Consider the following 71,863-nt stretch of genomic DNA (forward strand, 5'->3'; position numbering starts at 1 on the left):
CTAGAATGAGACATTAAAATAAGGTCTCGTCTGTCATCTCAGCTGGATATAAACCGTCCCATAACTCCATTGAAGGAACAGCAGAGAAATTCTCCCTGGTGTCCTGGTACCACTATAACAGACTGTCAAGTCATTATTATAGTGTTGTCTGTGGGATCTTGCTGTGCATAAAGTGGTCGCTGCCTTTCCTACATAACGATGGCGATTCTATTTCAAATGTACTTCCAAATTCTCAGGCACGTAGGAGACGTTTCTTAAAAAATCACAAGAGAGAATGAAGACAGCACACAATCGGCCTGCAGCTGTGGAACTGCCTCGTTTGTGTCATATATCCTACTGAGGGAACCTGCTTTCCCACAGAAATATCTAAAGTGTTCTGTGAGGCTAGATCCTATGAGGTTGCAATAACAATTGTGGTGATATTAAGGAGAACCAGAAGGGAATTGTCCAGCTATCGAACACCCAGCACTCCAGCTGCATCTAAAACACACGCTGAGATGAATTCGGACATTGTTTTCAGGCTGGTCTTCCGCAGTTTCAATCAGCACTCTGATAAAATACAGGATACCATTGCGTCTACACGTCAATAACACCAATGTGATGAGTCTAGATCTCAGGAAGATGATACTGTCATGAGATCAATGGAAATCATTAAGCTACCTACTGTCACAAAATCAGTTTTATTTTTTGACACTGTGTGCTTTGTAATCTAGCACCTGTGGGGATTGTACCATCCAGCGAACAGGATGTTGCAGTACCTGTTACCTTTAATCCTGCCTAGTAATAAGGGTGGGACCCTCTTGGAGTGTTTTGATAGGTCATCTTTTTTTAAATACTTTTCCAATTCAATCAAATCAAATCCAATTCAGAGTCTCAACAAGTTGAGACATTTCAGATCCAGGCTGACAAGACAGGGCGAGCGACCAAATCACCCTGTCCTGGGCCTGATCTACATGAGCCAAGTTGATTGGAGGAGCAAAGCAACACCTCCTCCAAGACTTGAGCTCATTTGCATCTTAGCCAAAAGGCCGAGATGCCGCTTTTAAAAATTGCTTCATATGAAACATATGAAGCTTCAGTGTAACCCAATAACCTCAACCAAGTGCAGCATCCAATCCATACTACACTTGATCTTAGCCAAAAGGCCGAGAAGCGATGATAGTTCATCTAGTTCGGTTAAAGGGCCAGTGAAGGGCAGTTCAAGTTTTTGTTAGTTCAAGAGTCAGGAAGAAGAGAAGACCCCCCATGCAGGCTAAGGTGCAGCTGTTAGCTCTGAGCTGGTTTGGCAGGCTCTAGGTAGTGAGGGCTCAGGGGAAGTTCTGGGGAGTTGAAAAAGCACTTCAGCTCCTATCATAGAAACCCTACAGTGCAGAAGGAGGCCATTCGGCCCATCGAGTCTGCACCGACCACAATCCCACCCAGGCCCTACCCCCACATATTTTACCCGCTAATCCCTCTAACTACACATCTCAGGGACAATTTTTAACCTGGCCAATCAACCTAACCCGCACATCTTTGGACTGTGGGAGGAAACCGGAGCACCCGGAGGAAACCCACGCAGACACGAGGAGAATGTGCAAACTCCACACAGACAGTGACCCGAGCCGGGAATCGAACCCGGGACCCTGGAGCTGTGAAGCAGCAGTGCTAACCACTGTGCTACCGTGCCGCCCTGTATGACACATCCATGTAGATTGCAAATGGCAACCATCTCAACTTTGCAAAACTGTGGCATTGACAAGTCACTGCGTGAAGCATGACAGAACCCCTTCATCTCCTCAAACCTGATCAGTAATGAAGGATGCTGTTGTACACAGTATGCGCCATCAATCATATTAATGTGTGCCCTGTTAAGCTTCATTTTCATATGAAGCAATTTTTAAAAGTGGCATCTTGGCCTTTTGGCTAAGATGCAAATGAGATCAAGCCTTGGAGGCGGAGACGTCTGCCTACTCCAATCAGCTTGGCTCATGTAGATCAGGCCCAAGACAGGGTAGAGGATTGCATACCCTGCCTTGTCAGCTTGGATTGGAAATGTCTCAACTTGTTGAGACTCTGAATTGGACTTGATTTGATTGAATTGGAAAAGTATTTTTAAAAATGTGTGCCCTTTGAGGTTTCCAGATTTGAATCCTAGCTGATTAAAAAGTTTTACCCCCATAAAGCTTCTGCCTTTAGCTCCATGGAACATGAACCTGTCTAGGATGACATTTTTGTGGCATTCTGGAACTGTGATTATTCCCAGGACAGAACAATGGAGTCATCATACGTTTGAAGAATGTCTGTCCCAGGAATGAGAGAAAGTTATATAAAATACTGATGGCAGAGTGTCATGCAGTATAGTTATTTTGCACCAATATCGATGAGAAGCGACACTGAAATGCCTGTGATATCAACTGAGCATTCCTGAAAAATGGCCCAGTGCTTTACAGTTGGTGATGGTATACACATGCTATACCTCACCCTTAAGAACAGACTCCTCCATGTGTCAAACCAATGAAGTCTTCTTCGACCGGCACATCTTTACAAAAGGATTCCACTTTAAGCATGAGTCACACGTTTTCCAGTGAGTGGGAAATGGCTCTGTGAATAAATGAGAACTTGTACAATTTAGACTCTGTTTTGAAGGTATCTGACTATGATGGGGCATGAGTTATTCAAACTGCTGAGTTCTCTATCCATAACCCTTGCAGTGATCTTCTTGACCCGGGATACATGCCTTTACTCACGATTGGGTCTGCTTCCCACCTCAACAATCTATCGGGTCTGGCCCGATAACATGGCCCTCAGGTATCGCCCCCTTAAAGGGCCACGCTACCATCCTCCTTCCCCCCTAACTCCAGAGTTCACCTATGGAGGAACAAAGAACAGGATTAGAAACGCAAACATGTTTTTTATTAAAGGGTAACAGGAATACCCCATTGAAAAACCATTAAGTTTAGCTGGTCCGGGAACTCCCGGATTCTGGCAGAATACCTCCATTCTGTGGCAGGCTTTTCAAAATTTGAAGAATCAGGCTGAACGGATGGAAAAAACAATTCATCAATCCAGCGTCTGGATCCTCCTTTAGCAGCTGCTGATTCCTCAACTACTGTAACCACCAGTTGCTCAGATCCCTCGTTCCCAATGTAACATCTGCTTCCTTAAACCGTCACAATAGTTCTTCCAAATTTGACCTGTGTCCTTCAGGTGAGGTTCCGGAAATTAGTACGTCATCCAGATAAACCACTACATTGGGTTCTCCATCATACACTGGAAATGGCACAGGCTGATGAGACTCCAAAAGGGTTTGTATACAAACCCTTGTGTGTTGATTGTCACCATGTTTTGCAACTCCAGCTGCTGGTAGGCGTGAATGAGGTCTAATTTGGTGTATTTTAAACCCCCCGGTTAGTTTGGCATAGAGATCTTCAATTCTAGGAATGGGGTATTTGTCCATCTGAGCTTCTCTATTGATGGTTAATTTATAACCTTTACAAATTCTTACAATACGATCCAGTTTTATGATAGGGACTATGGGTGCTGCCCATTCGGAGAATTGTAAGGGTTTTATAATACCCAAATCTTCCAGTCTTCTGAGCTCAAATTCAATTTTATGATGAAGCGGGCCTGAAAAAATTTAGACGTTGCATTCAGATTCAGATAGGATTGGGTGGCACAGTGGTTAGCACTGCTGCCTCACAGCGCCAGGAACTCGGGTTCGATTCCTGGCTTGGGTCACTGTCTATGTGGAGTTTGCATGTTCTCCCTGTGTCTGCATGGGTTTCCTCCAGGTGCTCCGGTTTCCTCCCACAGTCCAAAGATGTGCGGGTTAAGTGGATTAGAAACATAGAAACATAGAAAAACTACAGCACAAAACAGGCCCTTCGGCCCCACAAGTTGTACCGAACATATCCCTACCTTCTAGGCCTACCTATAACCCTCCATCCTATTAATTCCCATGTACTCATCCAGGAGTCTCTTAAAAGACCCTATTGAGTTTGCCTCCACCATCACTGACGGCAGCCGATTCCACTCGCCCACCACCCTCTGTGTGAAAAACTTCCCCCTAACATTTCCCCTCTACCTACACCCCAGCACCTTAAACCTGTGTCCTCTCGTAACAGCCATTTCCACCCTGGGAAAAAGCCTCTGAGAGTCCACCCGATCTATGCCTCTTAACATCTTATATACCTCTATTAGGTCTCCTCTCATCCTACGTCTCTCCAAGGAGAAAAGACCAAGCTCCCTCAGCCTATCCTCATAAGGCATGCCATTCAATCCAGGCAACATCCTTGTAAATCTCCTCTGCACTCTTTCAATCTTTTCCACATCCTTCCTGTAATGAGGTGACCAGAACTGAGCACAGTACTCCAAGTGGTGTCTGACGAGGGTCTTATATAGCTGCATCATTATCCCCGGACTCCTAAACTCAATCCCTCGATTGATAAAGGCCAGCACATACGCCTTCTTAACCACCTCCTCCACCTGCGGGGCCGATTTTAGAGTCCTATGGACCCGGACCCCAAGGTCCTTCTGATCCTCTACAGTACTAAGAGTCTTTCCCTTTATATTATCATAGAATCATAGAAACCCTACAGTGCAGAAGGAGGCCATTCGGCCCATCGAGTCTGCACCGACAACAATCCCACCCAGGCCCTACCTCCACATATTTACCCGCTAATCCCTCTAACCTACACATTTTAGGATTCTAAGGGGCAATTTTTAACCTGGCCAATCAACCTAACCCGCACATCTTTGGACTGTGGGAGGAAACCGGAGCACCCGGAGGAAACCCACACAGACACGAGGAGAATGTACTCCTTCATCCCATTTGACCTGCCAAAATGGACCACGACGCATTTATCTGGGTTGAAGTCCATCTGCCACTTGTCCGCCCAGTCTTGCATCCTATCTATGTCCCTCTGTAACTTCTGACATCCCTCCAGACTATCCACAACCCCACCAACCTTCGTGTCGTCGGCAAACTTACCAACCCATCCCTCCACTTCCTCATCCAGGTCATTTATGAAAATGACAAACAGCAAGGGTCCCAGAACAGATCCCTGGGGCACACCACTGGTGACCGACCTCCATTTAGAAAAAGGCCCATCTATCCCCACTCTCTGCCTCCTTTGGGCAAGCCAGTTTTGGATCCACAGGGCAGCAGCCCTTTGGATCCCATGCCCTCTCACTTTTTCTAGAAGCCTTGCATGGGAGACCTTATCGAACGCCTTGCTAAAATCCATATAAACCACATCTACCGCTTTCCCTTCCTCAATGTGTTTAGTCACATTTTCGAAGAACTCCACCAGGCTCGTAAGGCACGATCTCCCTTTGACAAAGCCATGCTGAGTATTCTTGAGCATACTAAACCTCTCTAAATGCTCATAAATCTTGTCCCTCAGGATCTTCTCCATCAGCTTACCAACCACTGAGGTTAGACTCACCGATCGGTAATTTCCTGGGCTATCCCTATTCCCCTTCTTGAAAATAGGAACCACATCCGCAATCCTCCAATCCTCTGGCACCTCTCCCGTCTCCATCGACGACGCAAAGATCATCGCCAGAGATTCTGCAATCTCTTCCCTCGCCTCCCACAGTAACCTGGGGTACATCCCATCCGGACCCGGCAACTTATCTATCTTGATGCCATTCAAAGATTCCAGCACAACCTCTTTGTTAAAGTCCACATACTCAATCTTTTCAGTCCACCGCAAGCCCGCAGTACATCCACCCAGGATGGGTGGATTGGCCATGCTAAATTGCCCCTTTGTGTCAGGGGCACTAGCTAGGGTAAATGCATGGGGCTATGGAGGTAGGGGCTGGGTGGGATTGTGGAGTGCTTAATTAGGTTATTTAATAATACTCAGAGAGTATAAAGAGATACTTGTGGAGCATTCCCATTTGAACAGACCCGTTTGGATGGAATTTCTTATTTACTGTGGGACCCGAAACCTTCTTTCACAATCTCAGGCCAATTTGTACCGTTGTGAGGGAATTCCCTCGGTGCCGCTCCACTCCGCGCAGAGGGATTTGTCTGATTTTTAAAATTTGATTTATCATTGTCACATGCATTGGGATACAGTGGTAAATATTGTTTCTTGTGAGCTATGCAGAAAAAGCATACCATTCATAGAGGAGAGGGTGCAGTACAGGCTGTTGCTGCACATCTGCCACTTACTCACCTACCTTAACTGTCCAGACACGCTGTGCTGTTTTGTCCTATTCTCCAGAGGAGGCGGAGGGCCCCGGTGGGAAGCTCCCAGGGTGGGAGTCTTCCATCAGGGATTTTGCCCCGAGTTCCATGCAACCATAGGTTAGGTCATTTCACAGGCTCTCAGGTTGCGTGTAATTTCTGTACCTTGAGGGTTCTGTGTTCCACGTTTACATAGATTGTGTGAGGTATCAGCCTGATTTTTGATATTTGAAGGCTGCTCCTCAAGGTTTGGTTGCACTTAGGCACAACGCTCCTGATCTTTGGCACCCGGCATAGAAGGAGGGAAAACCAGATCGGAGACCATTGAGGGGTCATCCTGGCTATCTGCCGCTCTTTCATGGTTATGTCCAGGTGTCCCTGGAGAGAGAGAGCATGCTGTCCACTTGCATGTTTGAGGCCTTTCATGATCAGTGGGCACTGCAGAGGATGGAATGTATTATCTCTCCCCACAGGGCAGCACAGTGGTTAGCATTGCTGCCTCACAGCGCCAGGGACCCGAGTTCAATTCCAGCCTTGGACTGTCTGTGTGGATTTTTGCATGTTCTCCCCATGTCTGTGTGGATTTTCTCGGGTCTGGTTTCCTTCCAAAGGTGTGCAGGTTAGGTGGATTGGCCATGCTAAATTGACCCTAGTATCAGGGGGACTAGCAGGGTAAATATGAGGGGTTATGGGAATAGGACCTGTGGGGGATTGTGGTTGGTGCAGACTTGATGGGCCGAATGGTCTCCTTCTGCACTGTTGGGATTCTATTATTTTAATTTAGGTAAGTTTCCTTTCATGTTTTGTTTTTGTGACTGCCCCTTTAAGAGGTTGTTAATGAGTTAATTTGGTTTTAGTTTACTCAAAAAGTGTAAAAAAGATACCTATTGACACTGGTGGGGCAATAGTTAGAAAACTGAGCAAATATTGGCTTCTCCTCTCCTCCTCCTTCACCAGTCTGGAGTTTGATTATTGCCGGTGTGCATGAAGTGAATTCCTCCCCACAGGTGGAGCAGATGCATGGTTTCTCTGCAGTGTAACTGTGTCCATGAATTTGTAGCTGGGATGGTTAGATGAAGCCCTTCCCCTACATAGTCAGTTTCTCCATGGTCCAGGCATCCTTGTTTTTCTCCAAGTGTGAGGATCAGTTGAACCCTCATCTGCAGTTAGAACACGTGCATAGTCTCTCTGCATTGTGAATGGGGAAGTTTCTTTCAAGCTGTGTAAGTGGTTAAATATCTTTCCAATCAATGCACGCACTTGGGTGCCTGTATCTTGATGTATTTCCACTCACAATGATGTTTACATTCTTTTAAGCAGAGAAAACAGATAAACGTTTCTCTTTCTGGATTCAAAGGCCAATAATAATAAAGTCTGACGAGTTGAGTGACTCTATCAGATCTTGATGTGACATTTGGTTTGAAGTTTGTCTGTAAATCCTCCCTTTCTAATAGCATATTAAAGAGGTTTCCAAAGATTCTCTGTCAGTCAAAAATTCAGAACAGACAATTCTTGCTTCTGAGATATTTCCTCTCTCGTTCCCCTGAAGCTGCAACTCTCCATTCCACACACTCGCCCTCCATTCTCAAACTGTTGTAACTGATGTACAATTCTCCTGAAGATCCAAGTCATGGTGATTGACAGATCCATGCTCTCTGCTGGGTCATAGAGGCCTAATTATGTACATGTTACTGGACTCATCTGGGGGCCAATGTAGGTTGGAAATTACAAGGGCGGCACGGTAGCACAGTGGTTAGCACTGCTGCTTCACAGCTCCAGGGACCTGGGTTCGATTCCCGGCTTGGGTCACTGTCTGTGTGGAGTTTGCCCATTCTCCTCGTGTCTGCGTGGGTTTCCTCCGGGTGCTCCGGTTTCCTCCCACAGTCCAAAGATGTGCGGGTTAGGTTGATTGGCCATGCTAAATTGCCCCTTAGTGTCCTGAGATGCGTAGGTTAGAGGGATTAGTGGGTAAAATATGTAGGGATATGGAGGTAGGGCCTGGGTGGGATTGTGGTTGGTGCAGACTCGATGGGCCGAATGGCCTCTTTCTGTACTGTAGGAATTCTATGAAAAAATGTGTGCAATATTCAGAGCATTATTATTTGATTAGAGATACAGCAGGAAGATGAAGAGCAGCTTCATTTAGGCAGCTCGTTGTCATGAGCTGGAACTCTCTGCCTATGAGGCCTGACAGAAGTGAGTCAACATTTCCAGAGTCTGCAGCTTCCCTGGATTCATTTCCTTTCCCTCTAGTTCCTACATGTCAACGCACTGAGCCCAGAATTAGGAAAGAAATCAAAAGGGGCGGGGGAATACAAGTGTTTTACTTGCAGATGTTGGACAGACGAGGACGTTTTAGTCTGATGTTTATTCAGAGGGGAAGGAGCAATGGGGCAGCTCAGTGTTGCTATTGGCATAGGGCTAGCAGACCAGACCTTCCTATTGGTCAATCCTCCAGGCATGTTGAGCTATTGGTCAATGGGAAAAGCTGGAAGGCCAGGAGGTTTCTGGTCCTGAAGTGAGAGCAGGCTTTGTGCCAGTGGTGACACTGAACTCTCACACTGCCCAACTTCTGCATTCAGACAATGAGCTTGTTAACCTGCTCATTACCGCTCAGTAAAGCTGCTGCAGCTTCTGCTCACTCTCTGAACAAAGAGTTAGCTTCGCACACACTAAACCTTCCTCTGTCCAACGTCTGTGAGTAAAACACTTTCTTTTTCCCCTTCCCTTAAAGATCTATTGCACGAGGCATCCCATTTCTCCAGCAGCCCTGGTGCTTTCCCTCTCTTCACTACTGGCACTGATGATTCTTCTAGTGGGAGCAGGTTTCTTAACTCCGATCAACTCATCCATCATCCTCCCTTGTAATTTCCAACCTACATTGGCCCCCAGATGCCTTGAGTTTAAAATTATTATCCTTGTTTTCAATCCCTCTGTGGCCTTGCTTCCTCCCTACCTCCGAAATCTCCTCCATCCCAACCACCTTCTGAAATATCAGTGCTCCTCCTATTCCAGCCTCTTGAGCATCCCTGATTTTAATCACTCCATCATTGGCGTCTTTGCCTTCAGCTGCCTGGGCTGTGAGCTGTGGAATTACCACCGAAACCTCTCTTTCCTTCAAGACAGCCCTTAAAACCTATTCCTTTGACCAAGCTTCAGGTCACCAGCCTTACATGGCCGAGTGTCACATCTGTTTGATAAATCGCTCTTATGAAACGCCTTAGGATGTTTTGCTGTGTTAAAGGTGCTATATAAATGCCAGTTGGAGAAGATGAGCACGTCTCAAGACCATGACAAGCAGTGCTGAGGGAGGTTGGTTGCTAGGCAACGATGCCATAAAGTGATAATGTTACCATGATGCTAGAGTAACATGCGAGGGAAAATCCACACCACGAGATACTGAGCAACACTAAAGAAAGGATTAACGCTGCAGTAGTGGGTGAATTGAAAGAAGCATTTCCTTCACACACAGGGCAGTGGGAATCTGGAAGTGAGCCCTGGCTTGGGGCATGGGTCTGCAGGAAAACACACAGAGTTAGGAATAGCAGCACCAGGCAAGGTCACAAGTATAGGAACACTAGAAACAGGAGATGATCATTCAGCCCCTCCAGTGCCCAGTCAGCTCATGACTGATCTGTACACCTCAATTCCATTTGCCCATCTTTGCTCCATATTCTTAAATTCACTCTTGAATCAAAAATCCCATTTATCTCAGTCTAGAAAGTACCAAGTGGCGACACCCCTCCCCCACTCTCCATTGAATCCCTACAGTGCCGAAGAGGCCATTTGGGCCATTGAGTCTGCACCAGTTCTCCGAAGGACATCCCACCTAGGCCCACCTCTCTGCCCTATCCATGTAACCCCACACATTTATCATGGATAATCCACCTAACCTATACATCCTTGGAGTGTGGGAGGAAACTGGAGCACCCGGAGGAATCCCATGCAGACACGGAGAGAATGTGCAAACTCTACACAGTCACCTGAGGCTGGAATTGAACCCGGGTTCCTGCCGCTGTGAGGAAGCAGTGCTAACCACTGTGCCACCCTTTCCTGCCTTTCGGGGGAGGTGGGGAGAGTTTTCCCCTTTTCCAGCACAGTGTGTGTGAAGAAGTGTTTCCTGATTTACTCCAGACTAGCCTGGCTCGAATTCTAAGATTCTGCTCCTTTGTTCTGGACCCCTCCCCATCCCAGGGGAAATCATTTCTCTCCATCTATCTATTCAAATTCTTTCCACATTTTAAAGGCCACAATCAGATCACCTCTCAATCTCTGATTCCCAGGGGCAAGGGGGATGGATGGCCTTTGCATAGAGTCAGAATTATTACTGCACAAAAAATGGCCATTCAGCCCATCAAATCCATGAAGGTTCTCTGTAGAGCAATCCAGTCAGTCTTATCTCCAGCCTATCCCTATGGCCGTGCAAGCTTATTTCCCTCAAGTGCCCACTCAATTTCCTTTTGCTATCTGAGTAAGGGACCCGAAGGAAAGCCAGTTTAATCTGGCACATCCCCTGTTTACCAACAACGGGGAGGGGGGAGTAATAAGGTGTTTAGTTAGTAAGCAAGTAAAGTCTGGATCAGATCAATAAAATGGGTACATTAAATAGGTTTGATGAGTATCTGAGATGGAAAAGCTTCATGTAAACTCATTCAAGTTTTTAAGACAGAAAAAGAGAGAAACATTAGAACTGGTCACAGTCCCCATTAAAATACCCATGCATATTAACAGGAGAAGACCATTTATCCTCTCAAGTCTGTTACACAGAAAGTCATTCAGCCCCTCGGGCCAGTTTCACAGGAGGCCATTCAGCCCCTCGGGCCAGTTTCACAGGAGGCCATTCAGCCCCTTGGGCCAGTTACACAGGTGGCACAGTGGCACAGTGGTTAGCACTGCTGCCTCACAGCGCAAGGGACCCGGGTCCGATTCCTGGCTTGTGTCACTATCTGTGCGGAGTTTGCACATTCTCCCTATGTCTGCACGTTCTCCCCGAGTCTGCATGGGTTTCTTCCGGGTGCTCTGGCTTCCTCCCACAGTCTGAAAGACGTGCTGGTTAGGTGCATCAACCCGAACAGGCACTGTAGTGTGGTGACTAGGGGAATTTCACAGTGACTTCATTGCAGTGTTAATGTAAGCCTTCCTTGTGACTAATAAATTTTACTTTACATAGGAACAGGAGGCCATTCAGCCCCTTGGGCCAGTTACACAGGAACAGGAGGCCATTCAGCCCCTCGGGCCAGTTACACAGGAACAGGAGGGGGGCAAGCAGCTTCCTGGACCTCCTCTGTCACTCAGTCTGCTCAGGGCTGATCTATGCCTTGACGCTGTGCTCCTGCCTTTGCTGCACTCGGAGCTGGGTCAACAGGGGATGGAAACCAGCGAGGTGAGAGGGAGGAGAGAATGGCAACAACAGTACGTGAACCTGCAGGAGGCATGACCAACCCAAAAGGAAGCCAGCATCCCAAAATGCAGCAATAATTCAAGCAGCTGATAGCTACCCAGGCATTCTGTTGGGATGATGCTTTAGAAACATATCTGGGTAGACTAGTTCTCAGCTGTACAATGAAACAAGACATCCAACAGGCGCTGCTGCTTCTAATAATGGACACTGGGTGTAATCCTGTTCTCCAACTGGTGTTGGGTTATTCGGTATAGTTAATCTGACCCTTAATTGGTGAGGAAGAAAAGGGGTGGTTGGAGAATTTGTGGAGTACAAATACTGACACAGACCAATTAAGTCAACTGGCCAGGCCCTGTGCTGTAGACGCAATAGAACTAAAACAAATGTATTTATTTTAGATCTACCAGTGGTGATTGGAAAAACACAATCTACTACCCATGATAAAATAAATGTACTTCATCTTTTGAAGATCATTTCAGTGGAAATGTACACTCACAGCGTCAAAGAGCATCAGCTCACTGGAAACAAAGGCTAGAAAAAGATACCCTCCAAACCTCCCACCTGGCCAGGTGTCAGCATGAATATGGTTCAGTCCTGGATGTGACTAGCAGCAACAATAACAGAATCCAAACCCTATAATCACTTGTGAACTCGCTGGTGTGTCTGCAGGCTGGATAACTGAGTGAATCTTTTCTCACAGATAGAGCAGGTGAATGGCCTCTCCCCAGTGTGAACTCGTTGGTGAATTTGCAGGTGCGCTACCCGGGTGAATCTCTTCTCACACACAGAGCAGGTGAACGGCCTCTCGCCCGTGTGAACCCGCTGGTGGGTTAGCAGATTAGATGATTTTCTAAACCTCTTTGAGCATTGCGAGCAGCTGAACGGTCTCTCCTCAGTGTGAATGCGCTGGTGGACCATCAGTTCCTGGGAACTTTTGAAGCCACTGCCACAGTCAGAGCATTTGAAAGGTCTCTCATTGGTGTGACTGCCATGGTGTCTGAGCAGGCTGGAGGACTGAGTGAATCCCTTCCCACACACAGAGCAAGTGAACGGCCTCTCCCCAGTGTGAATTCGCTGGTGCTTCCGTAGGGTGGATGAATCAGTGAATCTATTCCCACACTGGGAGCAGGTGAATGGCCTCTCCCCGGTGTGAACTCGCTGGTGTAACAGCAGGTGGGATGACTGGGTGAATTGTTTCCTGCACTGAGAGCAGGTGAACGGCCGCTCCCCGGTATGAACGCGTCGATGGGTTTCCAGCTCAGACGGGGAACGAAAGCCCTTCCCACAGTCCCCACATTTCCATGGTTTCTCCATGGCATGGGTGTCCCTGTGACTCCTGAGATTCGATGAACAGTTTAAATCTCACCACTCAGAGAACACATACGCAGTCTCTCTCTGCTCTGTGTGGTGCGATGTCAGGCTGCATAACTCATTAAAGTCTTTACACAGCGGCTACATTGGATCACTCACTCTAATGTCTGTGTGAATCGGTGCTTTCCAGTCACACTGATGTCTGAAATACTTGACCACAGACAGAACAGACAAATATTTCTCCTTGGACATGTAAAGACTGATGATATTCTGGTCCTGATTAATTGAGTGACTCTGTCTGATTGACGTGACATTTGGTTTGTTTCCTGTCTGCAAATCCTCACATTCTAACACCCTGCAAAAGGAGTTTACAACAGTCATCAATGCCAATGCACGACAGAAATCCAGAACAGATCATTCTAGTTTCTATAAAACATGCTTCCCTCTCTTGTTCCACCAATTTATTGTAATGTTTCTGAATAGTTTCCTCTATTGATGGGTCTAACTAGCAATCAGTAGTTGTTTATTTCATTCTATCATTGGATGTGAGCTCCCCTGACAAGGCCAGCAATCCCCAATAGCCCTGGTCTCCCAGTGAAACGCCGCGTTAGTCTCGTTTTAACTGAAAAGCCTTGAAGAGATTTGATAAAGGGGGCTTCAAATAATCAGAGAATCACAGAATCTCTACAGTACAGAAGGAGGCCATTTAGCCCATTGTGTCTGCACCGACTCTCCGAAAGAACATCTTACCCAGACCCTATCCCCGTAACCCCATATATTTACCCCACTAACTTACACACCTGGGGACACCAAGGGGCAATTTAGCAAGGTCAATCCACCTAATCTGTATATCATTTATTGCCATCCCTAGTTGCACTAGAGAAGGTCTTTCTATAGAGAATTGGATAAATAATTTACGAATATGGGGAAAGAATGGGGGGGGGGGGGGGGGAAGACTTGGACTAACTGGTTTGCACTTTGACCTGATGGGCTAAATGGCCTCTTTCCATGCTGCACTGTTGCATGATTCAGTGTTGAAAGCCTGGAAAGTGGGCACATGTAAGACAGAGAAGGGAAATTTCTTCTCTCAGAGGGTAGTGAATCTGTGGAATTCTTTACCGTGGGTCGTTCATTATTTTCAAGGCTGAGATAGACAGATTTAATCAGTGAGGGAATTGAGGGTTATGGAGGTAAGGCAAGAAAGTGGAGTTCAGACAAAAACAGAAAAATGCTGGAAAATCTCAACAGCTCTGACAGCGTCAGTGGGGAGAGAGTAGAGCCAATGTTTGGAGTCTAGATGATCCTTCGTCAGAGCCGCTGCTCAAAGTGGAGTTGAGGATTGCCATGTCAGATAAGACATAATCTCGTTGAATAGTGGAGCAGTCTCGATGGGCCAAATGGCCTAATTCTTGCAACATCTTATGGACAACAAGCATAGCCACCCCCAACCCTCACCATCCATCCTCCCCAATCCCCATCACCCCATTCTTCCTCACCCCCCCATATCCCCCTCTATATCCCCCAGCCCCGGCGCGGTTCCAGTGGGTGAGGTGTGAACAATAGGGCCGGTGCTTTCACATTGCTGAGGGTCACTGATGCTGTTTCAATGCAGCCGGCCTCAGCTCCAGCACCATGAGCACAGGGCCAGCTCCCGCCACGCCGCGCCACTCACTGACCTGTCCGGAGCAGGAGCAGTGCGGCGGGGGTTCCCGGGCGGAGGCAGGCTCTGGCCGGGGCCGTTAGCGGGGACACGGGGATCATCAGTGAGTGCGGAGCCGCTCTGCTCCAGCGGGCTGGCCAGAGGGGGCGGGTCGGGGCGCGCCTGCGCATTGATTGTCCAAGCTGAGGTGACGTCACAAAGCGCGTTCCCTGGACTGCGCATGTGCAAGTTGGAGGGGGCGGAGCACATTCACCGCGCTCTGATTGGTTGGAGAACGACTCCTTCCGGACCCTTACCAGGCGGCCCCCTTATTGACCAATGGGGATATAGGGAGGACCGGAAACACTCTGGTCCTCCAACCAATCCCAGCGCGACCTTTGTGCCAATGGTCATGAGCTTGTGCCCTCTGAGAGTGAGTTAGTCCCAGACTGACTGAACCTTCCCTCTATTCCACAACTGTGAGTAATACACTCTCCCCTCTTCCTCTTTCATTCTGGGTTTAATTATTGACTTGCAGCATGTGACTCCAGGCAGGGTGCAGACTCCACTCTCTACTCTTCACGCATGGACATCCTTTCCTTCCTCAGCTTGACACATCTATTTGTCTGGCTAAAAGGGTGGCCTCTTTACCAATGTTTACAGTTCAAGGAGTGGTTTCCCCTGGAGATGGCCAACATTTAAGGAGACAGTATAGTGATTAAGGACTTGGATATGTCTTATGTTGTTTTTTGGTGCAAAATAGATTATTTATATTCTTTTCGCATTCATTTATTACTATTTCTATTCTTGTACAACAATACTATAACACAGGAGTCCTTCGATAACTCAAGTCCACTTGCTGTAGAGAAATTTACTCAGACCCACCACAGAGCTCTGCAAATTTATTTCCTTCAAACGTCCATTCAAAATCATTCATCATCTCTGCTTCCTCCATCCTGATAGGCAGTGAGTTCCAGCTCCCTAAATAAAATGTATCTTCACGTTCCAGGTGTATCTCAAATCAAGTAATATGGTAATGAATATTATGTACATGAATATTTTACGGTCTGTAGACCTGGACAGTAAGTGTTGAGCATGGATCTGCCGATCACCTTGAATTGGCACTTTCAGAAGAATTGCGAGGGCATATATTAGGTAAAGCATAGTGGGGATGGAGGGAGTATGTATAGAATGGAGATTTACAATTTTTGGGGAACGGGGGAGGAAAGAATTTTCCATAGAAACTGAAATTGTCTGTTCTGAATTTCTATCCTGTACTGACAGTGAGAACTTTTGTAAACTCCTTTTCCAGGTTATTCAAAGCACAGAATTTGCAGACAGAAATCTCAAACAAAATATCACAACAAGGTCAGACAGTCACTCAATTCATCGGCACCCGAATATCACCGGCTCTGAATTTAGAAGGAGAAAAGCTTGTCAGTTCTGTCTCCTTTGTAAGGTTTTAAACATCATTGTGACTGGAAAATAACCAAGATACACACCCCACCAAGTGAGAGTGCTCCAGTCTACTGACTGTGGAAAGGGCTTTAACGATTGCAGCAGACACCACAGGGAGAGACCGTGCACGTGTTCTGTGCAGACGAGGCTCCAACTGATCCTCAAAACTGGAAAGTGCGAAAGACACTTGCACCATGGAGAATCCGTGGAAATGTGGGAACTGTGGGAAAGGATTCCGTTCCCCGTCTGAGCTGGAATCTCATCAGCGCATTCACAGTGGGGAGAGACCGTTCACCTGCTCTGAATGTGGGAAAGGATTCGCTCAGTCATCACACTTGCTGAGACACCAGCTACTTCATACTGAAAAGAGGCCGTTCAACTGCTCTGAGTGTGGGAAGGGATTCAGTGATTCATCCCACTTGCTGAGACACCAGCGAGTTCACACTGGGGAGAGACCGTTCACCTGCTCTGACTGTGGGATGGATTTCAGTCAATCATCCACCCTGCAGAAACACCAGCGAGTTCACACCGGGGAGAGGCCATTCACCTGCTCTGACTGTGGGAAGGCATTCACACAGTCATCACACCTGCTGACACACCAGCGTGTTCACACCGGGGAGAGGCGGTTTACCTGTTATGACTGTGGGAAGGCATTCACTCAGTCAACACACTTACTGACACACCAGCGAGTTCACACTGGGGAGAGACCATTCAGCTGCTCCGAGTGTGGGAAGGGATTTGGTGATTCATCCACCTTGCTGATACACCAGCGAGTTCACACCGGGGAGAGGCCGTTTATCTGTTCTGACTGTGGGAAGGGATTCACTCAGTCATCACATCTGCTAACTCACCAGCGTGTTCACACCAGGGAGAGGCCGTTCACCTGCTCTGTGTGTGGGAAGAGATTCACACAGTCATCCTCCATGCATACACACCAGCGAGTGCACACTGGAGAGAGGCCATTCACCTGCTCCAAGTGTGGGAAGGGATTTACTCGGTCATCACACCTGCTAAAACACCAGCGAATTCACACTGGAGAGAGGCCATTCTCCTGCTCCCAGTGTGGAAAGGGATTCACTCAGTCATCTCACCTGCTGAGACATCAGCGAGTTCACACTGGGGAGAAGCCATTCACCTGCGCCAAGTGTGGGAAGGGATTCACTCAGTTATCCAACCTACTGACACACCAACGAGTTCACAAGTGATTATAGGGTTGGATTCTGCTGCTATCGTTGCTTGTAATCACATCTAGGACTGAACTATACTCATTCTGACAGTTGATGAAGTGGGGGTGTGGAGGGTTTCTTTCTGCTGACCTGGCTGGTCTCTCAACTTTGCTTCCATTGGGCTGATGGACTTTGACGCTGTGAGTACACATTTCCACTGAAATGATCCACAAAAGATGATGAAGGACATTTATCCAGGACAGCAAAGGGTTTCTCTGACCAGCACAGGTAGATCTAAAATAAATACATTTGCCTCTGTCCACTGAGTATACAACACAAGGTCAGGCCTGTCAACTCAATTGGCGTGTCAGTCCACATAAGCCTCCAGCCACCCCTCAACATCCTCCCCCATCAGCATGTCCTTCTATTCCCCCCATGTATCTACCTAACTTGCCCTGAATGAAATACATTCATGCACTTCACTTCAACCACTCACTGTCATGGTGAGTTCCACTTTCTCACCACTTGCTGGGTAAAGAATTTATAATGAAATCCTTATCGGGTTATTAATCTTAAAAACTCTCATCAGGTCATCATTTAGTCTTCTCTTTTTCCAAGAGAAAAGTGTTCAGCCTTCCCCAGTGATTAAATACTCTGTTCTGGAATTATCTTTGTGAATCTCTCTCATATCATCTCCAGTGCCTCTATGTCCTTTTTACTTCATGGAGACCGCAAATAGAAACATAGAAAATAGGAGCAGGAGGAGGCCATTCGGCCTTTCAAGCCTGCTCTGCCCTTCATTATGACCATCCAACTCAATAGCCTATTCCCACCTTTCCCCCATATCCTTTGATCCCCTTCACCCCAAGTGCTATATCTAACTGTTTCTTGAAAACATACGTTTTAGCCTCAACTGCTTTCTGTGGTAACGAATTCCACAGGCTCACCATTCTCTGGGTGAAGAGATTCTCCTCATCACAGTCCTAAAATGTTTACCCTGCATCCTTAGACTGTGACCTCTAGTTCTGGGCACAACCCCCCCCCCCCCCCCCCCACTACCATCGGGAACATTCCTCCTGCACCTACTCTGCCTGGTCCTGTTAGAATGTTATTGGTTTCAATGAGATCCCCCCTCATTCATTTAAACTCCAGCGAATACAATCCTAACTGACTCAATCTCTCCTCATATGTCCTGCCATCCCAGGAATTAGTCTGGTGAACTTTCTCTGCACTCCCTCTCGAGCAAGAACATCCTTCCTCAGATAAGGAGACCAAAACTGCACACAATATTCCAGATGTGATCTCACCAAAGCCCTTTATAATTGCAACAAGACATCCCTGCTCCTGCACTCAAATCCTCTATTTGCCTTTTTCACCGCCTGCTGCATCTGCATACTTACTTTCAGTGACAGGTGTACAAGGACACCCAGGTCTCATTGCACATTCCCCTCTCCAAATCTATAGCCATTTGGATAATAATCTGCCTTCCTATTATTGCTACCAAAGTGGATAACCACACATTTATCAACATTATAATGCCATGCATTTGTCCACTTATTTAACTTGTCCAAATCACATTGAATGATCCCTGCAGCTCACTCTCCCACCCAGCTTTGTGTCATTTGCAAATGTGGAGATATTACATTTAGTTCCCTCATCTAAATCAATATATATAATGAATAGCTGGGGTCCCAGCACTGATCCCCGTGATATTTATTCCTACTCTTTGTTTCCCGTCTGCCAACCAGTTTTCTATCCATCTCAATCGACGACCAGCAATCCCATGCGCTTTAATTTTACATGCTAATTTCTTAGCTGGGACCTTGTTGAAAGCCTTCTGAAAGTCCAAGAGTTGTCAGTATTCCTGGTATAACCTAACCATGGTTCTACACAGACTGAACAAAACCTCTCTGCTTTTCAATTCTATCCCTCTAGAAAGGAACCCAGGGAGGAGTGGCTGAGACATAAAGGTCTGAAACTTTTTTGGAACAAAGAATTAGGTAATTTTAGCACCTTTTTATCATTTGTGATAGAGGTTTCAGTGAAGCCCCTCTCCCCTGCCTCCTACACACAACTGGAATTATCTCCTCTTCCCAACCCCCCTCCCCAGTTAACAGCCCCTTCCCCAAAACTCCCACTCATTCAGCAGCTAGTCTTAATCCCCTCCTCTACTCACTAACCCCTTTCCAACCCCCTCCCTCACTCCACAACCCATCTTCCCAAAACCCCAACTTACTCATCAACCCCTATTCCCCAGCGCTCCCGCCCGCCGCCCACTCACTCACAATAGCCCATCTTCCCAAACCACCTCAACTCATTCAGCAGTGCATCTTCCAACCTCCCCTTTGCTCCACTCAGGGCCCCTCTTTACAAACCCCACCCCAGATCTACTGAACCCCATGGAAACTTGGGCTCCGCTCTCTCCACCCCTGATTCCACGAAGTATAAAGCAGCTGGACTTTCTACCCCTTTTCCTCTCTTGGTGGGATGTGCGGCGGCTCCCAAGAGGCTGCTCCCAGCCTTGTGACAGAGATTTTCTGGACTTTGAGACTCTCTTCCCAGCTTTGGTGTTTGATGGAAGGTAGGAGTCAGAAAATACAAGTTGGAATTCCACCAAATGGTGGAATTTTCACATCCCCAGTACAGCACAAAGCGGCAAAGTCAGTGCAGAGCGAGGGGCTGGAAAATTCTAACAGTTTTTATAGTGAAATGTAAAGACTTCTAGCCCACTTGGTGGGGTATGCACGTAAATAGGTGATGTGTAAGTCCTATGCCTGGGATTTTTATCTTGAAAATGTAAACATTATATATTGTAAATATTAACCCGCACACATTATTAAAACAGAAAAAAAATCACAACCCATCAAATCACCCAAGAGTATCTCTTGTCTGTTGTGAGGAAAGTTATTTTTAATTACGAGAGTATCTTCATCTCTATATTCACTAGTGTTTCAGGACAGTTTCTAGTCAAATTGCTCAAAAATGTTTCTCAATGTTTGGCTGCTCAAAATATTCGACAATCAACTTCAGGTCAGCAAAATCATGGAAATATTTGTATCTGTCCTTCCCACAAGCGTAACTGTGGGTGCTGCTCTAAATACTGGTAGTAACCATTTAATGACTACTGCAGATTTAACTAATGGTTTTGTTCACCTAGTAACTGGTATCTTTGGACCAACGCTGAACATCACTGAAAGTAGCATCTGATACACCAAGAATTGTAAAAGTGTCGAGAGGTGAATGCAGTCGAATTCTGACCTGGCCCCGGATGGCGACTTTCCAGTTACCCCGTTATAAGAGAATATGAACCCATACCAATCGCTGAGAATGGGCTGTCTTTCCTTCACTCAACAGCTAACTGAGCTCACCAGGTTCCCACAGCGCACTCAAGAATATCAGCTGTCAGCAGATAAATGAATCTGTAATTTATTAAACACCTTTGGTTATTGAGTACACAAATTTCAAGGTGTAAAATTTGAAACTCTCAAAGTACTCCGCTTGCAGGAGTGTAAGGTGATAAACTAGACTGGTTGCACTAGTCTCAGCAGAAGTGTTTTGTTTAGGCACCAAGACTGAACTACATAACTGAGGGCCAGATGAGCAGTATGATTCCTTTAACACAGCCATCTCTCTGCTTCCCTGCCACTTTAAGTATCTATAAAAGATCAAGCCCTCTGGCTTTAAGACCTGGCTGTAAATATAGGGATAATGAACAAATACAGGTTTGGATGGGTGGACAAGGAACGGAAGAATAGTAGTACACCATTCAGTCCCTCTAGCTGACTCTGCCATTCAATGCAATCATTGTTGATCTCCGGGGCTTGAACTCCACTTTCCCAACCATTCCCCATAGCTCTCGATTCCGGAGAGTCTGAAGATCTGACTATCTTAGCCTTAAATATTGCAACGATGGAACATCTGCAACCATCTGGGGTAGAGAATTCCAGAAATTCCCAACCCTTTGAATGAATCCTCAAAGATTGACCCCTTTCCCTGAAGTTGTGCACCTATGTTCCAGATTCCCCAACCAGGGGAAAGAACCTCTGAGTCTACCCTGTTAAGCCCCTTCAGAATCTTGTATGTTTCAATGAGAACTCCAGAGAATAGGCCCAATTTACTCAGCCACTCATCACAGAACAATCCAGGAATCAATCTAGTTAACTTTTGGTGTATTGCTTCTGATGCAAGTATATCTACTGGGAGTAGATGGTTTGAGTTATAAGGAGAGGCTGGATAGACTGGGACTTTTTTTCCTGGAGCGTAGAAGGCTTATGGGTGATCTGTGGTCTATAAAATAATGAGGTACATAGATGAGGTAGATAGTTAGCATCTTTTCCCAAAGGTAGGGGAATCTAAAACTGGAGGGCATTGGCTTAAGGATACAAAAGGCAATTTCTTTTCCACAAAGGGTGGTGAGTGTCTGGAACGAGCTGCCAGAGGTAGTAGAAGAGGCGGGTACAATTTTGTCTTTTAAAAAGCATTTAGACAGTTACATGGGTAAGACTGTAGAGAGAGATATGGGCCAAACACGAGCAATTGGGACTAGCTTAACGACAAAAACTGGGAGGAATGGACAAGTTGAGCCGAAGGGCCTGTTTCCATGCTGTAAACCTCTATGACTCTATGTTTTCCTTGATATGGAGACTGAGACTGTACTCAGTACCCCTGTACTGGTCTTAAAATCCTGCACAACTGTAGCAAGACTTCTGTATTCTCGTACCCCAATCCCTTTTCAATAAAGGCCAATATGCTGTTTGCCTTCCACATTGCTTGCTGTATCTACGTGCTGACTGTATTGAGTACACCAAGTTCCTCTGCACATCAATATTTACAAACTGCCTTTAGAAAAATCTTGTTTTTTTTAATGACCAAAGTGAATAACTTCACACTTCCCCACATTATACTCCTACTCATTTAACCTGTATATATATCTGCAGCCTGTGTCTGTTTCAGGGTTGTGTTTTACAGTTTTAGTATAACCTCCCTGCTCACATGCTCCAGACTATCTCATGTCTTTTTGACCACCTTGTCTACTTGTGCTGGTACCTTTATGGAGTTATAGACAGAGACCCCACAGTCCCTTTGTTCTACACTTTTCCGAATACAATTTGTATGTGCTCTTGTCTGGTCTCCCCCTTGAACTCCTATCTCCATTTGCCAATTTTCTGCTTAAAATAATTATGTACCTCTGCCTTACAAATGTAACTCCACACAGAATCAGTCCATATACAGCAGCACTCATTGTCTGAACGTGCCCAGAACTGTGCAGTCAAAAGTAAAGGGAAATATTAAAATTCTTAGACTCATTTGAAAATTGCATGGAAACAAAGGCACCTTTTTAAACAGGTCTCAGTAACCTTTAACAAAAAGGCTGCACAGGCACTTTATACCTTTGTGCACAAAACTCAAGTTTCACTGCACAGCGAGAAACAAATGATTTATATTTAACTCCATCTATGTTTAGACAGGAACCAAGTGTTCCAATAATGGGAGGGGGAGGGGGAGAAAGTTAAAGTTCATCAGGACTTTTATTTGGCAGTAGCTCATGTTCCTGCTTTTTTCTAAAATGATTGATATGCAACACATTGTTTAAAAAGAATCTCTCTGACCGCCACTCTATCCGTTAGTGACAGCTGCAAGAGGCAATACAGTGAGACCTTGGTCCCTGCCTCAACTCAACCCTGAGGGAAAGAACTACACCTGGAGGCCCACTGCACGTAACCAGTGTGTCCAGAAAGGATGCTGCATTGCTGTGCCCTAGGAGCAGCCCGTTGAAGCTGTATTTGTACTCGGCCCTGCTGATAGCCTGCAGCAACTGCAGAAGCCAGCAGCCGTTAACCCAAGGTTGGAATTGAACCCAGGTCTCTGGCACCGAGAGGCAGCAGTGCTAACCACTGTGTCCCCCTGTATCCTGTATGCAAGATGAGAAAGTACACAGTAGAGATTAGATGAGTCTGTGGAAATGGCCTGTGGAAGGAGTTTTGATTAATTCTATGCTCGTTTTACTTTCTAATCTCAAATGTTCATCAACTTGCTGCTGGCATCACTGTGGCTTGGATTACTAATTTCTATGGTGAGTTTTACACATTTCAGAAATAAATATCAATTTATTGCGTAGGATTACAAATTCAAGCTTAAAATGGATGGATTTATAGTGATTAAGCTTGAATCACCAGCTGCAACTGATTCTCTGCTGTATGTGTCCCACTTTGTCCTCCAGGTTTCACCACAGGAGCAAATTACACTGGGCAGAATCCTCCCAGCTTTTGATTGGTAAAATGTTTTGCAACTAACACAGCTGGAATATCCCATTGTACAGCTGTGGATTTTAATATAAAAGCAATGTGCTTTCCTACCCAGCTTGCAGGTAAATCTCAATCTGTTTACAATCTGACAACAGCAGTTGTTCAATATCACAGTAACAGGCCATTCATCTTTCTGATGCAGCACAGCATAGCTCTGCATGTTGCAGTCCAGTTCCACTGGGAAGTGCGCAGAACCATGGACTAAGTGCAGCAGCCTACTGCTGCCCTGTGAAAGCTGCACTCTCTCTGGCCTGCGCAGCTTAATGCTGAGAACCCTTGTGCACTAAATCAAGGGGTAACTACACAAAAAGTCATTTTGAATTCAGCTTAATCAGTGGAGTATGTGGCCCAGGAACAAATAATAACTGGTCCTCTCTGACATTATGATGCTGGAGGCTGCCTGCATTTATCCCAGACACGGTTCAACATCCTTTGAATGGCACTCAATAATATCCCTACACAGGCAGTAATAGGCTTTTGAGATAGTCAGTCCACAACGTAAGGCTGCTCATCAGTCAGTGGGGCTGGTGGATTTTCCCGATGGCCTCCTCTGGTGGCTGACTGTACCGCTTCTCCTCAACATGATTCATTTGTTCGATGAGCCATTTTCTCCTGCAGCTGTCAACAGTTAAACAGAACGTCGCTTCCTGGAAAACGTCACTGATAGAAACCTTGAAACATCAGAAAACAAAACAGTTAACACTACTGCCTCAAAGTGCCAGGAACCCAGGTTCGATTCTGGCCTTGGGTCACTGTCTGTGTGGAGTTTGCACATTCTCCCCATGTCTGCGTGGGCTTCCTCCGGGTGCTCCGGTTTCCTCCCACAGTCCAAAGATGTGCAAGTTAGGTGGATTGGCCATGCTAAATTGCCCCTTAGTGTCCAAAGTGGTGTAGGATTGTGTGGCGTTACAGGGATAGGGCGTAAGGGAGGGGGATGCTCTTTTGGAGAGTCGGTGCAGACTCAATGGGCCAAATGTAGGCATTCTATGGGTCTTTGTCTTCTATGGTTTAAGATGAAACCCAGCAGAATATTAACATTATGGGCAAAGTGATAATGGGGTATAGTTGAGCGGCACTGTGGGATATCAATGTTCTGCAACAGTTCACTACCGGCCACTATGTGGCTATGCCAATAGAGACAAACACAATCTAAAATTCTTCGTCAAGCATCAGAATAAATGTTGTGTTTGTATTTTTGTGCTGTTGATGTACCAAAGATGTGGAGATGCCGGCGTTGGACTGGGGTAAGCACAGTAAATCGTCTCACAACACCAGGTTAAAGTCCAACAGGTTTATTTGGTAGCACATGCCACTAGCTTTTGGACCGCTGCCCCTTCATCAGGTATGTAACTTATCTGACTTAAGGACTTACCTGATGAAGGGGCAGCACTCCGAAAGCTAGTGGCTTGTGTTACTAAATAAACCTGTTGGACTTTAACCTGGTGTTGAGAGACTTCTTACTGTGATGTACCAAAGATCAGAGCAACGCCTTTGGAGAGACAAGTGGAAACTGCTGGGAGCTGGAAAATGCCATCAAACTCCATGTAATGCTGATTGGCCCTTGCTGTGTTGCAATACTAGGCTATCTGACAGGGCACAGTGTCACAGCTGAACCCACTCTTGCCCTCACCCAAGACCTGTTCATATACTTCTCCAAATGACCACTGTTTTTTAATTTGTGTATGGGATTTGGGCACTGCTGGCAAGGGCAGCATTTATCACCCATAGCTAAGATAGGGAGTTAGGCAGACTATAGGGAGCAGAAGCTGAGTCTTTCCTGATGCATTCAAACAAGGGCTTTCCAGCAGCATAAGTGACCAGGAACAGAAACTGTGGCTCATTATCCTTCCACTGATCTCTCTCAAACCAAGGGTTGGGTTATACTATTCCAGCTCTGGCTCACGCTGGAGATCAGCTGAGACCAAGGATAAACTGCCCATAAAACCTTTCCAGAGCAACCACAGATCTGTGCTGTACCTGGCCTGAGTATGTTTGATAGGGATAGTGTAGAGGGAGCTTTACTCTGTATCTAACCCCGTGCTGTACCTATCCTGGGAGCATTTGATGGGGACAGTGTAGCAGGAGCTTTACTCTGTTCATAACCCATCCTCTTATGTTTCGATCCTTGTCAGTGGACAGAAACAAGGTTACACTAATTGGTCTAAGACTCAGGGGCATACTCAAAGTTAGAATCGATATTTAGGAGTGAAATTAGGAAAGAGTGGTAGAAGGTTGGAATTCTCTTCTGCAAACTGTAATTGAGGTGAGATGAATTCTAGATTTTAAAACTTGAGATTGATAAGGTTTTGTACACTAAAGGTATTAAGGGATAAGATCAGCCAATGTCTCAGTGAATGGTGGAACAGATTTGAAGGCTCAAAAGCCTATACCTGTTTCTATGTTCTGTAGTAATGGTACATTCAGCTCCTGGTGTATTTATACAGATCCAACAATTCAATGCAGCAGGCATTTCCGTCAGAGATTGTGGTACGGCCGAAGTGTTGGAATGTAAAGTTAGCACATGGGTAAGGCGCATTACCTCTTTAAAGTGAAAGTTTTGAAACATAGCAATACTGATTGTATTTTCCAGGTTGATTTTGGCTTGAAATTTCTTTATCCCCAGTTTGGTCACTCCTGAGGGGAAATAAAGCAACCACATAAACAAATGTTTACTCCACAACCAACAAGGACAAGGAGCACATGGACTTAATAAAAAAACAAATTACTGCGGATGCTGGAATCTGAAACCAAAACAAAAAATGATGGAAAATCTCAGAAGCTCTGACAGCATCTGGACAGAGAATAGAACTGATGTTTCGAGTCTAGATGACCCTTCCTCAGAACTGAAGACAAAGGAAATAGGATGATATTTGTACTGTTAGGGTGAGGGGACTAATTGACAAAGCTGTCATAGACAATAAGGCAAAGGGGATGTAAATAGTGATGATCATATCGAAGAAGGGTGCTGATAGCAGCCAGAGATCAGAATGTGTTAATGGCAGAACAAAGGTAAGCAGAGTGTTAAAGAACAACCTGAGACATGTAACGGATAACTAAGAACATAAGAACTAGGAGCAGGAGTAGGCCATCTGGCCCGTCGAGCCTGCTCCGCAATTCAATAAGATCATGGCTGATCTTTGTGGATTCAGCTCCACTTACCCGCCCACTCACCATAGCTCTTAATTCCTTTACTGTTCAAACATTTATCCTTGCCTTAAAAACATTCAATGAGGTAGCCTCAACTGCTTCACTGGGCAGGGAATTCCACAGATTCACAACCCTTTGTGTGAAGTTCCTCCTCAGCTCAGTCCTAAATCTGCGCCCCCTTGAGGCCATGCCCCTTAGTTCTAGTTTCACCCACCAGTGGAAACCACTTCCCTGCTTCTATCTTATCCATTCCCTTCATAATTTTATATGTTTCTATAAGATCTCCCCTCATTCTTCTGAATTCCAATGAGTATAGCCCCAGTCTCTCCTCATAAGCCAACCCTCTCAACTCCGGAATCAACCTAGTGAATCTTCTCTGCACTCCCTCCAGTGCCAGTATATCCTTTCTCAAGTAAGGAGACCAAAATTGTACAAAGTACTCCAGGTGTGGCCTCACCAGCACCTTATACAGCTGCAACATAACCTCGCTGTTTTTAAACTCCATCCCTCTAGCAATGAAGGACAAAATTCCGTTTGCCTTCTTAATTACCTGCTGCACCTGCAAGCCAACTCCTTGTGATTCTTGCACAAGGACACCCAGGTCCCTCTGCACGGCAGTATGCTGCAATTCTTTACCATTTAAATAATAGTCCATTTTGCTGTTATTCCTACCAAAATGGATGACCTCACATTTACCAACATTGTACTCCATCTGCCAGTCCCTTGCCCCTCACTTAGACTATCTATATCCCTTTGCAGACTTTCAGCGACCTCTGCACACTTTGCTCTGCCACTCATCTTAGTGTCACCTGCGAATTTTGACACACTACACTTGGTCCCCAACTCCAAATCATCTATGTAAATCGTAAATAATTGCAGTCCCAATACTGATCCCTGAGGCACACCACTAGTCACTGATCGCCAACCAGAAAAACATCAATTTACTCCCACTCTTTGCTTTCTGTTAGTTAATGACCCTAATGTGGTGGGGGGTGCAAGATAGAAAGCGAGCTTTTCAAAAAGTGGACAAATGAAAATTTTAAAATTAAAAATAAATATGATTAAATAAAATTAATGGAAATGGGGTGAAGATGGAGGGGAGAGTTCACGCTCTGAAGTTGTTGAACTCTCAATGTTCAGTCCGGTAAGCTGTAAAGTGCCCAATCGGAAGATGAGGTGCTGTTCCTCCAGTTTGCATTGGGCTTCACTGGAACAGGCCAAGGACGGACATGTGGATAGGAGAGCAGGGTAGTGTGTTAAAATGGCAAGTATTAGTCAGGTGTGGGTCCTGCTTGCGGACGGAGTGAAGGTGTTTAGCAAAGCGGGAAAGATGTGTTTGTTGGTGGCAAGATGCTGGAATTGGCAGGTATAGTGGAGGATGATCCTTTCAATGCGGAGGCTGGTGGGTTGTAAAATGAGGACAAGGGGGACCCTATCCTGGTTCTAGGAGGGAGGGGAAAAGGTGAATGCACCCAGCTCTACCTTATCACCAACTCACTCAATCCTTCCACTGTCTCTAAATTGTCAGACTGTTTGACATTCAGGATTGAATGTGCAAAATCTCCTCCAACTAAATGTTGGAAAGACCAAAACTGTTGTCTTCAGTTCCTGCCATAAACGCTGTTCCCTACTCACTTAGTCATCCCTCTCCCAGGCAACTGTCTAAGGCTGAATCAGACTATTCATAACCTGGGTGCCTTATTTGACCCCGAGATGAGCTGCCAGTTACATATCCATCACCAACTTTGCCTGTTACCTCTGTAGTATTGCCTCTGCCTCAACTCACCCAACATGGACACCCTCACCCATACTTGTTTTACCTCTAGACTTGACTACATCAATACCTCCCATCTTTACCCTCCATAACCCTGAACTCACCTAAAACTGCTGCCCAAATCTAACTCGCACCAAATCCTGTTCACCCATATTCAAATTCTCATCCCTCCCTATCTCTGATCTCCTCTGAGATATGTGTTCCTCCAATTCTTCAGCATCCCTGATGTGAATTGCTCCCGATGTGGAGATGCCGGCGTTGGACTGGGGTAAACACAGTGTGGCTTTTGCTACCAAATAAACCTGTTGGACTTTAACCTGGTGTTGTTAAACTTCTTACTGTGAATTGCTCCACCATTAGTGCCCATATCTTCAGCTGCCTAGGCTCTTAACTCTGGCATTCCCTCTATAATCCTTACTAGCTCACATTCCTCCTTCAAGTGCATTAAACCAAACCTCTTTGACCAAGCTTTTGGTTGTCTGTCCAAGTATCTCTGTAGACCACATCAGACTTTGTTTGGAACCACCTTGTGATATTTTACTATGATAAAGGTGCTATATTATCATTTTACTTTTACTTATGTTTGAAGGCAGATAGGAAACACAGTGAAGAGTGGGGTCTGACTTCAACAAGAATCTCAGAATGGACAGGTTTCCTACTGCATGTGAAAGGTGGAGCTGAGCATAGTGGGCAGACATGTGGAAGCTTGCTCAGTGCTGGAGGATCGTTTAGCTGAGGGGTAGAGGAGATAATAAATAAGGTGCATCCTTAGGTGTAACTTTTATCACAAAGGAGATGATTGTGTGGGAAGACAGAAGTTGTTGGTTTAGGAGTTAAGGTATAATTTTTTGCAGGGTGTAAAGAAAGGGCAGGTACAGAAAATGAGATGGATGAGTGATCAGCCTCTTGGTGATTGTGACTTTGTAGACTGTAAGGAAGTGGCAGGATCAAGAGGGTGACTGTGGGTTTGGTATGAGAGTTTAAGTGGAGAGTGGATTTTTAGACAGACAGGGCACGCCGAGTTTTGGATAAGATTTAAAGTTGCCGAGGATGAGGAAAAGCTTTCTGCTGAATACGTTTCCCAGGTTAGCAGTTATTAAAGAAAGGGAGTTGCTCTCTTCCCCTTCTGTTCTGAAGGTCAGACTCTTTTGGCTGTGAATGTCTCCATATATGACGATCACCTTGTAATATTGATCCTTAAATGACTCACCAATTGGCCAATTTTCAGGTTCTGACATTCACAGCTGCTTTACGGAGAAATAGTAATTTATTTTTAAAATAGTATCTATTGCATTACAGAATAAACAGCCAATGGCATGACAGAATTAGTATACATGTTCTCACCATAATACATCATCATCATCGTTGCTTCCTTTCCAAACCCCATTCCTCTGTAACTAGGCTCTAAAAAGCAAAAGATCGCACTATTTAATATCACCAGAGAATACAACTACTAATACCATGTGCAGCACACAGAGCATAATACACCAATAAAACGACCATACATCAGTATTTGCAATGGGTCTCCATTAATGTGTCAGTATTTGCAAAGGCACTCCCAAGGGTACATCAACATGTGCACAGGAGTCCCCAAGAGTATACCAAGACATGTAAAGGCAACCACAGGAGTACAACAACATGTGCAGTGAAGTACCCAGGAGTACATCAACATGTGCAGACGGGACCCCACCCTGAATGGTTTGAAAATGTACAATTTCAGTGTTTGGGAATACAGAACTTGAGTAGCTGAAAAAAGAACGTGCCATTGAAGCTTTACATTTTGCACTTATAGGACAATTCGCAATTGGCAGCTGCAGTTTCCTAAATTACAACAGTGACTATGCTGTATTGGATGTAAATGACTTTGAGACATCCAGTGGTCATGAAAAGTACTAAATATCTAAATCTTTCTTTTTAAACTCACCAAAGTTAGGGCTACTGTAAAGTGATGCAAGAGGTGTGTTTTGGAGCCATTTAAGGTCTGTGCACATTCTTTTAAATGTGTGCTAATTGTTATTGCCAATGAAGCTCCACGGGATCAAAAATGATCTAAGTGCGTAGATCTCATTCCTTCAGGTTTTTGTTGGATATTTTAGAAATGAAACTTTAATTTTAATTGCTATTTTTTTCTATCTGTCTCCTCTAGCGTAACACGATCTTCCTTTCCCCCTCTTGATTTCTCTTTCTGTACCTGATTTGACATAGAATTCACCCACTCTAACCTATACTTCCTTCTCAATCTTTGTTCTGTTAATTTCCCAACCCTCCAATCTGATTGGTATGGGGATACACAGCTACTTGCCACATTCATTCAAATCCCAGATGCCGGGTTTGCCTCAACTCAGTTCGCACTTCCAACTACTTGGGGTGTAAAATTTCATTAACATTAAACAGGCAAGGAGGCTAAGTTTAACTAATTGCTACTCTCTACAACAGCAAATTATGACCCAATGAGTACTGTCCATATTATTGGAATCCTAGCGACAGTGCTATAACTGGTAGCTAACCTGCAATCATGATTTCAATTTCAGCCATTGTGCGGTCTTCAGGATCCGTGAGGAACAGATTTACATCCCCCACCATGCAATCCTCTTCTGTACAAGAACCACTCACCCACCTCAGTTTGTCCAACACAATGAAGGTACATTCTGTCAAAATACAAAGAAAGACCAATGTTCAGATCTTTAAATCTAGACCTCACCCATATTTTGGGGTGGTGTTTGTATCAATACAATTTGCCTACTATGCACGGTATATGGCAAATCATAATAGGCTGCAGTAATGATATAACACCCCTAATTGTTAACAGCGTGAACAGCAGACTCTGACTGAAATCAGCATGGCTTTTAAATTGGTAAGTACTGAACTACTTAAAATCAGGCAGCACACTAAACATTTTAAGCATTTCCTCTGTTACCCACTCCTATGGTAATGACAAATAGAACTATTTGTCTGATAGAGGTTGAGTGGTGGGGACTATTCTACGCTAGATATGGCACTCCTATGCTAGATATAGCACTTGGAGTGAATGGGATATGAGGAGAAAGCAGTAATAGGCTATTAAATTGGACGATCAGCCATGATTGTAATGAATGGCGGAGCAGGCTCAAAGGGCCAAATGGCCTCCTCCTATCGTCTATGTTTCTATGACCTTATTGGAGAAATCACTATTTATGGCTACACCTTGTTAAATATTGACCTCCCAATTGTGATGCAGCGATTCGATACATACAATTTATAACTTGGGGCCAATTCTAATCTACTAACCATTAAAGGCACTATATAAATGCAAGTTGTTGCTAGATGAGTTTGTGCAGTGGTTTGCAGACTGGTCTTTTACTTCTGGAACCAGGTTTCAAATTACGCTTGGACTGATGGAATTCAGGTTGGCTGTAAGCATCTACTTGGATCTCAATATCATTCCTATTTGGATATAACATCTCAGTGGAAAAAGTGCTCCAAAATCGGGCGATGTGAGAAAACATTATCCTAATAGAGTACCAACATTTCCTGACTTAGGATAGAGGCATATCAAACAACAGAATGAGCGGACATTGTTGATGCTGACGCTTGGCTTCTGAAATGGAAAGATTTACATTTCCTTCCACCAATGTTCATCAGCTTGATGGACACAAATAAAACATAGCCTGCACAAATTCAGTCTTGTCGTGGTCATCGTACAACAAATGGAGATCCAGCTCTCTGCTGCTGGCCTACTCAACGACAGCCCAGGAGGGCCGTGGTATTATTAACAAGTTCTTACTGTCAGCATCCTCCCACCAGCTTCTCTGCATCTGGTATTCCTGCTCCAAGGTAAGTGGCTCTGAGGCTGTGAGCTTCTGTAGCTCCTCTGATCGCATCCATTGGTGATACCTGTAAACAATTAAATATAAATCATCAATCAAATACATTGTCTGTGATTATAACTGATAGGAGAAAAATAGTTGAAAGGAGGAATTGTCTTGAGAATAAAGCACTATCCTCACAATCTATGGACCAAAAAATTGTATGACCTCTTTTTAAATTAATGATCATGACATGACTGGCAAGAATTTACTGTTCAATATTCTAGTCCTTGAGGAGGTGGTGGTGGGATATCTTATTGGATGCAATGGAGTAACTTGTTTGGCTAATTGTCAAGTCAATTGTATTGATGTGGGTCGGGAGTCCCACATATATCTATTAAAGTCAACAAAAATATAAATTGGGAGATTAAACTGGGCTACAATTTTGCTTTTTTTTTTAAACACAAGAACTTGCTGTGTGTGAGGTAATCAGGATGATTCTGAGGTCAGGCTCTTCTATGAAACCCCAGGAAACATTTCGTAGAACCACTGAACGCCTACAGTGCAGAAAGAGGCCATTCAGCCTATCGAGTCTGCACTGACTCTCCAGAGCATCTTACCCAGCCCACCCCCGCCCTGTCCCTGCTACCTCACGTGTTTAATCTCACTAACCCCTCTACCCTACACATCTTGGTAGGGGGGGGGGGGGTCACCTGCAGGTTCACTTCCCACAGGATTAGTGTGGGGATTGAGGGGGGGGGTTGCTCCTGCGGGATGCTGGCACCTGGGGACGTGTTCCGCTCGGTACGGGACCAGAGCCGCCAGCCGGCCCCGAAGCTCCACCTCAGCGTTCAGCAGCATCTTTCCTAAGGACAGGCCACACTCATGCCCGGCCCGACCAGTCCGCCTCTCACGACGCATGCGCGGCCTTCAGTCACATGGGGGCCTGCCGGGCGCATGCGCGGCCTTCAGTCACATGGGGCGTCCCGGGCGCGTGCGTGGCCTGAGGGCGGGAGTGAGGATTATCCCTGTACAAAATGGCGGCAGGTAAATACCAGCCAGTACTTCATTCACCTGCACAGTACTCATCCAGATACTATTTAAAGGCCACGAGGCAATCTGCCTCTACCACCCTCCCAGGCAGCTCATTCTAGATCGTCACCACCCTCTGGGTAAAAAGGTTTTTCTTCACATCCCCGCCCCCCCGAAACCTCCTGCCCCTCACCTTGAACCTATGTCTCCTCGTGACTGACCCTTCAGCTAAGAGGAACAGCTGCTCCTTATCCATTCTGTCCTTGCCCCTCATAATCTTGTACACCTTGATCAGGTTACCCCTCAGTCTTCTCTGATTCAAAGAAAACAACCCAAGTCTACCTAACCTCTCTTCATAACTTTAATGCTTCATCCCAGACAGCATCCTGGTGAATCTCCTCTGCACCCCCTCCAGTGCAATCACATCTTTCCTATGATGTGGTGACCACAACTGCATACAGTACTCCAGCTGTGGCCTCATCAAAGTTCCAAACAACTCTAACACGACTTACTTGATTGTGTAATCTATGCCTTAATTGATAAAGGCAAGTGTCCCATATGCCTTTTTCACCACCCTAATAACATGCCCTTCTGCTTTCAGAGATCTGTAGACAAGCACACCAAGGTCCCTTTGTTCCACAGAACTTTCTAGTGTTCTGCTAGTCATTGAATACTTCCTTGTCAAATACTCCTTCCAAAATGTATCACTTCACACTTTTGAAGATTAAATTCCATCTGTCATTTATCTGCCCATTTGACCATTCCATTTCTATCCTCTTGTAGCCCAAGACACTCAGTCTCACGGTTAACCACCCGGCCAATCTTTGTGCCATCCTCAAATTTACTAATCCTATTCCCCACATAGTCATCTATGTCGTCTACATAAATGACGAATAAAAGGGGACCCAACACAGATCCCTGTGGTATGCCACTGGACATTGGTTTCCAATCACTAAAGCAGCCGTCATTACCCTGTCTCTTACAACTGAGTAAGAAGTCTCACAACACCAGGTTAAAGTCCAACAGGTTTATTTGGTAGCAAATACCATAAGCTTTCGGAGCTTGCTGCTCCTTCGTCAGATGGAGTGGCCTCTGTTCTCCAACAGTGCACAGACACAGAAATCAAGTTACAGAATACTAATTAGAATGCAAATCTCTACAGCCAGCCAGGTCTTAAAAGGTACAGATAATGTGGTTGGAGGGAATATTAAACACAGGTTAAAGAGATGTGTATTGTCTCCAGACAGAACAGCTGGTGAGATTATGCAAGACCAGGGGCAAGCTGTGAGGGTTACTGATAATGTGACATAAATCCAACATCCCGGTTTAGGCCGTCCTCATGTGTGCGGAACTTGGCTATCAGTTTCTGCTCAGCGACTCTGCGCTGTCGTGTGTCATGAAGGCCGCCTTGGAGAACGCTTACCTGAAGATCCAAGGCTGAATGCCCGTGACTGCTGAAGTGCTCCCCCACAGGAAGAGAACAGTCTTGCCTGGTGATTGTCGAGCGGTGTTCATTCATCCATTGTTGTAGCATCTCCATGGAAACCATGCAGATGCTACGACAACGGATGAATGAACACCGCTCGACAATCACCAGGCAAGACTGTTCTCTTCCTGTGGGGGAGCACTTCAGCAGTCACGGGCATTCAGCCTTGGATCTTCAGGTAAGCGTTCTCCAAGGCGGCCTTCATGACACACGACAGCGCAGCGTCGCTGAGCAGAAACTGATAGCCAAGTTCCGCACACATGAGGACGGCCTAAACCGGGATGTTGGATTTATGTCACATTATCAGTAACCCCCACAGCTTGCCCCTGGTCTTGCATAATCTCACCAGCTGTTCTGTCTGGAGACAATACACATCTCTTTAACCTGTGTTTAATGTTCCCTCCAACCACATTATCTGTATCTTTTAAGACCTGGCTGGCTGTAGAGATTTGCATTCTAATTAGTATTCTGTAACTTGATTTCTGTGTCTGTGCACTGTTGGAGAACAGAGACCACTCCATCTGACGAAGGAGCAGCAAGCTCCGAAAGCTTATGGTATTTGCCACCAAATAAACCTGTTGGACTTTAACCTGGTGTTGTGAGACTTCTTACTGTGCTTACCCCAGTCCAACGCCGGCATCTCCACATCATGTCTTACAACTGAGCCAATTTTGAATCCACTTTATCAAATTACCCTGTATCCCGTGCGAATTTACCTTCTCCCATGTGGGACCTTGTCAAAGGCTTTGTTGAAATTCATATAAATATGCACTACCCTCATCTACACACCTGGTCACCGTCTCAAAAAATTCAATTAAATTTGTTAGGCAAGACCTCCCTCTGATGAGCCATGCTGGGGACTATCCCTGATCAAGCCTGGCCTCCAAATGGAGATGGATGTTCTCCTTCAGAAGTTTCTCCAATAGTTTCCCTATTAGACGGCAGATTATAAATCGGTGTGCAATGCTGATTTGATGCCAGTGCTGCCATTATCAACATTCAAGGCTATGGGCCAAATGCTGGCAAGTGGGATTAGATGGGCAGGTTAGGGCATTTCATGCGCTGGTGCAGACCCGATGGGCTGAAGGGCCTCTTCTGTAGTATTCTGTGATTATTAACTCCCATGTTTCAGCTAACATTCCAGTCTTAAATTCACAAAGCTGAACAGATTTAAACAAATAAATATCCTTCCTTTCCACCAGCACTACTCAAAGAGGTCATGAATTACTTACAGGTTAGTTGCTGGAGTATTTCTTCTGGCTGCTGGTGCAATTGTGTATGTTTACAAAGTTTGCTTATACTTGGTTAAAATTGGAATGATCTACATTCCAATTTTAACCAATTTCCAATTTTGACTGATGCTTAAATATTTCTCTGTTTTATAAGCTAAGTCAAGTTACTTCCAGTCATGAGTGGCCTGCTAGGTCTCCCTCTGGGACTTAGGCCAGGCTTTGAGAATGAAAAGAGGCCACACAAGCAGGACAGGCTCTTGGAAGAGGGAGGAGGATGAAGGAGATAAAGGCTTTTTAATTGGAAGCAAAATTTGCCAAGGATCAATTTTCTTACCTCAACTTCATTGAGGACCGATGAATGAGGTTTCTTTGCTTCACAAAAGAGGTCGTGATTGAAATCTGCCAACTGCCTGCAACCAACCTCAAGGCAGAGGAAGGACAGCATTGCCTGTGGCTGTCAAAGTGACCGTGGCTCTTGTGTGCTTCTGGTTTCTTCTTTGTTGCTAGAGATAGAAAAAAACATCATGCAGTTTCCAGTATATTGCTACAAGAGGGGTGCTATATACAAGAGACAGTTTATTCCATCTTACTAGAGGCAAGCAGGCAGAATAAACACAAGGATTTGCACTAATTGTAAGCTTCCGCATGGTGCAGGGTTGGCTGGGGGAGGGGAATGGTGGGGGTTATTGATTATACACACACACACAGCCTTTTGTGTGGCTCATATGAACTCCGCCATTTCATTTCAATTCCTCAATATGTATCTGGTATGTGATAGCAGCGCATCATGCAGGGAATGTCCATTATCCTGGCAACTGTCACGATTCCTATATTCTGCAGTATTCCTCTGTGCCACCAGTGTTTGGTCCACTATGTAAAGTCCAAGGTAGACTGCTGCGTGATGAGGGTTATCCACGCATGACATGGCTCATGACTCTGGTGTGCAACCCATGCACATGTGCAAAGCAAGTCTAAACTGGGAGCCATACTACCTGAGCCCAGCATCGACAACCTCAAACCAGGTTTTCACTGCCTGAGCTGAGGCGGTATCAAGATTGATGTAACATGACACACAAAGTCACCATTATGAGGGAACAGCCCTTTCCATTACCTATCAGATGAAAAGTTGAGGAGTAGGAGGAAGTGAAGGAAGGCCAAGAGGAAGGGAGGTCCAGGCTCCATGTGATCGAATAATCATTGAACCAAACCAGTAGCCTCAACTATAACTCCCCAATCCCCAGTGGTCTCACACTCCTTTTCCTCTATCACAGATGATTACATCATTCTCTTTCTGACAAGCCAACAATAAAAAAACACCAGAAAATGCAAATTACAATGCAATTTACAAATTCAATAATTATACAATGCACACAAAAATAAACCAATCATCCTTACTGTCTGTCCTCCCCATGCCCTTATCCCGATGCTACTATGAGTTGCCTTCCCAGTGGCTGCAGTATGGGTAATGGAAAGCTGCTGATCTTGACAGAGGGGATCATTATAAGACACCCATGAGAAAGGACGTCAGGTTATTATTGCATCAGGCATTCTGGTGAAAAGCTTGTTGCCACTGGCAGTCAACCCGTTTAAGGAGAAATTAAGGTAATTAAGTTGTTGCTATTATTAAATTTGCTTGTAAAGAATTAAATCCATAAAACACACATACTCTAGGAGTACAAAATAGTTCCAATTAAATCATCCAGAATGACATATTTTATGTACCACTCAGGAAATTGTTGCCTCTAGTTGAAAATAGGAAGGTAATTTCATATTCTTCATTTGATTTGATTTGATTAAATCAGTTTCTCTTGATTATGTTTTGCAATCAGTATTCATACAGAACCTTCTCTTAGAGATTGAACCAGGACATAATCTGACAGGGAAGATTGTACCTGGTTTGTGAAAGGAGTAAGCTCGATGGACTGAATAGCCTTTTCTTGTTGTATGTTTTAGTATGTTCTATGTGAGTATCTCCTGCTTCCAACAACATTCCAGAGCAATAAACAGTGATTGAAGACCAAGAGACATCTCAAACCAAATGTCTGCAGAGAACTTTGATGGACTCCTGTAGGCAGGCCATACTTAAGTATAACATCTGGTTCAGTGCATTCTGTGAATCTCCCAGCAATGACAGCCAACAGAGGGCATCCTTTACTTAAAAGTATACTAGGCCTAATGCACGAGCTAGATTGATGCTGTATACAGACAGAAATATTCTTTGTGCGACTGGCTGGGCATTAATGCTTGCAGTTAAATTGCTTTTTCAAAAAATAATTTCCTAGCTAGTTCCTGTGATGTGAATTTTTTTTATTTCAAAAATATACTTTATTCATAAATACTCTGAAATAAACCATTGCAGAAACGACATTTCCAATAATTACAAACAGTGCAAAAAAAGCCATATTTACAATATTTTATGGTGCTCTGTTCCAAGACATTACATTTATTACAGTTCAGTTCTTCAACAAAACTATATTCATTCATCACATTTCACTGTGTGCTGTTTTTACAGAGTTGCACACCTCTGTGATGTGGATTAATACTGATCACAATGAAAAACAATGTTTGTGCACTCTTTTTAGTTGGACAAAGATGCGGTTTGTATCTGTTTGAATGTATTGTGTCCTTCTGTTCATTGTCATTGTGAGTGCATTTTATAATTTATATTTACATTATCTCGGCCTTTTGGCTTCTTGGCCTTTTGGCTAAGATCAAGTGTAGTATCAACATGCTGTACTTGGTTGAAGTCACTAGGTTACATTTTAGCTTTATTTGAAGCAATTTTTAAAAGCGATATCTCGGTCTTTTGGCTAAGATGCAAATGAGATCAAGCCTTGGAGGAGGTACAATGCCTACTCCAATCAGCTTGGATCATGCAGATCAAGCCCAAGACAGGAGGTGAGAGCCCTGTCTTGTCAGCTTGGATCAGGAATGTCTCACTTGTTGAGACTCTGAATTGGACTTGATTTGATTAAATTGGATTTTTTAAAAAATCTCGGCCTTTTGGCTGCACTTGGTTGAAGTCATGAGGTTACACTGAGGCTTCATTTGAAGCAATTTTTTTAAGTGGCATCTAGGCCTTTTGGCTAAGATGCAAATTAGATCAAGCCTTGGAGGAGGTGCAATGCCTGCTCCAATCAGCTTGGATCATATAGATCAAGCTCAAGACAGGAAGCGGCCAGCCTGTCTTGTCAGCTTGGATCTGGAATGTCTCACTTGCTGAGACTTTGAATTGGACTTTGATTGGATTGAATTGAATATAAAATAAAAATAAATAAATAAATAAAAAATTTTGCTCATGGAATGCCATTCTCTTTGGCTATTGGATGTGATGTAACCTTGGGATACTGTTACATTCTCCCCGTGTCTGCGTGGGTGACCTCCAGGTGCTCCGGTTTCCTCCCACACTCCTAAGATGTGTGGGTTAGGTTGATTGGCCCTTAGTGTCAGGGGAATTAGCAGGATAAATATGGGTTTACAGGGATAGGGCCTGGGTAAGATTGTTGTCGGTGTAGGTTCAATGGGCCGAATGGCCATCTTTTGCACTATAGGATTCTATGATTCTGACTACAACACAGAAGGAGGCCATTCAGCGTGAAGAGGCCCTGTCGGCTCTTTTTTAATTCATTTGTAGGATGAGGATGTTGTTGGCTAGGCCAGCATTTATTGTCCATTTGATTTGATTTATTATTGTCACATGTATCAGTATAAAGTGAAAAGTATTGTTTCTTGCGCGCTATACAAGCATACCATTCATAGAGAAGGAAAGGAGAGAGTGCAGAATGTAGTGTTACAGTCATAGCTAGGGTGTAGAGAAAGATCAACTTAATGCAAGGTAGGTCCATTCAAAAGTCTGATGTTTTTGAGTCGGTTGGTAGGTGTCCTCCGACATTTGTATCTTTTTCCCAATGGAAGAAGGTGGAAAAGAGTATGCCCGCGGTGCATGGGGTCCTTGATTATGCTAGCTGCTTTTCCGAGGCAGTAGGAAGTGTAGACAGAGTCAATGGATGGAAGGCTGGTTTGAGTGATCGACTGGACATTTCAATGTCCACCACCAAGAGTGGCCTGGCAGCAGCACTACTGATCGAGCTGGTCAGGTCCTAAAGGATGTAACTGCTAGACTGGGTCTGCAGCAGGTGGTGAAGGAACCAACAAGAGGAAAAAACATACTTGGCCTCGTCCTTACCAATCTGCTGGCTGTAGATGTATCTGTCCATGACAGTATCGGTAAGAGTGACCACTGCACAGTCCTTGTGGAGACGAAGTCTCGCCTTCACATTGCGAATAACCTCCATCGTGTTGTGTGGCACTATCACAGTGCTAAATGGGACAGACTTCAAACCGATCTAGCAACTCAAGACTGGGCATCCATGAGGCACTGTGGTCCATCAACAGCAGCGGAATTGTACTCCAGCACAATCTACAACCTCATGGCCTGACATATCCCCCACTCAATCATTACCATCAAGCCAGGGGATCAACCCTGGTTCAATGGAGAGTGCAGGAGGGCATGCCAGGAGCAGCACCGGGCTAACCTAAAATGAGGTGTCAACCTGGTGAAGCTACCAAACAGGACTACTTGCATGCCAAGTGGCAAAAACAGAAAGTGATAGACAGAGCTAAGCGATATCCCAACTCAGACCTAAGCTCTGCAATCCTCCCATATCCAGTCGTGAATGGTGGTGGACAATTAAACAACTCGCTGGAGGAGGAAGCTCCACAAACATCCCCAACCTCAATGATGGAGGTGCCCAGCACATCAGTGCAAAAGATAAGACTGAAGTATTTGCAGCAATCTTCAGCCAGAAGTGCCGAGTGGATGATCCATCTCGGCCTCCTCCAGTGGTCCCCAGCATCTCAGATGTCAGTCTCCAACCAATTCGATTCACCCCACGTGATATCAAGAAACGGTTGGAGGCTCTGGATACTGCAAAGGCAATGGGCCCTGATAATAGTACTGAAGACTTGTGCCCCAGAACTTGCCGCTCCCCTAGCCAAGCTCTTCCAGTACAGTTACAACATTGGCATCTACCCAACAATGTAGAAAATTGCCCAGGTATGCCCTGTACACAAAAAGCAGGGCAAATCCAACCCGGCCAATTACCGCCCAATCAGTCTACTCTCGATCATCAGTAAAGTGATGGAAGGGGTCATCGACAGTGCTGTCAAGCAGCATCTGCTCAGTGAAGCCCAGTTTGGGTTTCGCCAGGGTCATTCAGCTCTTGACCTCAGTTACAGACTTGGTTCAAACATGGACGAAAGAGCTGAATTCTAGAGGTGATGTGAGAGTGACAGCCCTTGACATCAAGGCTGCACTCAACCAAGTGTGGCATCAAGGGGCACAGCAAAACTGGAGTCAATGGGTGTCAGGGGGCAAAAACTCCACTGGTTGGAGTCATACCTGGTACATAGGAAGATGGTTGTGGTTGTGGAGGGTCAGGCATCTCAGGTCCTGGACTCTCTGCAGGAGTCCCTCAGGATAGTGTCCTCGGCCCAACAATCTTCAGCTGCTTCATCAATGACCTTCCCTGCGTCATAAGGTCAGAAGTGGGGATGTTCGCTGATGATTGCACAAGATTCAGCACCATCTGTGACTCTTCAGATACTGAAGCAGTCCAAGCCCAAATGCAGCAAGACTTGGACAATATCCAGGCTTGAGCTGACAAGTGGCAAGTAACATTCACGCTGCACAAATGTCAGGCAATGACCATTGCCAATAAGAGACACTCTAACCACTGCCCCTTGACATTCAATGGTGTTACCGTCACTGAATCCCCCCCCTGGGGTTACCATTGACTAGAAACTCAACTGGACTTACCATATAACACAGTGGCTACAAGAGCAGGTCAGTGGCTAGGAGTATTGTGGCGAGTAACTCACCTTCTGACTCCCCAAAGCCTACAAGGTACAAGTCAGAAGTGTGATGGATGGTTGCAGCTGCAACAACACTGAAGTAGCTTGACACCATCCAGGACAAAGCAGCCCGCTTGATTGGCACCACATCTACAAACATCCACTGTCTCCGCAACCAATGCTTAGTAGCAGCAATGTGTACTATCTGCAAGATACACTGCAGCAATTCACCAAAGATCCTTAGACAGCACCTTCCAAACCCATGACCACTTCCATCTAGAAGGACAAGGGCAGCAGTCATACATGGGAACACCACCACCTGCAAGTTCCCCTCCAAGCCACTCACCGTCCTGACTTGGAAATATATTACCATTCCTTTGCAGTCGCTGGGTCAAAATCCTGGAATTCCCCCCCTAATGGCATTGTGGGTCAACCCACAACATGTGGACTGCAGTGATTCAAGAAGGCAGCTCACCACCACCTTCTCAAGAGCAACTAGGATGGGTAATAAATGCTGGCCTGCCAGCGATGCCCATGTCCCACGAATGAATAAAAAAAAGATCCTAACTAGTCGGTGCATAAAAGCGTTTTTTGTTCATATCAGCTTTGGTTCTTTTGCCATTCTTTTAAACTTGGTTTCCTCTGGTTCTCAACCCTTCTGCCATGGGAACAGTTTCTCTCAAATTCTGTTCAGACCCCTTATGATTTTGAACACCTTCATCAATTCTCCTCTCAATTTTCTCTGAGGAGAAAAGCCCCAGCTTCTCCAATTTATTCACATAACTGAAATCCTTCATTCCTGGAACCATTCTCACAAATTTTTCTACACCCCCTCTATTGCCTTCACATCCTTCCTAAAGTGTAACATCTGCAATTCGACACAATACCATGACATTGAATGGCATTACCATCACTGAATCCCCCACAATCAACATCCTGGGGGTTACCATTGAGCAGAAGCTGAACTGGATTAGCCATAAGTGGACTAGTCGTATAAATACTGTGGCTACAAGAGCACATCAGAGGCTAGGAATCCTGCGATGAGTAACTCACCTCCTAACCCCCCCAAAGCCTGTCCGCCATCTACAAGGCACAAGTCACGAGTGTGATGGAATACTGTCCACTTGGCAGGACGAGTACAGTTCCAACAACACATGACACCATTCAGGACAAGCAGCCTGCTTGATCGGCACCCCATCCACAAAACATTCACTCCCTCCACTACAGAAGAACAGTGGCAGCAGTGTGTGCCATCTAAAAGATGCGCTGCAGGAACTTGCCAAGACTCCTTAGGCAGTACCTTCCAAACGCACAATCACTACCATCCAGAAGGACAAGGGCAGTGGTGGCATGGTGGCACAGTAGTTAGCACTGCCACCTCACAGCGCCAGGGACCCGGCTGGGGTCACTGTCTGTTCGGAGTCCGCACATTCTCTCCGTGTCTGCTTGGGTTTCCTCCGGGTGCTCTGGTTTCCTCCCACAATCCAAAAGATGTGCATTGGCCATGCTAAATTCTCCCTCAGTGTACCCGAATGGGCAGTGGAGTGTGGAGACTAGGGGATTTTTACAGTATCTTCATTGCAGTGTTAATGTAAGCCGACTTGTGACAATAATATATAAAAAATTCTATTTATCTACAAAGATGTGCGGGTTAGGTTGATTGGCCATGCTCAATTGCCCCTTCGTGTCAGGGGTATTAGCAGGGTAAATATGTGAGGTGATGGGGATAGGGCCTAGGTGGGATTATTGTTGGTGCAGGTTGGGCTGAATGGCCTCTTTCTGCACAGTAGGGATGCTATGCTATGCCATGTGTACACCACCATCTGGAGGTTCCCCTTCAAACCACTCAACAGCCTGACTTGGAAATATAGCGCTGTTCCTTCACTGTCATTGGGTCAAAATCCTGGAATTCCTTCCTAATGGCACTGTGGATCTACTTGCACCACAGAAACTGCAAGCTAAATACCATCCAAAATGAAGCAACCCGCTTGGCTGGCATCCCATCCAGCACCTTAAACAATTGTGCATCACCGACAAGATGCACTGCGGCAACCTTGTTCAAAACATGTGACCTCTTGCGCCTGAAATAATAAGGGCAGAAGACGCATGGAATCACCACTGTCTACTAATCGCCTTCCAAGTCACACACCAACCTGAGTTGGAAATATATTGCTGTTCCATTGGTGTTGGGTCAAAATACACAGTACTGTGGCTGTATATTTACCACATGGACTGCTGTAGTTCCAGAAGGTGGCTCACTATTGCCTTCTCAAGAAAACATCTATTAGGAATGGGTCAGGACCAGGGCTGACTTTGGCAGCAATTCTTATATCCCAAATAAAATTAGAAAAACAATCTAAATCGATTTTGAATTTTGCCTTGATGGTGAGCTGAGGAACATAGTGAGATGAATTCTGTGCTGCACTGCGCTGATCATGTGGATTTGAATTTTTAGGCTGACATCAGTGGACTATGAAGGATTTTTAATCTACTCTGGTTAAATAAGGACTAACTCATACAATCTGCCTTTCAGATGGGATGGTATGATTAATATCAGTGCTGCTTTCTAGTTGGTTGTCAGAATATATAAACCAAAATACAACATTATTGAGTTATCTCATGCAGCCTTGTGCTAGAATGACAAATAACACTAGAACACTAGATGAGGGGGCGGCACGGTAGCACAGTGGTTAGCACTGCTGCTTCACAGCTCCAGGGTCCCGAGTTCGATTCCCGGCTTGGGTCATTGTCTGTGTGGAGTTTGCACATTCTCCTCGTGTTTGCGTGGGTTTCCTCCGGGTGCTCCGGTTTCCACCCACAGTCCAAAGATGTGCGGGTTAGGTTGATTGGCCAGGTTAAAATTGCCCCTGAGATGCATAGGTTAGAGGGATTAGCGGGTAAATATGTGGGGTTAGGGCCTGGGTGGGATTGTGGTTGGTGCAGACTCGATGGGCCGAATGGCCTCCTTCTGCACTGTCGGGGTTCTATGTCCTCGCGTCAGCCCAAATTGATCCGGTAGGGTTGAGTTATTATCCATGGTTGCCTTTTCAACTTGTAAGCATTAAATGCTGTTTCACTTTTAAAGATGGCACAGCTGTAACAGTTCTTTCAATAGATGGAATAGACACATCATACTTTGCAAAGCTCAATTGCTTCATCATGAGTTTTCTTGGAATTCAGCAGAATCTTTAATGTTTTCACTGTTCCTCTGTTATGCTCAGTAAGACATTTCACAACACCAGGTTAAAGTTAAACAGGTTTATTTGGAATCATGAGCTTTTGGAGCGCTGCTCCTTCATCTCCACACCACCTCTATTATGCTGTTTAGAGCAGTTTTAATTTCTTCATTCTGCTGAAGGGTTATGTACTCCTTTTGCATTTGATCATGAAGGACAATTAGTTGTTCTTTCAACTGTTTATTTTCTTGTTAATTCTTCCCAACTTGTGCTGTTCTTCAGTGCAGTGCTTTGTTGCTCCTGATAGTTCCATTGCAGCTTTTTCGGAAGAAGTATTCAACATCATTATTAACTCCTCGTGTTTTTCCAGGACCACATATTGATTCTTCAAAGTGTCTTTAAGGGCGCCAATTTCTTTGAATACGTTTTCTGCTTGCTCTTGTGCCTGGCTGTACATGATACAAACATCTTGTTGCTGAATAGCTTTACAATCCTGTTTCAGGTTTTGTTGCTTTTGGATTACATTAGATAACTTTCCTTCACATTCACAGCCACCTGCTCGCTTCACACTGCTGCCTTCTGTTGCAGTTTGGGTACTATATCAACATTTTCAAAGGGTTCTTTGTTTCACCTGCTCCCTGGCCTCTACACTAAACTCTTTGGCTCATGCACTTCATTGCATTGACATGGTCCACTTCCATTTTGTGATTTGCTTGAATATTATCTCCCTTGCCTTGGAGGCTCCTTGCCCTTTTGGTCCTTGATTAAGACAATAAGACATAGACCACTCGGCCCATCAAGTCTGCTCCACCATTCAATCATGGCTGATATTTTTCTCATCCTCATTCTCCTGCCTTTTCCCCATAACCGCTGATCCCCTTATTAAATCAAGAACCTATCTATCTCTGTCTTAAGGACACTCAATGACTTGGCCTCCACAGCCTTCTGTGGCAAAGAATTCCACAGATTCACCACTCTCTGGCCGAAGAAATTCTTCCTCATTTCTGTTTTAAAGGATCGTCCCTTCAACCTGAGGTTGTGCCCTCTGGTTCTAGTTTTTCCTACTAGTAGAAAAATCCTCTCCATGTCCACTCTATCCAGGCCTTGCAGTATCCTGTAAGTTTCAATAAGATCCCCCCTCATCCTTCTAAACTCCAACGAGTACAGACCCAGAGTCCTCAATTGTTTCTCATTCGACAAGCTCTTCATTCCAGGGATCATTCTTGTGAACCTCCTCTGGATCCTTTCCAAGGCCAGCACATCCATCCTTCCTTAGATATGGGGCCCAAAACCTCACAGTACTCCAAATGGTGTCTGATGAGAGCCTTATACAGCCTCAGAAGTACATCCCTGCTCTTGTATTCTAGCCCTCTCGACATGAATGCTAACGTTGCATTTGCCTTCCTAACTGCCGACTGAACCTGCACGTTAACCTTAAGAGAATCTTGAACAGTGACTCCCAAGTCCCTTTGTGTTTCTGATTTCCTAAGCATTTCCCCATTTTAGAAAATAGTCTATGCCTCCATTCCTCCTTCAAAGTGCAAAACCTCACACTTCTCCACATTGTATTCCATCTGTCGCTTCTTTGCCCACACTCCTAACCTGTCCAAGTCCTTCTGCAGCCCCCCGCTTCCTCAATACTACCTGTCCTTCTACATATCTTTGTATCATCTGCAAACTTAGCAAAAGTGCCTTCAGTTCCTGTCTCCAAATTGTTAATGTATATTGTGAAAAATTGTGGTCCCAGCACTGACCCCTGAGGCACACCATTAGTCACCGGCCGCCATCCTGAAAAAGACCCCTTTATTCCCACTCTCTGCCTTCTGCCAGTCAGCCAATCCTCTATCCATGCCAGGATCTTACCCTTAACACCATGGACGCTTAACTTATTTAACAGTCTCTTATGCAGCACCTTGTCAAAGGTTGATGGAAATCTAAATCACGTCCACTCTCCCTTATCTAACTTCCTTGTTACCTCCTCAAAGAACTCTAACAAATTTGTCAGATATGGCCTCCCCTTGACAAAGTCGTGCTGACTCAATCCTACATTATCATGCACTTCCAAGTACTCTGCGATCTCATCTTTAATAATGGACTCTAAAATCTTGCCAATGACCAAAGTCAGGCTAACCTATAATTTCCTGTCTGCTGCCTCCCTCCCTTCTTAAACAGCGGTGTTACATTAGCTACTTTCCAGTCCTCTGGGACCCTCCCTGCCATGATGTGGAGATGCCGGTGTTGGACACAGTAAGAAGTCTCACAACACCAGGTTAAAGTCCAACAGGTATATTTGGTAGCAAAAGCCACTAGCTTTCGGAGCGCTGCTCCTTCGTCAGGTAAATGGGAATTCTATTCACAAACAGGGCATATAAAGACACAAACTCAATTTACAAAATAATGATTGGAATGCGAGTCTTTACAGGTAATCAAGTCTTAAAGGTACAGACAATGTGAGTGGAGAGAGCGTTAAGCACAGGTTAAAGAGATCTGTCTCCAAACAGGACTTTAACCTGTGCTTAACGCTCTCTCCATTCATATTGTCTGTACCTTTAAGACTTGATTACCTGTAAAGACTCGCATTCCAATCATTATTTTGTAAATTGAGTTTGTGTCTTTATATGCCCTGTTTGTGAATAGAACTCCCACTCACCTGACGAAGGGGCAGCGCTCCGAAAGCTAGTGGCTTTTGCTACCAAATAAACCTGTTGGACTTTAACCTGGTGTTGTGAGACTTCTTACTATGTGTACCCTCCCTGCCTCCATTGATTCCTGAAAGATCACCACCAATGCCTCCACAATTTCCTCAGCTGTCTCTTTTAGAACCCTGGAGTGTAGTCCATCTGGTCCAGGTGATTTATCCACCTTCAGACCCTTCAGTTTCCCCAGAACCTTCTCCCTAGTGATGGCCACTACACCCACTGTGCCCCCTGACTCTCCTGGAGTTCTGGCATTCCACTGGTGTTTTCCACCGTGAAAAGACTGATGTAAAGTAACTATTCAGTTCCTCTGCCATTGCTTTGTTTCCTATTATTACTTCTCCAGCCTCATTTTCCAGTGGTCGAATGTCTATTTTTGTCTCTCTCTTATCTTTCATATATTGAAAAAACTCTTCCTATCTTCTTTTATATTACTAGCTAGCTTACACTCATATTTCATCTTCTCCCCCCTTATTGCTTTTTTCGTTGTCCTCTGCACACTTTTAAAAGCTTCCCAATCCTCTGGCTTCCCACTAATCCTTGGCACTTTGTATGGTTTTTCTTTTGCTTTTATGCTGTCCTTGACTTCCCTCATCAGCCAAGGATGCCTCGCCCTCCCCTTAGCATGTTTCCTTCTCCTTGGGATGAATTTCTGTTGTGCCTCCCGAATAACTCTCAAAAACTCCTGTCATTGCTGTTCCACTGTCTTCCCTGCGAGGCTCCCTTTCTAATCAACTCTGGCCAGCTCCTCCCTCATGTCTTAAAAGTTACCTTTATTTAATTGTAATACCGTTACATCTGACTCCAGCTTCTCCCTCTCAAACTGCAGGGTAAATTCTATCATATTGTGGTCACTGCTTCCTATGGGTTCCTTCACCTTAAGTTCCCTAATCAAGTCTGCCTCATTACACATCACCAAAACCAGAATTGCCTGTTCCCTAGTAGGCTCTGTCACAAGCTGCTCCAAAAACCCATCTCCTAGACATTCCACAAATTCCTTTACTTGGGATCCACTACCTACTTGATTTTCCCAGTCCACCTGCATATTGAAGTCCCCCATGATTATTGAAATATTGCCTTTTTTAGATGCCTTTTCTATCTCCTGACTGATTTTCTGCCCCACATCCTGACTACTGCTAGGGGGCCTGTACATAACTCCCATCAGGGTCTTTTTACTTTTGCGATTCCTCAACTCTACCCACAGAGATTCTATGCCTTCTGATCCTATATCACTTCTTGCTATCGATTTAACTTCATTCCTTACTAACAATGCAACCTCGCCCCCTTTTCCTATCTGCCTGTCCTTCCGATAGAACACATACCCTTGGATATTTAGTTCCCAGCCCTCATCCCCCACACTGATTGGGGGTGTTCTATACCTTTTTTTAAGGTCTACACTCTTCCACACCTTGGAGTTTAAGATACTCGTCAAAGGCTTTTAATACCTCATCAAAAGTGGCTGCGGATTCATCAGTGCATTGCATCAGGATTATTTCATAAGCAATTTCACCAAATAGGTATAAAAACTAATTTACTTGGACTGCTTCTGATTTCCCTTAATCTTAATGTACTCTGGTAACTTAAAAAAATAATTTTCCATGAAGCATAAATTTGCATCTGGTTTGGCCTTCATATCAGCCCAAATTGATCTGGTAGGGTTGATTTATTATCAGTTTGGAAGCGTTAAATGTTGTTTCACTTTTAAAGATAGCACAGCTGCAACCATTCTTTCATTAGATAGAATAGACGCATGATAGACATATGAACAGGAGGTGAACAGAGGGATAGAAGCCGTGTATTGGTGCAGACTTGGTGGGACAAAGGACCTGTTCCTGTGCTTATTGTCCTTTGTTCGTCATTGTTCAATGCTTCTTTCTTTGTGGTGTTTTGGCAGTGATCGACAGGATTGATTTGTTGCAACAAGTTTTACGATCAATGATTTGGGCAATTTAGAACGTTTTCGGAGTATGTAAGGGTGAATAAAAGGTGATTCCTGACTTTGGCTGAGTTTTTAAAAACTGTTTTTGTTTTTCAATGGAGCCCTTCTGCCACATGTTAGGGCATTGGCTCTGAACCCAGGGTTGACCACAGTGATTAATCATACAATCCCTACAGTGCAGAGGAGGCCATTTGGCCCATCGAATCTGCACCAACCACAATCCCACCCAGGCCCTATTCCTGTAACCCCACAGATTTACCTTCCTAATTCCCCTGACACTAGGGTCAATTTAGTATGGCCAATCAACCTAACCCGCACATCTTTGGACTGTGGGAGGAAACCGGAGCACCTAGAGGAAACCCATGTAGACGCAGGGAGAATGTGCAAACTCCACACAGACAGTGACCCGAAGCCAGAATTGAACCCGGGTCCCTGGTGCTGTGAGGCAGCAGTGCTAACCATTGTGCCACCATGCCGCCCATATGGACGATTGAAGTGAAATGGAATGGCCTGCTCTTACTGAATGAAAAAAAGGACGGCTCCATTTTGACCTTCTGTTTGACCCTCTCTTAATTTCCAATATACAAAGGCATCAATGCAATGTTGTTCCTTTGGAGAATGTAATAATAGCACTAAACTCAGCCCTGAATCTGCAGAATGATTTCTTCTCTGAAATGGAAAGGAGAGAAAAGAGCTTGAGAGCTTTTTTGCTGGGCAGATATTGGAGATTGGCTTCTTTTATTTTCTAATTCAATTATTTCAAAGAAAGGATGGTTAGTTTATATTTCTTTGTGTTTTTATTTCGTTCAGTAGAGAGAGACAGAATGTTCCATATTACATCTGAACTGACAGTGCAGTATTTTTCTGTGTCAGGCAGTCCTTGTTCTCTGTCACTCTATCTCAGGAACCTGAAATTATACTCCCTTGTACTGCCAGTAGTTCAGAGGGAACAGAATTTTGGACTTTTATTCTTGCACAGGTTTTGCACTTGTGGCAGGTTTCTATTGGACTTGTACTGTTACAATGGACTAGCATTAGAGAAATGCTTGGTATTCTCCGGGAATTGTCCTAATTTGTGCTGTTGGCAGTGTTAACTTACTCTGGCAAGAATAACTGAATGAGAGGACCTGGCTGTCTACACATGCAGCCCATAGACCTCTCAAAAATGAACGCTTTGGGGAAGAAATACTTTTTTATTATGCCTGTTTACCTGACAGAAACCAGTATAACAAAGTACCAGCTTTGAGGCATATCATATTTGGTCACAAATTATTCAGCTGTAGTATGTGGCTACGTAAAGCAGGCTTGCATATGTTAATGAGAGCCAAAGGCGTGTGTTAAGATCCTTCTGCCAAACTTTTGATTAAAGCCCATATTGTTAATATACTATAGAGCTAGGTAGTTTATGCATAATTTTTTTGATTTGATTTATTATTGTCACATGTATTAACATAGTGAAAAGTATTGTTTCTTGTGCGCTATGCAAAGTATACCATTCATAGAGAAGGAAACAAGAGTGAAGAATGTAGTGTTACAGTCATAGCTAGGGTGTAGAGAAAGATCAACTTAATGTAAGGTAAGTCCATTCAAAAGTCTGACAGCAGCAGTGAAGAAGCTGTTCTTGAGTCATTTCCCAACGGAAGAAGGTGGAAGAGTGAATGTCCGGAGTGCGTGGGATCCTTAATTATGCTGGCTGCTTTTCCGAGGCAGCGGGAAGTGTAGACAGAATCAATGGATGGGAGGCTGGTTTGCATGATGGATTGGGCTACATTCATGACCTTTTGTAGTTCCTTGTGGCCTTGGGCAGAATAGGAGCCATACCAAGCTGTGATACAACCAGAAAGAATGCTTTCTATGGTGCATCTGTAAAGGTTGGTGAGAGTTGTAGCTGACATGCCAAATTTCCTTAGCCTCCTGAGAAAGTAGAGGCATTGGTGGGCTTTCTTAACTATAGTGTCGTCATGGGGGGACCAGGACAGGTTGTTGGTGATCTGGACACCTGAAAACTTGAAGCCCTCAACCCTTTCTACTTCATCCCCGTTGATGTAGACAGAGGCATATTCTCCTTACACTTCCTGAAGTCGATGACACTCTCCTTCATTTTGTTGACATTGGGGGAGAGATTATTGTTGCCGCACCAGTTCACCAGATTCTCTATCTCATTCCTGTATGCTGTCTTGTCATTGTTTGAGATCTGACCCACTATGGCGGTGTCGTCAGCAAACTTGAAAATCGAAGTCGGGGGGAATTTGGCCACGCAGTCGTAAGTGTATAAGGAGGGGGCTGAGAACACAGCCTTGTGGGACACCGATGTTGAGGATGATCGTGGAGGAGGTGTTGTTGCCTATCCTTACTGATTGTGGTCTGCAAGTTAGGAAGTTCAGGATCCAATCGCAGAGGGAGGTGCCGAGGCCCAGGCCATGGAGTTTGGAGATGAGGTTCGTGGGAATAACGATGTTGAAGGCTGAGCTGTAGCCAATAAACAGGAGCCTGACATATTGGAAATTCAGCTTCAATAGATATAAAGGAGAGCAGAAGAAGGTGTAAATAGAGGTTCTTGCCTTACTGCTGATGCCGTGTGTCAGTTGAATGAAAAATGTTACACCTGGAGCATCTGATACTTAAATATTGCAATATTAAATATAGGGGAAGTAATGACCAAATAATATTATCGCTAGACTATTAATCCAGAAACTCAGTTAATCTTCTAGGGTTCAAATCCCGCCACAGCAGATGGTGGTATTTGAATTCAATAAAAAATATCTGCCCATGAAGCCATTGTCGATTTTCGGAAAAACCCATCTAGTTCATCAATCTCCTTTAGGGCAGGAAAGCTGCCGTCTTTGCCTGGTCTGGCCACAGCAATGTGGTTGAATCTCAACTGGCCTCAGGCAGCACGGGACGGGCAATAAATGCTGGGCAGCCAGCGATGTCCGTATCCCACAGATGAATAAAAAAAAGTATATTTTAAGAAAATGAGGCAGAAATGTCATTGCACGTAACTCCACATAACTGCTGTCTTCAATAATAGCGCTGCGAACATATTCTGGGACACATAATCACATGACGTCCTACCTTCAATTGCCTCTCCACCAGACTTCTGACATTGGTCATCCAACATGTCAATCATTAAGGAGCCCTGCCCCTGCCTTCCATCAGTATCCAGATGGTATTCAGAGATGTTCACTGGAAGCATACCTCTTTGTTGATTATATTTGAAGGAAACCCATCTTCACCAGAATATCTGGCAGCTGGTGAAACTGTCAGTTTGTTTAGGATACCTGCTGTTTGTGAGGTTATCAACCACTGTCTGCAGCTGTTCATGCTACTGGACGTGAAGCGTGTTTAGGTGGGAGCTGAGCGCCATTTTTGGAGATTTGTCTGGGAAATAGCAGTGGCAGCATTCAACATTTTGTGTCTTTGAGTTTTGGACAGTTGGAGTTTTATCTCCTCGCCTATACTTTGGACATACTGGACTTGGCCTACTTGTGAACTCACACTCAGCACAATGCTATGGAATATTCACCACAGATTACGAACAGCTAGCCTTGGAATAAAACAAGATCTAATTTGTTGTAACTATGTAATGTATGATTCATATTGACTTTGATGTGACCATACAAAAATATGATGGGATCTTGTTTATCAATTTTTTGTTGTGGTTATTCGGTGATTGCCATTCTTTTGCTTGTTGATCCGAATGTGGATCATACCAAAATGGGTTGCCCTTAGTGAAGAAGGTGCTGAGTCTGATATGCTCAGGATTTCCTGTCATGAATGCAGCTGGCACCAAATGGTTACATTTTAAACAAATGTTTAGAGCTTGTTGTAGAGCCAAGAGTGAACCTTGTGGGTTCACAGCATTCCCAGATACTGCTGCCATGCCACAATTACCTGCCTCCCAGTGTCTATTCCCAATAGTAACCCCCCCCCCCCCCCCCCCGCCACTGACCACCATCACAGATCTTACCTGAGGGATTTTGGCAGCCTGAAATTGATCCCATAAAAATGAGTCGCCTCTGGAGGCACAATAGACCATGGCAACTCTGCCTGTGTAGTCCTATAAGACTTTAGGCCACTTTATGTGCACCTCTGGCCCCATGGTTACGTGTCCGAAAACTTTTGTCTTAGCTGCCAGCTTTTGGAAACAATCCTCTTTACTGCCAATTCATATTCTTTACTCAAAGGCAAAATACTGTGGATGCTGGAAATTCTGAAATAAAAACAGAAGATGTCAGAAATTCTCAGCAAGGCTGGCAACATCTGTGGGGAGAGAAAGAGTTAATATTTCAAGAACCTTTCTTCAGAACTGAAGGTAGATAGAAATGTACTAGGCTTTCAGTAAGTGAAAAGGGGAGATGGGGAGGAAGAACAAAAGAGGAGCTATGTGATTGTGTGGAGAGAAGGAGAAATGACATGTCAGAAACATCATGGTACAAAAGGCAAAAGGAGCAGTCATGATTGTAGTGAAGAAACAAAAAGGTTTTTTAGAGTGGATATGAATGGCAGAATAATGAACAGCTGTGTCCAAACACAAAAATATGAGAAACAAGATTAGGACAAGCATATGCAAGGAAACAGAAACAAAATAGAGAGTTAGAGTTTACAATCTGAAATTGTTGAATTCAATGTTGAGTCCCCAAGGTTGTAAAGTGTCTAATCAAAGTGTATATTTTGGTCCTTGGCCTGTGGCAATGAAGCTCAATGCAAGCTTGAGGGACAGCACCTTATTTTTCAAAGTATCAGGTGCTGGAGGAGGCATGATAAAACAAGGAAATCTAAAATTGTTCATTTCAAATTTAGGGGGATAACGCAGCAGTAGCCATCGAGAGTCTGTGATTGAATGGCTAAAGCCTCAGGAAATCTCATACTGACACACACGACATTTGAAAATAATGTGTTCAACTGTAGCTGCAATGACAGGTTTGGGATCAGGGTAATCAAAGTTTGAGTGGCCTTTCACTTTCCTCACATTCCTGTGATTTTCTGTAAAACCCATTTTTTCAGAAAGCAGCCCAACATAATAGGAAATGAAAGTTTCCCAACTCTGGCAGCATATATTGAATTAATAGCTTTCAGTTATAAAAATGAACTTCTGGTGTACCCACATTAGCAAACTCACTTATTTTCATAACTGATTGTAATATGTTGGCAGCATTTGAAAGAGCTGCTCACCATCTGTAGGATTGTGACGTGTCTCTAATTATTAAATCTGCTTCTGCACCTCTGGGAATCAAGGGTAATGAACAGAAAGTTACACAGCCCAGGTAAATCATAATATGAGACATTGTAATCGTGAACAACTGTTTCTGCCAGCCTGGGTTTTCTCACAAATGTGTTGCTGCCTGATGAGTTTTATTGGAATTAAGAAAATATAGAGGGAAGTTGGCTGGTGTATGCAGTCTGAAGGCTCTTCAACAGCTGGGATCATGCACGTGTCTCATCAAGAAAACCAACTGGTCAAGGATGTGTAATGTAGAAGGAAAGGGGAAAGAAAGAACTTGCATTTGTATAGTCCCTTTCATGGCTGCCAGATGTCTCAGAGTGCTTTGCCACCAATTAAGTACTTTTTGATATGGAACCACTTGTAAAGTAGGAAACATAGCAGCCAATTTTTACAAAGCACGTTCCCAAAGCAGCAATATGTTAACAACCAGATAGATAGGATGGAATCTTACCAACGTGATCTTACGAAAACGAGCATGAAAACGGGAGAGAATGACGCTGTTTTTTTCAGCGGCACTCAGTGCAAAAAAGAGAGCCTTGATGTGATTCTCACCAGTTAGGGGGAGGGGCAGAGCCTAAGCTCACTGGTGAAGCCGGTTGCAGAACACTTGAACTGGGAGACCTGCCATCCCTCCAACCTGCCCCACAGACTTGCCCCCCTCCTCACCATTCGCTCCTTGTGCTTGCCCTTCGCCTCCTGCCGATCACCCTCCCATCAACAGAGCTCTCCCTGCCACGAATCACCGCCCCTGCAAGGCCCCCCCTTGCCTCCTCTTATCATGGCTCCACCTCCTTGGCACAGTTATTGTGCCCAGTGGGCAATGCCAGGGTGCCTAGTGGGCAGTGCCAGGGTGCCCGGTTGGCACTGCAAGGCTGGCACTGCCCCATGGACACTGTCTGGCCATGCCCTCGACCACCTGGTGGGGACTCCAAGAATCCCAGCTGGTCTCCACATGATTGCCTTGCCAGTGAGAAGCTCAACCGGCGAGAGGGTACGTATAAGTGAGCCTGGACGATACTGTCCGGGGCTCACTAATGACATACTAGTCATGTCATTAATATTTAACTCAGCATCAAGACCCTCAAGTGAGAAGATTCTGGGAGGCTAATGATGCCATGCGGGAGCTGATAAATTTTTAAAAGTTAGATTACTTTTATGTTAATCGACTTGAGGGTACAAAGCCGATCTCGCCGGCAGAACAAGGCCGGGAGGATACGAAAATGGTTTTTTATCCTTGCCTTTTATCTCCCCACTCACCATGCTGATTGACCGGTGTGGTGAGCCAGTAAGGTCGTGCCCATAATCTTTTTTATAATGATGTTTGAAGGATAAATATTGGCGAGGATACTAAGGCTAACTCCCCTATTTTTCAAAATAGTACCGCAGGATCAGGTCCACCCAAGAGGGCATGCCTTTAGTTTCATGGTTTATTTGAAAACCAGCACCTCTGACAGTGCAGCACTGGATTACCGGCCTTGGTTTTTGTGCTCAATTCCTGGTGTAGCACATGAACCTTATGAATTAGAGATATGAGTGCTACCAACTGAACCACTGCTGACACTAAGATATAAGATTAGATAAGAACACTAGAGAGGTTTGCTCAATTTACCATCAGCAGAAACACAGAAACATCACAGAGCCTATTTTTGGGAAACTAATTGGGATGTTTGTAGATAATAGCAAATTACTGCGGATGGCCTATTATTGCCCGACCACTGACTCAAAAAAACCAAACCTAGGAAATGCTGGAAAATCTCAGCAGGCCTGACAGCAGCTGTGGCTGTTCAGCCTCGAAAGGTTGGCTCTATTCTCTCTCCCTAGATGCTGTCAGACCCGCTGAGATTTTGCAGCATTTTCTGTTTTTGTAGATTCAGTGATAGACCAATTCGTTCGTGCACTGTGGAAGAAACAGGCCTGCCGAGTGTGGCCTCTTCCTCAACCTGTTTTCTTATGTGATATTGACTTATTGTGCGGATAGTTAATTTTTTTTGATTGGTTTGTGAGGGGGATATGATTGATGAGATTGACCATTTTCCACCTTCCTGATCCAGTTTCCCTCAAAAGATCCCTCTGATCAAGATTGCCACTTTAATGCCTAATTAAGGTCAATTTTGCACTGTAGGTTCCGTGTAAGGTTGGGGTGAGAATGCCAAATATTTTACATAGGACTATTATAGTTCTCAGATAAAGCAGACTGTTTTCTTATTATTTTATCATCATATTAATCTTAATTTGATTCTCATCTAGTTTACTGACATCAAGAATCCTTACAGTATCCAAAAAACGTGTCAGTTTCACATGTACACTAACATTACCCACCTCTACCTCAATGCCACTTCTCTCAATCCTTTCAGTACCTCTAAGTTGTCAGGCTACTTGACTGCAATCCAATACTGGATAAGCAGAAATTTCCTGCAGTTGGGAAGACTGAAGTCATTGTCTTCAGTCCCCACTATAAACTTCGTTCCCTAGCCATCGACTCCATCCCCCTCCCTGGCAACTGTCTGATTTGATTTGATTTGATTTATTATTGTCACATGTATTAATATACAGTGAAAAGTATTGTTTCTTGCACGCTATGCAGACAAGGTATAACGTACATAGAGAAGGAAAGGAGTGGGTGCAGAATGTAGTGTTACCAACATAGCAAGGGTGTAGAGAAAGATCAACTTCATGTAAGATAGGTCAAAAAGTATGAAGAGAGCTGGGAAGAAGCTGTTCTTGAGTTGGTTGGTACGTGACCTCAGACTTTTGTATCTTTTTCCCGACGGAAGAAGTGGAAGAGAGAATGTCCGGGGTGCTTAGGGTCCTTAATTACGCTGGTTGCTTTTCCGAGGCAGTGGGAAGTGTCAATGGATGGGAGGCTGGTTTGCGTGATGGAGTAGGCTTCATTCTTGTAGTTTCTTGTGGTCTTGGACAGAGCAGGAGCCATATCTGAGGCTGAACTAGAGCATTTTACAACATTTGTGACATATTAATGAACTCCCAAGCAGTATCCAAACCATTATGAAGATCTCCAGTTTCCACCTCAGTACCATTTCTTGACTCCATCCCTGTCTTTACACATTTACTGCTGACATCTTCAGCTATGGTTTTGTCAAATGGTCTTGACTACCTTAATTTATTATGGCCCAGTCTCCCACATTCTCTTCTCTGTAAACTTGACATCATCCAAAACTCTGCTGCCCATGTCTTAACCTGCACCCAATCCCATTCACCTATCACCTCTATGTTCACTGATTTATTTGCTTTTGATTGAGCAACAGCTCGATTTTAAAATTCTCATCTTTGTTTTCAAGTCCTTCCATGGCCTTGTCTCTCCCAATTGTTGTGTTCTTTTTCAGAGAAACTAAGAATTGAGCTGAGAAATTAAAATTTCATATGGGTGTAAGTAAAACAGCAAATGAATAAACCATTTGCACAGAGCAGCTTTAGTTTATTACAGATGTCACTTGAGGAGAAGGTAATTTTGGAAGCAATGAGGTGGTGGTAAAGGAGCTGCTTGATATTTAAAAAACAAACATAAACAAGTAGGATTAAATTTATACTGTGGGCTAAGTTACAGTATAGATCTAAAATATATAATTAAAGTATTACTTAGATGAAAAACTATAAATGGATAATTGAGTAATATTACAAAGTCTGAAAACTCAATTAGTTAAACAAAATATGTTAGAGGTGGCAGGGCAGCCATAGCATGTGGGAGGTAGTGGAGACTAATGTTATCCACAACAACCACATCTACAGTAAGTGACTGCAGCTTGAGAAACTATGGCTCAGAGTTGATGAACCTGCACTTTACACACGGCGATGCATCAGGGAAGGAGAAAGTCAGCAGGACACTTTATTCCAGGAGGAAGTCACGTCCCTTAGATTAAGCACTTCAAATTTGGTCTGTGGTCAGGGAAGAAGCATGAGACAATGTGAGGCAGCTATGGGTATCAGAAGGTAGCATTGGAGGAGCCTCAGCCCTTGCACTTGTATAACTGGTACAATGTCTTGCAGCTCGGGTGGACAAAAGCAGGGGCAGCAAACTGACCACAGCACTGTGCAACAGGGGGATGTTCAAATAGTGGGAGTCAAAGGGAATGCAGTGATGGAGGGCAGTATAATTAGAAGAAAAGATGCTGTTCTCTGCAACTGAGGGCTGTGTTGCATGCCTGGTGTCAGAGTTAAATATATCTCTCTGGAGCTGGGGAAAAGATGCAGTTTTTGTGGTTCATGTGTCCACCAATGACACAGCTAGGACAAAGAAAGAGATTCTGCTGAGAGAGTATGAGCAGTTAGGAAATAAATCAAAAAGCAGAACCACAAAGAGTAAACATTTGAGTCATGAACAAATTGGCATGGGGTAAATCAGATCAGAGAGTTAAAAGTGTAGCTCAAGGATTGGAATGGAAGAAATGGATTTCAATCCATGTGGCACTGGCAGTAGTAATATGGAATGAGGGATTCATGTTCTGTTGGGACTGGCTTCAGTTGAATTGTGCTGGATCCAGTGACCTAGTGAATCAAATAACTGGGAGTTGGGGGAGTGAATGATGGAACTGGAAGGCACGAAGTAGAGAGACAATTGCGTTGCTATCTTTCTCTGATTTAAGTCCAAGGCAGGAAGGGTCATAGAAATCATAGAAATCATAGAAACCCTACAGTGCAGAAGGAGGCCATTCGGCCCATCGAGTCTGCACCGACCACAATCCCACCCAGGCCCTACCCCCACATATTTACCCGCTAATCCCTCTAACCTACACATCCCAGGACTCTAAGGGGCAATTTTTAACCTGACCAATCAACCTAACCCGCACATCTTTGGACTGTGGGAGGAAACCGGAGCACCCGGAGGAAACCCACGCAGACACGAGGAGAATGTGCAAACTCCACACAGACAGTGACCCGAACCGGGAATCGAACCCAGGACCCCGGAGCTGTGAAGCAGCAGTGCTAACCACTGTGCTACCGTGCCGCCCAATGGATGACCCTCCTGCAAGGAGGCCAATTAAAGCTCTTAAGTGGCCAATTAAAGATCACTTAAGCGCCTCAGCTTACCACCACTGATATTGTACCAATGGTGGGGGAAGGCACATCATGTGGGTAAACCACCAAGTAAACACTGGTGGACCTGCCAGAGATCTGTGGGAATTGTGTGTGAGGGTGCATGGGTGCGACTGGGAGGTGGCCTGCTCAGGCACAATGGAGGACTGCATTGGTGGCAAGGACTGCCCCTGTGGGAAGGCCCCTTCCTGCGATTTAAACTGATTGCCTCATCCTGATCTAGCTGACTGGTCCAGTTGAGCCCACCCCACATACCACTCCTCCAGGCTGTTCCTTTTCCATGTGCCTCCTACAGTCCCAGCATTGGACACCACTCCTGTCCGTGCCCCTGTTACTGAAGAGTCGCTGGCTTACATCAATTTGGCAGCTCTTGGATTTGGGACATCTTTGCTGCAGGATCTGGGAATTCCAATGCTAACCAAGCAGGTGTTCAATAGCTTCTAATTGCGTCAGTCTCCTGAAAATAGTCCACCATGGTGGCCATTAAGGCCAGTGCATGGCTATGAGGCTGGTGTTGTGAGACTGCTTACTATGAGGCTGTAAACAGGATATTCAGGGATACTTAACATTTCAGAAGGATGCTCTGTTATTAGAGGACATGATCCATACAGTAATGGGAAATGATCTTGGCTCGGAAGATCAAGATATAGAATCAGTTTGGTTGCAGATCAGAAATTACAAGGGAAAGAAGAATAGTCTATAGGACACATTACAGTAGGGGGCCTATATCTGCAGGACAGGGTACAAATCAAGAAGTGATGGTGTGATATACCGACATGGATAGAGGATTGACTAACTAATAGGAAACAGATTTAGGATAAATGGATCATTTTCAGTTTAGCAAACTGTAATAAGTGGGATCAATGCTGGGTCCTCAACTAATTACAATCCACATTAATGACTTGAATTTAGGACAATGGGCCCGATTTTACTGTCAAGTTGTGCCCGTTTCAGACACGTAAACTTGGTTTACGCGCCTGAAAGTCAGGCGTGAGGCGAGTAGCGCGATCCGTGCCAGCCTCCCAAAAATGGACGTGATCGGGCCGCGTCCGAAACGGGCAAGACGCTATTTAAATGCATTTGCATGCATTTCAATTGAATTAATGGGTTGCACGCCCAACTTTACCAGCACGTCCCCCTTTACCACCGTATTTGCCAATCCGGAATCAGCGCAAAACAGACATGCTCCATAAAAGTCCGATTCGGGCACTCCATCAGTGAGGGTTAGTGAGGAGGTAAGTGCGCAGCATCCGACGGCTCTCTGCTGCTTATGGGTGTCCTTTCATTGTGGCCATTTTCTTTCTTGGGTCGGTGGGGGTACGGTGAGTGTGTGGGGAGGTGGGGGGGCTGTTGCTCAGCAGGGTCTCCGCTGCCCGATTTGCAGTACGGACCAGTGTCTCAGCACTGACCTCGGGTCTTGTGGATGCTGTTGGGTCCTAGTGCACTCAGCCCTCTTCCAGCTGAAGGACGTGCACAAAAGCCTTTGCAACTTGCACTGCTTCAGCCTCTCAACTTTTCAAGGACCTGTGATTTTGGGGAGCATGTGGCTGGGGAATTGGGGGGGCTGTGATTTTGGGGAGCACGTGGCTTGGGGAATTGGGGGGGTGCTGTGATTTTGGGGGACATGTGGCTGGTGAAATGGGCAGTATGCACAGTGACTATTGATGGGCTAGGAACAAGCCCAGCATGTAGCCTGGGGCCAGCTGAGTCCTCACCACTGGCAGGCCCCCGCATGCCAGAGGCCTCGGACGTTCCTTCCTCCACCCTCCATCAGTAGCTGTGTCATGCTCACCAGAGAGTGACCCAGAAGCCTCACCACTAACTTGACCCACCAACGTGTCAGTATCTGGGATGGTGAGTTGTGAGGTGAAAGATGACGCCAAAAAGGTGCCACCCTCGGAGGTCCCTTCACCTACTCCCTCCGAGGACTTGTCTGAGCTGCCCTGACCAGGATGGGCGGGAGCTGCAGTAAGGGCCTGTAGTCCAGAAGGCCCCGGTGATCCGATTCTGTCCCTGCAACACAGGACACAAGGTTAAGTGCAAGGAAGAGGAATCGAGATGCAAAACACATAATTCACATTTCTCCATTGAACATAGAACAAAGCACCAAGAAACTTACATCACAAGAACAGGCCCTTCGGCCCGCCAAGCCTGCAGCGACCAGGCTGCCCATCTGATTTGTAACCCCCTACCCTTCCGGGGACCATATGCCTCTATTTCTATCCCATTCGCGTAGCTGGAAAGACGCCCCTTAAAGGTCACTATCATATCTGCCACCGCGATCTCCCCGGTAGTGAGTTCCAGGCACCCACTACTCTCTCTGTGCAAATAAACATGCCCCGTACATCTCCTTTAAACCTTGACCCTCGCACCCAAAACTCATGCCCCCGAGAAGTTGCCTCAAAGTGAGTGGAGGATTAACAGGTGCTCACATCTTGACGGCAGCCTGACCATGCTGTCACTGACAGCCCGCATCTCCCCTTCCCTGGAGAGCTCCAGGGCCCGCTCCACAAAAGGGGTGAGGACCCGGAGGTCTGGCTCACCACACCCTGTCTTCGCCCTCTCTCTGCTGTTATGGTCGGTCTTCTCCTGTGGAGACAGAAGGAGCCATGAAAGAAGTGATGGCGTGACTCCTGCAGCGTATCAGGTGGTGGCACTTAGAGAGCAAGCACAGTGGGGCTCTTTGGGGGGGGATAAGAAGGAGGTGCTGGGGTTCAGGGGCTGGAAACATGCAGGGTGCTGGGGATGGGGGGATCTGGGGGTGATTTGGGGGAAGATGCTAGATGGGGTTAAGCACTCACCCTTGCTGCCCAGGTGAGGTCGTTGACCTTTTTGCAGCGCTGCTTCCCGGTTTGGGGGGCAGTGCCCTGGCACTGACCGAGGTGGCAACTGCCTCCCAGGCCACATTGCCATCAGTCCCCCTGGTCTGTGTCCTCCTTGGGGGAAGAGGGTGTCCCGCCTTGCTTCTGCTGCATCCAGCAGCCTCCCCAGGTCACCCTCAGAAAATCGGAGGGCTGGCGTGCGCACATTGTAAGAGTTTTAACAACACCAGGTTAAAGTCCAACAGGTTTATTTGGTAGCAAATGCTAACATTGTCCAGGAATGCCTGCCTGCCTGTCCATTCTTGAGTTTTTAACGGAGTTGCCCCTCATTAGGGCAAATCAGCTGCAGGCAGTTTGGCAGAGCATTCCAGCAAGTTACATGCAGTTTGCCCAATTAGCATTGAAGGGAAGGCAAGTGAGCACTTGCAGGTGTGCTGCTGGTGGGGTGTGGATCAGTGCCTCAATGATTGGGGACAGGGGAGAGAGAGGGAGGTGTCATACAGCCATCGGAGTACGGAGGAGATCAGGGCCTTGTGTGGGAGGGTCTGGGGGTGGGGGGGAGGGAGGATCACTCTGCCTGATATCTGTAAGGGGAGGGTGGAGATCAGTGGGGGGGAGAGGGGGGTCCGCTGCCACTCTACCTGAGATCAGTGGAGGGAAAGGGGGGTCCACTGCCACTGTGCCTGAAATCAGTGGGGAGGAAGGGGATGGCTCGCTGCCACTCTGCCTGAGATCAGTGGGGGGGGAAGGGGGGTCTGCTGCCACTCTGCCTGAGATCAGTGGGGGGAAGGAGGTCCGCTGTCACTCTGTCTGAGATCAGTGGGGGGAGGGGGCCGCAATCGGTCTGGGTGGCAGAGAGGGTGGGGGGAAAAGGGGGTCAGTAATGTGCAATGTCTGTGGGGGCCAGGGGGAGGCATTATCCGGCCTGGGAGGGATGTGGCAGGGGAGCGGCATTCTATCAATTTTTTCTGCGCATGCACAGTTGGAGGCACCGATCGGAGCTGCAGGATTGCGGGCGCATTAAGCCCCGCCCACAGACTTGTGCACCGTGATTCAGACTCCCCGTTATTTTTGCAGGCAGAGTGCATATGAGGGCGCCTGAGAACAGGTCTAAAAGTCGGATCTGAAACACTCCCAGTTTCAAGTCCACCCAGCACTTCGAATCAAAATGGTAAAATATGGCCCAATGTGTCTTGCGGCCAGTTTTTTTGATGATACAAGGATAGATGGTAAAACAAGTTATGAGGATGATGCAAGGAGTCTGCTAAGAAATATAGAAAGATTAAATGAATGGGCAAAAAACTGACAGATGGAGCCTAATGTCGCAAAAGGTGATATTATCCACTTTGCTGGGAAGAATGGCAATATAGAGTATTTAAATAGAGAGGGACTGCTGAATTCTGTGACCGAAAGAGAAAATGCTGGATAATCACAGCAGGTCTGGCAGCATCTGTAAGGAGAGAAAAGAGCTGACGTTTCGAGTCCAGATGACCCTTGGTCAAAGCTAAAAGGCAGAGAAAGTGGGAGATATTGTAGTTCAAAGGCATCTGAATGTCCTCCTACATGAACACAAAAAGTTAGCTTGCAGGTACAGCAAGCTAATTAGGAAGGCAAATGGATTGTTAGCCTTCATTCCAAGGGGGTGGACTATGAAAATAGGGAAGTCTTGCGACAACTTTACAGTTTATTTTATGAGGGAAGCTCGAACATTTGAAGTTTAGGAAAATGAGAGGTCATCTTATTGAAATGGGTCATAACTTCCAAGCCCCAGGTCAGTGTGACTGGGGGGAGAGCCCATAGGAGGTTTGTCAAAGACCCTAAAACCTGGCTGAACATTTAACCTTACCTGGTTTATGGAAACTTGTAGGCCCCAGGAGCCCACTGTACTGCATAGATCCCACCTGGCCTGAGTTGGAAGTAAGAAATCTCACAACACCAAGTTAAAGTCCAACAGGTTTATTTGGTTGCAAAAGCCACTAGCTTTCGGAGCGCTCGCTGCTCACTCCACTAGAAGTTGTGGCCCAACAGATTTTGAGGGGACTTGACAGGGTAAATGCTGAGAGGATGTTTCCCCTCATGGGGAAATCTAGAACCACAGGGCATGGTTTCAGAATAACACGTTGCCAATTTAAGAAGAAGATGTGGAGAAACTTCCTCTTTCATGGGCTTGGCGATCTTTGGAATTCCCGACTCCAGAGAGCTGTGGAATCTGGGTCATTGAATATATGTTAGGTTTTTGATAGACAGATTCCAGTATATTGGGGAGTCCAGGGTTATGGCAATCAGGCAGGAAAGTGAGGTTGAGTGCAAGATCAAATCAGCTATGACTTACTTTTGCTCCTTTTTTTATGTCCTTATGTCTGTAGTCCTCTAATTTTGGTTCCTTTAGCCTCCCCAATTTTACATGCCTTTAGCCGCCTAGTTTCTAAGTCTGGAATTCCCTCCCTACACCTATGCCTGTCTACCTTGTTTTCCTTCCTCCTCCAAGATCTCCTTCAAACTCACCTACTTGGTCAATGTTTTGGTCATCCTATCTAATACCTTTATCTGACCTCATGTGATTCAGCATCATACTTTATTTTGTAATCTCTATGCAGTGCCTTGGGATATTAGGGGTACTATATATACAAATTGTTGTTGTTGTAATCAGATTGAAGGAGTATCCCATTCCTTGAGTTTAATTGAAATCTTGTTTTTCCAAAGTGTTTCTTCCTTCATTTCATTTTCATGCAATTACACATTGTGATGATCATGTTTGGCACCAGTAACTTTTGAGGTAAAGTAGACAAAATTTGAAATCCCAAGTATCTACTTAGAGAATAAAACCACAAAACTTCACAGTTTTAAACAAACCCAATGTAGCCAAGAAGTACAAGCCAAACTATCATCAAGTTACAAATATTATATTGACAACTAACGGAATCCTTGTTTTGTAACAACATTTCCATATACAACTGTTGTTTTCCATCTTACAAACTGAACAGTAAACAGTATCTACTTGATGTCTGTATTTGGATTCCTAACCTCCATTGTACAGTTCAGATTGTCTTAACCTGCCCGGTTAATGTTTGAAGTTTAATGTCCAGATTTGCACCTTGTCCAAATTCATTATGATTAAACCATTCTAGGTCCAGAGTTAGGCACAGGACAATAATAAATCATTGGTAGAGATGGAAGAGGGAAACAAAATTTCAATCAGGATTTAGGAGGGTCGTGTACCAAATGGTACTGAAGAGATAGGTCTAACTCTCCAATGTATGTGATATTTAAAAATGATCCATATCTGCATAATAAACACTATTACAACTACCATTATAAATTTAAACTTCCAGCAGTCACAGCTCAAAACCTGTCCCCTACTAGCATACACATGCTATGTTCTTTTCTGACTCAATTAATCCAATGTACCCAAGAAGTACAAGCAAGAAGTAATTCAAGTGATGTTCTACCAGTTTAACAAATGGCAGAAGAACTCCTCCATCATTTCCTTAGCTTTTACCAATTTTATTTTTGAATTACATGACCTGCAAAAATGGTTTATTGTTTCTCTTCTAAGCAATTGCGACTCCTGTAACCCCAGATAACTAAATAATAGGAAAAATCCAGTCATCTGTTATGTCATTGACACTGCAGAGCCCTTAACTTTTCACAGAAAATTAACTCCCAACTTATTAACATTTAGGTACATTGAATCAAACAGATTTTACATGCTCACATGTGCATTACTGTAGATAACATTTATTCAATATAGGAAAAACACAAAACGAACAGATATTACTTTGTAAAATTATCCCAGATTCAAATGGTAACATCATGAACTAAGAATATGTTTCAACTTATCCCTTTTCAACAACAAAGAAAAGTTTATTTTTATTTTTATTTGTCAAAAAAAATAAAATTTATTTACCCCGTTAGAATTTAGGTAACTTGCCATTTATATAAGTTGGCTATTCCATGCACTCAATTTACTCAATTAAATGTTAGAAACCGTAATGCTTAAGTATAATCAATCACTTTAATTCAGAAGGTAACAGTGAGACAATCTGAATGAGCCAAACTCCTCAGGTATCAATTATCACTGTGGTGATAAACAATCTTGAAGTCTTGAAGCTGCTAGACTTGTTTATTATCTAATTCACGATCCACCTGTTTAAAACAAAACACACAAAAAAAACATTCAGCTTGGAGCCAAATGCATTAATTTGGTCTCGAAATCTCTGCCAATTAAAAAAAAACAAAAATAAAATTCATAATCTCCAATGTTTATAAATTCTTAATCGCCAAATTGGGAACAGAAGATAGTGAAATCTCTGCCAGTTTAAAAAAAACGAGATAAAACAAATTCCAACATGATGTTGTCACGATTTCTTCAAACTAAGACAAAGAAAAGAGCATATGGTTCCCTCCACACTTTAAATCCTTTCTTATTGCAATTTGAACCCAGGGTTATTCAAAGTTCAAATTAGTTATTTCAAAGTCCAATTTGTATACTTTGATTTTAAAATTTCAATTTACTTTCCAAAAATATGTTCAAAGTAACTTCCCACTATATATATATTATACATGTATATCCTATATCTTTTGAGAACAACCGTGGCCATCGATTATATACAAAATTAAGGAATTTCAAAAATTTATCTTACTTCAATTTACACTTTAATCCAATCCAATTCCCATTTGATTTTCAACTCTGTCAAACCCACCATTGTAAAAATCACAATTAGGGAAAAACAATTAGGGGAATTAAAGCAAACAACGTAACAAAATATCCACACAAATACTTTATTAAACACACGCAGATGCAAATTGAAGCTTCCAACATTCATTTTTCTTTCATTCAATCTCAACATTTTATATATATAATAAAAGCATGCAAATAAATAAATTAGATTAAGTAATAAACTTCATTCTTCCAAACTGTAATCAAACTCAAAAACAAGGGTAATTTCAAAACAAATTTAAACTTAAATTTAACAGTTTTAACACTTTCTCAACCTCCTTGAAGTTAAACCAAAGCGTAAAGCATTAAATCTATTGCCCGCAATAAATACTCTATAGGAACAAACAAAGGCTTTAATGACTCCTGTTCTCAATCCAATGCAACAACCACCTACATTTAACAAGCAACCTGACCACACAAACACACTAAAATACTAAAACTACTCAAATTATCAGCTCAACTTCAGATTTTCTCAAATCATTTTTTTTCATCTTGCTAATTAATTTACAATATTTCCCTGGTAAGGTGAGAGAACATAGTTCCTTTCTCAATTTTGTAACATCATACTGCACGCTAACCCCCCTTTTTTTTAAGAGGCAAAGGGCCCCTTGGGTTTTTTGCGACATTAGTGAGGGTTTGAGCTCCTGCTCCTTACCCCACATGGTCTGCTTTAATGGGGTTCATGTGCATAGCATTTTCTAATAACGCAAGACATTAGTGGGGGCAGTTAAGTCTGCATTCAGAACTACATACAGTGGTGGTATTCTTTAAAACATTCATTCCTTCCCAATCAACAGCATCTCCTGGTAATTCTGTGCTCTACTTCCGTCCAATAGTTACAGGATTCATCAAACCAGGGGTAAATTTTAAACTTACTGAGGGATTAGGTGCCTCTGGAAAAGGAGGTGGGGTCCCCAGTCAAGACCATGTGCAAAACGGACATTCTCTCCCAGATACAATCCATAGCTCACTCCATAATCATCATCTCCCTCAGACTCAACTGTCCCAAGTACAAACATCATCCCAATCTGCATTGGCAACTGAGATTTTAATTTATTAATCTCCTGCAGGAACTTGGAATAATCAGAACTTTGATTCACTTCACTAACTTGATATACTTTAAACTGACTCATTGACAATAAATTTACCTCATTATTTTGTTCCTGCTTTTCTACTTTGCCTCATAGCTACTCATTTTCTTCTCTTAACTTCTCAACTTATTCTCTCATAATTTTTAACTCATCTTTTAACTTAATTTTCTCTGATTTCTCACTCTGTAATTCTTCCAACAAACTAACAATCGTGATAACTTTACTCAATTTCAACAAACGTTTTCCTTGTTCTCTGTTTCTCTCATTACAACGTCTCTCACTCTCAGATCCCAGACCCGATAGACCTACTGTAGTATTCTGCCCATTTCTCTAGTCTAAGTCCCCAGGGACACAAGAAGTGACTGAAGGGTCTAGTTTACCAAACTCTAAACCAGTTGGTATTGAGAGCGCGATGAACACCCTCCCTTTATTCCAAGAATTGGGTTTTAGTCTTGCCTCATGGTCGACAATAGAGTTCACCCTTCCCCTTGACTAACCTTACTTCAAAATCTCACTTCTAGATTAACTAAGGAAGGAAGACAGGCGTTTAGCCCAGGAACAATACTCATGCTTAAAAAATTAGTTCCAACTCCCTCTATGCCTAGCATTTCAGGAACACGAATCAATCGACCCCCCCCCCCCACAATACTACCGAAAGATAGGTCTTTAATCCCTTCTTACGGCCGGCTCCAGGGTTACCACCTCCCCTGTTTAAGCTAGTTCTGCTGTTGTTTCGTCACACCAAATGAAATGCCTGGGTTAATTTTAATCACTTGACAAATAAAAGGTTCAATCTCAGGGTAGCTATAGCTACCTTTTATTGAGGTCCCATCTGGGGTGCCATTCTGTTATCTGGCTTTCAATTTAAACACCGTCCAAGCATTCCAGTTTAATGAGATGAACAAGGACAGTAATTCAACTATTTATTTATTTAATACTTCTGGTACCAGCTCAAACATGAACAGTTGCAACTCATTAATTATTTACTGAACTTTAACTCTAACTGAATATCAACTCTCAACTGAACTTTAACACTTAACTGCACATATCCACAGATCTCTAAAGGTTGCCAGTCAAGTGGATAGAGCTGTGAAGAAGGCCTATAGTGTGTTAGCTTTTATTAACAGGGGGTTGGAGTTTAAGAGCCGTGGGGTTATGCTGCAACTGTACAGGACCTTGGTGAGACCACATTTGGAATATTGTGTGCAGTTCTGGTCACCTCACTATAGGAAGGATGTGGAAGCGCTGGAAGGAGTGCAGAGGAGATTTACCAGGATGCTGCCTGGTTTGGAGGGTAGGTCATATGAGGAAAGGTTGAGGGAGCTAGGGCTGTTCTCTCTGGAGCGGAGGAGGCTGAGGGGAGACTTAATAGAGGTGTATAAAATGATGAAGGGGATAGATAGAGTGAACGTTCAAAGACTATTTCCTCGGGTGGATGGAGCTATTACAAGGGGGCATAACTATAGGGTTCGTGGTGGGAGATACAGGACGGATATCAGAGGTAGGTTCTTTACGCAGAGAGTGGTTGGGGTGTGGAATGGACTGCCTGCAGTGATAGTGGAGTCAGACACTTTAGAAACATTTAAGCGGTTATTGGATAGGCACATGGAGCACACCAGGATGATAGGGAGTGGGATAGCTTGATCTTGGTTTCAGATAAAGCTCGGCACAACATCGTGGGCCGAAGGGCCTGTTCTGTGCTGTACTGTTCTATGTTCTATGTTCTATGTTCTATTAACTTTAAACTATTCAGCTGAAAATAGATACTACCAAGTTTAGGAAATAAACTTGGCCAAGAAATATCCTCGATGTAGAATCTGTCTTCTTCTCTGAAGCATCCTGCAGCGTATATGTCTTGCAATGGTTATTCTCTTCTGAGTTATCGCTGGAAAACAAAGCTTCACATAGAATCCTAGAATCCCTACAGTGCAGAAGGTGGCCATTCCGCCCATCGAGCCTGCAACAACCACAATCCCACCCGGTCCTATCCTCTGAACCTCATGAATTAACTCAGCTAGTCCCTCTGACACTAAGGGGCAATTTAGCATGGCCAATCCACCTAACCTGCACATCTTTGGATTGTGGGAGGAAACCGGAGCACCTGGAGGAAACCCACGCAGACACGGGGAGAATGTGCAAACTCCACACAGATAGTGTCTCAAGCTAGGAATCGAACCCGGGTCCGTGGCGCTGTGAGGCAGCAGTGCTAACCACTGTGCCACCTTGCCACCCAGTGACATGTGTTTTTATCTACAAATCCTCCATTGCTTCCAGAAGATTCTCTGTCATCCAGCCAACTGTGTAACAGGACCCAGCACATGGCTTGAACATCCAGTGAAATTCCTTTAGAACAACGCCATTACCCGAAGGTAATTACCTGAAGGCAGAAGGGAGGGTGGAAGAAGAGGAGAGCGGTAGTGATAGGGGACTCTATAGTCAGAGGTACAGACAGGAGGTTCTGTGGTCGTGACACAGACTCCCAGATGGTTTGTTGCCTCCTGGGTGCCAGGGTCAGGGATGTCTCTGATCGCGTGCACAGCATTCTGAAGTGGGAGGGTGATCAGCCAGATGTCATGGTACACATCGGTACCAATGACGTAGGAAGGAAGAGTGAGGAAGTCCTGAAGAGTGAGTATAGAGAGCTTGGTAGGAAGTTAAAAAGCAGGACCCTGAGGGTAGTAATCTCAGGATTGCTACCTGTGCCACATGCCAGTGAGGGTAAGGGTAGGATGCTCGGGTGGATGAACACGTGGCTGAGGAACTGGTGTAGGGGGCAGGGTTTCAGATTTCTAGATCATTGGGACCTCTTCTGGGGCAGGTGGGACCTGTACAAGAGAGACGGGTTACACCTGAACTACAAGGGGACCAATATACTTGCAGGGAGGTTTGCTAGTGTTATTGGGGAGGGTTTAAACTAGATTTGCAGGGGTATGGGAACCAGAGTGCCAGAGCAAATAGTGGAGCGGGGGTGAAAATAAATGATGTTAATAGTTTATGCAAAATCACAAATAGAAGAGTTGTGTGTGGTGGTAATAATCTTCTGAGGTGTGTCTATTTCAATGCCAGGAGTATTGTGGGGAAGGCAGACGAGCTGAAGGCGTGGATTGACTGATGGAATTATGACATTATAGCCATTAGTGAAACTTGGCTACAGGAGGGGCAGGACTGGCAGGTCAATGTTCCAGGGTTCTGATGTTTCAGATGTGATAGAGGCAGAAGGATGAAGGTGGTGGTGGTGTGGGGGGTGTGGCATTGCTAGCCAGGGAAAATGTTACAGCAGTGCTCAGGCAGGACAGATAAGAGGGCTTGTCTACCGAGGACATATGGGTGGAACTGAGAAACAGGAAAGGTATGACCACATTAATGGGGGTGT

The 71,863-nt window shown here is 44.7% G+C and overlaps 3 protein-coding genes, 1 non-coding gene and 1 pseudogene across 5 annotated transcripts; 2 read left to right on the forward strand and 3 right to left on the reverse strand.

Moving 5' to 3' along the window:
* Positions 1-954: 954 nt before the first annotated feature.
* On the reverse strand, positions 955-1,157 carry LOC144502074 (U2 spliceosomal RNA; annotated as a pseudogene).
* Positions 1,158-12,021: 10,864 nt separating this feature from the next.
* On the reverse strand, positions 12,022-14,645 carry LOC144501500 (uncharacterized). The gene is made up of 2 exons (XM_078225290.1): positions 14,567-14,645; positions 12,022-13,245 (listed from the first exon to the last, which is right to left on the reverse strand). Exon 2 carries the CDS (start codon positions 12,891-12,893, stop codon positions 12,219-12,221), a length of 675 nt encoding a protein of 224 aa, XP_078081416.1. The 5' UTR covers positions 12,894-13,245; positions 14,567-14,645; the 3' UTR covers positions 12,022-12,218.
* Positions 14,646-14,951: 306 nt separating this feature from the next.
* On the forward strand, positions 14,952-21,916 carry LOC144501497 (uncharacterized). 2 transcript variants are annotated; one of them, XM_078225288.1, is made up of 3 exons: positions 14,952-15,008; positions 15,842-17,353; positions 20,311-21,916. In XM_078225288.1, the coding sequence occupies exon 2, from the start codon at positions 16,182-16,184 to the stop codon at positions 17,190-17,192; it is 1,011 nt and encodes a 336-aa protein (XP_078081414.1). In that variant the 5' UTR covers positions 14,952-15,008; positions 15,842-16,181; the 3' UTR covers positions 17,193-17,353; positions 20,311-21,916. The 2 variants fall into 2 exon arrangements, with proteins under 2 accessions (XP_078081414.1, XP_078081413.1); XM_078225287.1 differs by having other exon boundaries at positions 15,842-17,441; positions 20,311-20,604.
* nat9 (N-acetyltransferase 9) lies at positions 21,870-33,094 on the reverse strand. The gene is made up of 6 exons (XM_078225289.1): positions 32,949-33,094; positions 32,143-32,252; positions 30,887-31,027; positions 29,724-29,783; positions 25,998-26,092; positions 21,870-24,129 (listed from the first exon to the last, which is right to left on the reverse strand). The coding sequence occupies exons 1-6, from the start codon at positions 33,083-33,085 to the stop codon at positions 23,974-23,976; spliced, it is 699 nt and encodes a 232-aa protein (XP_078081415.1). The 5' UTR covers positions 33,086-33,094; the 3' UTR covers positions 21,870-23,973.
* A 5,505-nt stretch (positions 33,095-38,599) lies between these two features.
* LOC144502200 (U2 spliceosomal RNA) lies at positions 38,600-38,789 on the forward strand. Its single transcript, XR_013499318.1, has one exon. It is a non-coding gene; the product is annotated as a U2 spliceosomal RNA (small nuclear RNA).
* Positions 38,790-71,863: the final 33,074 nt, after the last annotated feature.

The sequence above is a fragment of the Mustelus asterias genome, chromosome 12, assembly GCF_964213995.1.
Source record: "Mustelus asterias chromosome 12, sMusAst1.hap1.1, whole genome shotgun sequence".
NCBI lineage: Eukaryota > Metazoa > Chordata > Chondrichthyes > Carcharhiniformes > Triakidae > Mustelus > Mustelus asterias.

What these genes read in the sequence shown, in the direction of transcription:
- LOC144501500 (XM_078225290.1), bottom strand. Translation starts at nt 12,893, where the DNA reads ATGGAGAAACCATGGAAATGTGGGGACTGTGGGAAGGGCTTTCGTTCC.
- LOC144501497 (XM_078225288.1), top strand. Translation starts at nt 16,182, where the DNA reads ATGGAGAATCCGTGGAAATGTGGGAACTGTGGGAAAGGATTCCGTTCC.
- nat9 (XM_078225289.1), bottom strand. Translation starts at nt 33,085, where the DNA reads ATGCGTCGTGAGAGGCGGACTGGTCGGGCCGGGCATGAGTGTGGCCTG. An exon ending in CGAGCGGAACACGTCCCCAG is followed by an intron (nt 32,253 to 32,948) that starts GTGCCAGCATCC and finishes AATTGTTTACAG; the next exon opens with GTATCACCAATGGATGCGAT. An exon ending in AATTGAAATCATGATTGCAG is followed by an intron (nt 29,784 to 30,886) that starts GTTAGCTACCAG and finishes TTTGCTTTTTAG; the next exon opens with AGCCTAGTTACAGAGGAATG.